The 62,502-nt window shown below is 39.0% G+C and overlaps 1 protein-coding gene across 2 annotated transcripts; it reads right to left on the bottom strand.

The window, feature by feature from the left end:
* Positions 1–3,505: 3,505 nt before the first annotated feature.
* Positions 3,506–59,261, bottom strand: PLOD2 (procollagen-lysine,2-oxoglutarate 5-dioxygenase 2). Of its 2 annotated transcripts, XM_064516840.1 has the most exons (20): positions 58,955–59,260; positions 40,944–41,035; positions 39,093–39,229; positions 33,289–33,452; positions 31,980–32,092; positions 30,238–30,301; positions 29,427–29,524; positions 26,870–26,971; positions 22,409–22,534; positions 20,609–20,730; positions 14,350–14,454; positions 12,658–12,783; positions 11,263–11,404; positions 9,968–10,030; positions 8,223–8,336; positions 7,744–7,809; positions 7,246–7,350; positions 6,172–6,318; positions 5,828–5,953; positions 3,506–4,712 (listed from the first exon to the last, which is right to left on the bottom strand). In XM_064516840.1, exons 1-20 carry the CDS (start codon positions 59,046–59,048, stop codon positions 4,557–4,559), a joined length of 2,262 nt encoding a protein of 753 aa, XP_064372910.1. In that variant the 5' UTR covers positions 59,049–59,260; the 3' UTR covers positions 3,506–4,556. The 2 variants fall into 2 exon arrangements, with proteins under 2 accessions (XP_064372910.1, XP_064372911.1); XM_064516841.1 differs by lacking the exon at positions 9,968–10,030 and having other exon boundaries at positions 58,955–59,261.
* Positions 59,262–62,502: the final 3,241 nt, after the last annotated feature.

Below are 62,502 nucleotides of genomic sequence, written 5' to 3'. Positions count from 1 at the left end.
TTGACTATATTTTGTGTGGTTAGATTATCTCGTAGAAGATTCTTGTACAAAACGACCCCATGAGACATTGCTTTAAATGCAGCCAAAACAACTTTTATAAAGAAAAAAAATTGAATTTCAATCCAGAAATTTAACTTTCCAAAAGCAAAAAGTTACCAAGAAAAAGATTACAATCTTCTTTCTACATTAGCAGCCTTATCAGTGGGTCAGGAAGTCAACTGCTCCTCAGAACATGCTGTACAGGTCTGTGTCGATAGCTGGTCAAAGAAGCAATTTTGTGGCGTGAAGTTTGAGGTTTCCTGAAAACTGATCTATCCCCTTCTCATTTCCACCCCACAAAGTACCCTAAAGGATAACCATCATCCTGTGAGTTGGACATAGTTAAACAGACCTTATGACATGTATCAAACTGGAATACAATTACAGAAAAGAAAAAACAGAATACAACTGTCATAAATAAAATGTTTCATTGAAGATGACAAAGGCATCTTTTTCCAATTGTGTTTAATGTTTGAGTTGCATATAAGAACTGGATTTTGAAAACAGGTAATGTTACACTGTTCTTTACTACTGTCAAAGAGAAATATCTGCTTCATTAGATTCAGAATAACTTGTTACTCGAGATAAAGGACTCTGGGAAACTATGTTGAAGAATGATTTGAAACGACTCTTCCACCTTTTTGGTACAAGGAAAACTCTGTACCATCGACTCTCATCTCACTTTTACTGTTGGCTTGATACTAACTTGCTGTCAGAGACTGTCTTGGCAGCACGCTAGAAAGAAGGAAGTGAACAACTGGGGCTTCTCGAGGGTCCTCAATGAGTTAGTCATGACTGGAACTCCACAGTTCAACTACTCTGCTAGTATAAATTAGGTGCTGCTTGATTACCTTTTGACCTGTCAACATCAACTCTAAGCATGTGTTTTATAAAGGCTTTGCCCTGTAATACAGGCTCTGCTACACAAGAAAAACTCAAAAAAAAGTCATTTCTCAGACACCTCAGTCAAAGGGGGCTCCTGAGATAGGTAATTGTGCTCCCAACCACTAAGAAAAACAGTAAAGATGTCTACTTTTCTGTGCAAGGAAGTGATGAGTCAAGCAATGAAGATTCAAAGCAATACTTACTGCTTTCGCAACTGAATCCAGTGAAGACTGTATCAGAAACAAGTCAAAAGAATTGAAATGCATGATATCTTTAAAAACCTCATTGCAGTAGCTGAAAAGAAAAATCTGGACACATTCATTCAAAGAGAAAAATAAAAGCTAAACTAGTATGTGCATGTTAGAAGAAGGAGTGCTAAGCAGTGTTTTCTAGACTTTTCCCTCTCTTTAAATATCTTTATCTCCTTATTTCTTACATATTAAAAAAAAAAAAAAGGCTATTATGCTTTGAATTAACATTTATTCCAAAAATAAAATAAAATGGGGAGAAAAACCATTACAAAAAAAGATCACAGTCAAATAGATGCCATTATTAATGCCTCACTGAAAATTCATCTTCCTTTTGGGCTTATAATCTTACTCCTATCAGCTCACCGTAACGATGGAATGGTAACCCTTTGGAAGAAAAGGAAGACAAATACATATTAGAATTCCTTGTTGCACAGTAATGTTAAAGATGACTAAATGTGTAAAAATATTACTGAATGCCCTGAAAATTATTTAGGAGTATTAGAGAGCCAGAGTAGTCTATGAACATGAAAAATAAAAGAGGAAAAAAAAAACAACCCCTCCAGAACTATATTTACTCCGTTTGGTTAAGAAATGTAAGGAATTTTCTCCTGCCCATATCCTGCTCTCCCTCCTCTTATCCAAACCACTGAATCTCAGATTCAAGTATTTACCAGTGAAAAAATAAAGCTAGGCAAAAGCAAAACAGGTCAGATACTTTACAAATGTCTCATTTGTTGAAGAGCACCTTTATGTCCTTGTACTCCTACGGTCTCCCATACACTGGTGGAATTAAGGCTGCTACCTTACCTTGCTCCAGATGTATTTATCTTCTACGTCCCAAATCCAACCTGGTTAGAAGACTCAAAAAAATTTAATTCTTTTAGAACTACTGAAAATTAAAAATAATTTCCCATTAGTGGCAATTCAGTACAGCCTGTATGAGCTACTGCACTAATACACAAGCAGTACAGTAAAGCTTTCAGAACTAATTCAGGTGAACTGTTAAGAACAAACTTTTTTCTGGTATCTGTCAATGTCTAAGAAGTGAATGAGGGCTCTGTTGTTCACTGTATACATTGCCACCTACCTGAAAGGGAGTTGTTAACCTTGGCAAATGTTTCATCAAAAGAAATAAAACAAGAGAGGATTTTCATAATGCGAACCTAAGCATGGTAAATGCATTTTCCTCTCCAAGAAACGCGCAGCACATTAAAACACACCATTTAGCAGACAGAGTAAATTAAGAATAAGTAGAGCCATCATATCAGTAAATGTTGAGCGGAAAAAAAAAGAAAGGAAGACCAAATGTGATGCAGAAGCAACACATATGCGAATAACCTACAAATTATGCAAGAAATTCTGAAGTGAAAAAAAATCCCTTGAACACAAAACAGAGGATTTTCTTTTTTGTGTCACTGTTTTTCAAGAAAGCTTCCTCATAACACTAACCTGTCTTTACCTGATGCAGCGGGAAAAAGCTGATTCTGTTCTGAGCTAGCCTAACAGACCACAAGCAGACTCTCAGGAAAGGTGATCAACAGAGGCTGCTTTCAGTCTGAGAGCCTGAAGATTTTCTCAGCTGCAACATTTGCCAAAGCACATCCAGAGAAGAGAACAGGCGATCCAGAGAGGAAGCTCACTAAGACAGGGCTGTTTCAAGAGTGGAAATAAAGTTGGGGGATAAATTTATCAATCTGAAAATATGAACCTGAAATGGAGAAGAGTTGACAAAGAAAAAAAATGAAAAGAAAAAACAAAGAATTTCTTGTGAAAAGCCATTCCTTTCCAAACCAGCCCACTTCACTACACTATTAAAAGTACATATTTTGATGTATTTGCTTCGGCATAACTTTAAGCCCAGCTACTCCTTAAGTCTCAAAACAACAGAACAGGGAAATAAGCAAACCTGCTTATTTTGGATAAAAATAATCTTTGCATTCTTTCACAATCTTTTTAGCTCTGAATAAAGCTTCTGTTTAGGAAAAGCAATTTAAAGCTTCTTCAAATATCAGTAGGTGGAAAGTGATCTGCTGTTTAGACCACCAAAAGACTTCTGCTGTATAAAAAAGGAAGGTTGGCAGAAACGATGAGAAGTGTGCCTCTTGCAGTGGGTATTTGTAATGCAATGTGAGTTTTTGTGCATAGGCACAAATTCACAAAAGAAAATTTCAACAGTAAACCAAAATGAGGTGAAAACTGGTAATGCAAAGAGAAACTATTACCAAAATATATCTACAATTCCTTTTTAAATTATTTGTCAGTAAATATAGTCTCTATAAGGACAACAGCAATATGCAAAAAAGCTACCTAAGGCAGTCAAGTAAAACCTGTTGTATTAATTTAAAATTACCCTTTATTTTTCACAAGTTTTTCCAACACATTGTGCATTTTGGCACAGTTGACTTTGAGTTAGTTTGCTTCAAGTTTCTTTAAATTACAAACAGTAGATACAGTAGGAATATTTTTAACGGATTTCTTCAAAATAAATCGCAAGTCGAAACCCTTAGCTTTAAAAGAGACTTCCACAATTTCATTTTCCTTATACAAAATTCAAGTAATTTTAAATAAGAGTAGAAAATTGTCTTTATAAAACATCCTGATATTAAAATTTACCAGTGTTCTGAAAATAAACATCAGATTTCCAGTATCAGTTGGGTGCAATTACATATTTAGAAAAATAGCTCATTTAAGATGAAGGACACTTGCTGAAGAAAAGTGGATTTTTAACAGGATGAGTTCTTAAAACAAATGATAAAACCATTTTTTTCTTAGCTAAACTATATAATCATTAGTCCATCTCTGCAATGAATTTATTTTTCCTCTAGAGTTGCACATTTCAGTATTTAAAATGAATTAAGAAGAAAGACTACTGAGATGTTCCATTAAGTACATACCAGCATATGGAATTATTGCTTAACCCCAACAACTGTATATGAGATTCACTTGATAGTGTTTTTATGCTGTGGTTTTTTAAATGGCTGTTACCAAAGATTCACACCACACAACTTTAGCTGTGTCACTTTACTGAATAAAAACCACAATAATTTTTTCAAATAATTTTGTATCTAGGATTTTCTTGCAACAAAGAAATGGATTTATTACAAAATGCTTTTTCCTCCTTACCCATTCTTTAAGACAGTAGAATGGAAAAATAAGCAGGACATGTTTACTTTGTGACTGAAGGCTCAGAGCAGATATTGAAAAGTCTCCAACAACTTAAAAGCATTCTCTCCCCCCACCCCCTTCTTTTAGCCCAAAGTAATTTTGATGTCTAGGAGCAGTTACTTAGTTTCTTTCATCACCGTCTTCTGGAAGAAAACTATAAATAAGTGTTTATGTAAAGAATCAAACACTGGCACTGAAGAGGGCAAAAAAATAAAATTAAGGATCAATAAATGATACTGCAATGTATCTTGTGCCATTTAAGATAGGAAGTCCTTCGTGTAAATGAGTCAGTCTTCCAGGGTGCATGAAACTCCATCCTTTCCTGGGGGACTCAATGGAACAGTTGTACCTAAGAAATTTGCATCCACCTCCCTGTAACAAAAGGTTAAGAGAAAAATCTTTTACTTTTCATTATACTTGAATAGGTTCCTTTTCGGTTATCCACAACTTAAAATATTTCGCTGTTATTAATAGGCTGTTAACAACAAATAAGCTTTACAATCCACACTAACAAGGTTCCATCTTCAAAGCAATACATAAGAGCCACGCATTTACAATGACAGAGATTTCACCTCATTTTACTTTAGTATTCTCTGTAGAACAATTCATTCAAGCATCAATTCTGACATATATTATTGAACAGCTCTTCGACAACATTAGTACAGTTGGTACCAGAAGGTAGCAAATCATGTTTATAGATCCTGTTCCAAGACAGCATCTCTGTCTAGGACAGCCTTTACATAAATCTTAAATGTCTTCCTGGCTGTTATTTCCAAACAGAAGCAGTATTTTCTAAAGGAAGAGGTTTGAGGAATATACTTATGGATGTTAAGTATGAGTGTGAATAACATAGGAGATTCCCTTATAAGTGAAACAGGTCAAGCTTCTTTACTAGTCAAGGCTGGATATTACTGCCACTGTCCTTTCTATCTCTATGCTCTGAGGGTTGTTTTATTTGAACCAATTAATAGCAAAGCAGGAAATAACATATCTCAGAGAGAAAAAAAAAAAGAAAAATATGGTTGAATATTTTGTTTCTGTGGCTGAACTAAAACAGGAGTCAGTTGGAAAAACAATTTTGTAAAGAAAAGAAGCCGCTGCAGTCAACTCAGGACTATACAAAATAATTAAAAAAAACCTATTTTTCACAATACAAAAATGAAGCATTTCTAAAATGTGAAAAGTGAAAAAGTTCGTATGTCCAAAGTTTTCCTTTCATACCCAGCCCCCATCACCTTTGGCTTCCACCTAAATGATTTGCCTAATCCAGCTTGATTGCATCAGTAATTTGGACCCTGCAAATCTCCAATTGAGCAAATTCAGTATCTGTGAGAAAACACCCAGCAATAATGTATTTCAATCTCTACTGCACATCTTTTCCTCTTCCACTTAGTCTTTAAGTATATCCATTTGGGGTCTAGTGTGGAAACAAATGTTAGACACTTGAAAGACGACATTTTATTGCAATAAATAAGTTGCAGACTTACTTGAAAGTCCTCTCCTACTTTGTTGAGAGCAATATTGATTGTGAACGTAGAGGAGTCATGATGAGGTCTGAGTGAACGTTGTCTGTCAGGGCTATATTTTACAACAAAATTCAGTAAAGCAAACCCCTGCAACAAAACATACAGTCAGACTTCAACACATGAGCTTCCAAGTCACACATGGGGGTTTTGTACATCAGAGCTGAGTTAACAAAACAACATTTATTTGCAATTATTGGTACGTTGCACATAAACTCACCAACCAAACAGGATAGGATATATTTGATAAAATACTTAGAATTAGTCATTTCATGCAGTAATCGCCTGCAATAGTTTTAGACACATACCTTCGTGTAATAGCCAGCAAAGACTTTTAGTGTTACTGGTGCAATGAACTCTCTTATGAAATGTAGCCATTCATTATCCAGGCCGATTTGCTTCATATGAATATCATCAGTTGGGACATTTTCATAACCTCCAGAAATACGGCTGTCCTAATGAAAACACCATAAATAGCCTTGAAATACGAGCGTGGAATGCTTCTGGCACTCCTACACATGCTTGCTGGAAATCTGCAGAATCACAAAACTACAACAGAGCTCTGCCTCAGCGGGCACATCTGAGCTAGCTGCACATTAATTTCACAGCTAGTTGCTGTGGGGAAAAAAAATGCTGAAGTAACAAGACACAGAAAGATTTTAGAAAAATCAGTATTTTTACATGCTGCCCATATACAAGGGCTTCATGAAGCCCAAGTTAGATAATAGTTTTAATCACTGTGATATAAAAGGAACTAAGCGACTCAGGTTGTATCAGATCAACAGAATACAGGCCTTCAGCTTGCCGTGGCAATGAATACTTTTATCATTACAATATTTTAGTGTATGTTAGAAAAGGCTCTTTGGAGGCTCCTCCCTACAGTGAAGTCATGATGGCTGTAATTTATCTCGTTTCCAGGACACGGAGTTTGTGTCCTGTGACGAACCTTCCTGTTAGAGCTCTGACTTTAGCAACAATTAATGAACATTTTGAGCTTTGTGCAAACACAAACACAGTAGTTCATTACATTTGTGAGTGACTGTTTAGAGGGACAAGGCTGACAAATTAATGCTTAAGAGATAAAGGAGTAAAACTTTTCTAAACAATTATGAATAGTCATCCGTTGTGGATCTGCAGTGTTACAGCACCTGCACTGCTGTTAGCGTCCAAATTCGCTAGTTCACAGTTAACTGAGGAATGTCTCCAAATCTGCTGAACAAACCACGTGGTAGACAAAAACGAAGCATTTTATACTGCAGACTTAATGTTAAACATGTCTTAGGTCATTAGTAATTGTTGGAATGTTGGAATTGTAGCACACTGACTTACTAGTGTAAATTTACTCTCTTAATATGATCTTGTTTATATAGGCTGACACTTACTTGGTGTTTTCCACCAGACCATTGTCCAAAATGTTCCATTTCTTCTACCAATTCATCACAGGCAGTCTCGGAAAATATGGGAAACCAAAACACATCTGGACATGGCTATTAAAAAAACATTAACAAATACGTTCATTTCTTTCAGTAGAGGTTAAGTTATTACTGCTATCTTATTTTCAACTGCTAAAAAAGCTTATGCCAAGGACCTCTTCACTTTTCCGAGTCACTAAAGAATATCAGTAATTCTGTTCTGAGTCATAATCCAGAAACATCTAAATAATTAAATTTTCTCTTGATCCACATCTTGTGGATGGAAATACATTTTGGACTTCTCACCCAATATTCAGAAGTACAAAAGTTCAGCTCTGCTCCAAACCTCACAAGGTGTACAGCCACTGACCAAAACAGCATTACTGTATGCCAATTTTTTATTAGTCAGTCCCACAAATTATACAAGACAATTACTCTTTGTCCTTCTCTAGCAATACTTATACCTACCTGTTCTACTATATTATCAGTGAAAATCTTGGAGTAGTTGGCATTTATATAGGTTTCCTTCCAGTCCTGAAAAGAATAATTTTGATATATTAAAAACTGACTTGTTCCACTTTAAAGTGATAGAAAAATAAATTCACATTCTGTTCTTTTGGTCTACTGAAAGCATGAGAAAATTAAACATTTCTCATATCCTGAAATGAACTAGATCCCATCATCTCAAAAACATGAGACCTGTTACATTAGGGCCATATCTCTGGCTCCTTACTCAGGTCACCGGTTGGTTTGTTGATATCATACGTTGTCATTGGCTTAAATGGGTGGTACACAACAACTTTTAGTACACGATTAATATTTAGTGCATAATAAAACCATAGATGTTCTCCAGGAAAAGGCTATAAAATCCTAAGTCCTTTACAACACAATCTTTAAAATAGTTTTTTAAAATAAAATAATTCTTTCACGAATAATTAGATGCATACCACAGGATTTTCAAATATCTGCCAGAGGTCATTGTTGTAATGGGAGGTATTGTAATTGGCTGTAGAAATAAGTCTTCCAAATTCATGTCTGTTGGTAATGTACATGAAAACACCCTATACCAAACAGAAAAAATGTCATTAGCAAAATTGTCTATCTCAGTAAAAACATTTAAAAAAGTCTGTGCATTTGTTTATGCCCACACTTGTTTTAAAGATCACACACTTGCACATATATATTACACCTATGAGTTGCTCATTTTTACCTCCAAGTACCTTAAATCTTCAAATGGTTGATTTTCATCAGTCTAGTGCTGGTACTTTTTTTTTTTTTTTTTAATATATAAACACTTAGTTGAATTCATTTTCTAAGCAAATTAACCAAAATATATGTTGTTCATCATGCAAAGCCACCTAAACTTATAGAAAGGAAAAACATACTTTTTTTCCCCCCCCATAAAACCTAAAGCACAGCACACTAAGTGTTTAACATACTAGAAGTTTCTGTTCTCATACTGAAAACACTCATATAAGAAAATCATCATCTAAGGCTTAGTTTCTGATCAAATACTAAAAGAATGAGCTAACAGAGAAAGGGCTAATGGAAAGCAGAACAAGAAATATGTTTCAGAGTATTAACTACATGATCCTTCTGGTGAATCAGCCTGAAATAAAAAGGTATTGGCAAATACAACAGACAGTAAGACTCAGATCAGGGTACAAAATAGCTGAGCACTTGAAGTGTGCTCCCCTAAGCAAATATTGCAAAATATATGCAAAATATTAATTGTACTGTGATATGGCTCTGTCATCAAGCTGTTAACGGAAGATATTAAGAGAACTCTTGACTAGAAGTAGTAGCAGAAAATACTTAATTTTTAAAGAAGAAATTTAGGTTTTTTATTATTATTATTATTATTTTTACTGCTCTTCAGACCAAACTCTCATTTTAGAATTGTTTGTGACTTTTAGATTTGCAGCAGATGAAGGCATTCCCATTTGGGTGTTTTGTTACTTCTATCACTTCTATCTATGCTTCTGTCTGAAAAAGAGTTAAATTGTCAAAATGATAATGATTATGTTAAACATGTGCCCATTTTTGGGCCCTTACCAAATCACTAAGTAGCTGCAGCAGGGAGAATAAGGAGGGTCGAAGAGAAGAAAAACAGCTTTAAATGACACTGATTTCACACCTGCCCTATGTGGTCACTGGGCCTGGTTTACCTGCTAGCAATTTGAGTTTTATTCTGATTTTATACCACTCTAAATCTTGAGGAGATGGGGGCAAAAAAATCCATCTGTACAAAAAAATCCTTTGAAAAGTTTATCCTCTTGGGAAATATGCCAGAACATTTGGGATAAATCAATGTACTTGGAGTGAGAAGCAACTTTGCCACACACATGATCATAGCTTACAGCCAAGGCTCCCCTCTTCCTTCCTTGGACCGCTCAACCAATTTTAGCTATGGATGCACAGATCACCAGATGCTTATGCTGATACATTTCGAAAGGACCTGGACTTAGAAAGTACTGAGAAATCTCCCTAAGGGAATGACAAGCATCTCTAAGAAGTTAGGGGCTGGTTGAGAAGAATGTGCCCCTACTGAAAACCTGAGCCTTAGAAGACTGAGGAGAAAGCTAGAGCAGCACTTTTCTGAGAGTAAGTGGACAGAGGAGAAGGATCTTCCTGTGGTAGAATAATACTGCATGTAATAATAACTAATGAATAAAAAAAAATAAAGCAACACCTTTGGGGGTCTGAGCATATGGAATGTTTCCGAAGAAGGGGAGTCTTTTTCCCTTTGTAAAGTCTAAAATGAAGGAGAATCATCACATCAGTTGACTGATACAAAGTCTCTTTCTCTTTGTCCAAGTACTATGAGATTTCCACAGTTACGTTAGGGAAGTAGCAGCCTTTGACCAAAAGCTGATATGCCTTTACAGACAACATGCATCTCCAAGCAAAGCTCATAATGTACATGTCAAAGCTGTTTCCACCAGCCCCTTATCATCTGCTGCAATACAAAAACAAGCAAGTACCAGACCATCTTGCAGCACAGACTGAGAAAGAGAAAAAGAGAAGGCGATTTTCTGATGAGCCACAGAGTCAGATTAGTTTAACGAGCACATGGGAAGCGCAGGTTTGCAATAACTGATGCTGCAAAGGTTTGAATACAAGAGAATTTGACTGGGATGTTCTGAAGAATCAGTACAAACAAAGAAAATCATGCCTTGTTATGAGGGAATAAAAAAATTAATACTTGCCAACTTTTCTTGTTCAATTCAGCAAAATTATTTTTCAATGCTATAGTGTCTGGAAATAGGTCTGGTTTAGCTCTTATTTGTTTCTGTGCTGGAACTAGTGTAAATATCAGTAGAAATGTGGATTTACATATTCACATTTTTACAGTACAAATACGTTTTCTCTTATTACTTACAGCTTAATGCAAGTAAAAACTTCTGATACAATTTTAATTGATCTAGAAAATTAATGAGTCCATGCCCCCTAATAAGACTAATACCATTTAGTAAATCACTTGGGATTTTTATATTAGCATTGTCTGCCATCTGGCTTAAAAATATATCTTCTCAGCTATAAAATTGCTAAATATTCCAACTTCGTTTGCAAGAAGTTCCACATTGTATAAAAATGTGGATAGCAGAGAAGCTCTAAATGCATTGATAAATTTAAAGTCATATACAGCAGGGGAAAAGTTGAGCTCTCTTTCATCCTGTTGAGGTTGTGTCAACAAGCAAGATATCTTAGCCTCAACAGGATTTTTCAGTGTGTTTAAATAAAAACCATCATGCAGTCAGTGCACCAATGCACTGGCCTTGGAGAAAGCTCCACTTTCTTCTTCTCAATATTTTAAAGAAATATACCTAAATCATTCTAATATATCACAAAAATTGGCCAGTACTTTTAATTAGAAGTAAAAATACAAAATCCAAGATCAATCAAGTGAAGCAGTCAGGTGTAGCAGGACACAAAGAAGTCTGTGTGTATTATATTTAAAAGGAAGCTGTTATAGATACACCTTACCATTTCCCTGGCATTCCTGCAGAGAGCCATATCGGGATCCAACTTATCACGTATAAAGTAATTTTTCTCTTTCATCTCTGATCTGAGAGTTTGTCCCTTAATTAAATATACATTAGCCATATAAGGAATATTCCATACTCCTCTGTAAAAAACAAATGGAAATAATTCAGTCACTGAAGCTGTAATTTGTTGTATATTCTACTATATCAGCATCTCTGTATTTGCTGACAAGATAAAGTGATCTTCAAGGCTATGAAGCTGAAAAGTTCCCAAGACATGTGAAAAACTACAGCTGGACGTAAAGGGACCACATCCCAAATGTGGGCGTAGGCAGTAATTCAGTTTTTATGAAGTATTGTCATGAAAAAAGAAAAAGGTCAAATTCTCTAAAGCAAGTTTGAGCTACAAATGTACTTCATGTTTGCATAGTTAAGGCTATCAATCAAATTCCTTTATACTATAGTGTTATTCTACACTGCCAGAACGAGAAAATAATTCTGAAACAGATTTTTAGAAGAGTTTAAACACTGTACTGAGGCTTCACACAGCTGGTCTGACCTCCTCACACAAATACCATTGACCACAGCAGGCCATATATTTACGTGAGTCGGGCCAGTATCAACAAACAAGCATTGCTGCTGTACAAGGCATGCTTTGCAGATTTTCCTCCTTCCCTGTGCCAAGAGCACGTCTATCAGTGCAATGCAGAAAAGCCAGCCCTATTCAAACAGTCAGTCTGCTTCAGACCTTTTTGTTTTTTCAGGGCAAGGAAAAGTAGTCATCACTGCATGTGAAAGTCAAGTTTAGATCAGCTTAAATCATATTAATTCAGGGGAGGGAGTAACTTAAAAGGCTGCGATACAAAATATTTCTCAAGAGCCCTGTAAGATATACCTGACATAACATACAAGAAGAAACATGTTAACAAACAAATTACACTCATTCAAATATGCGCTCATTAAATACTCTATTTGTCCAGAAGAGTCGAAGAACTACTTACGGCCATTTGATGCATGCAACAATGACTCCTTTTGACTGAGGTTCCTGGGACATAGACAGAAACTATAACCCTTTTGTTTTGCTATTTCTTTATTTTGCCATTTTTTATATTATGCATTCAGAGTAATCTGATACAATCAGACAAGTACTAGTAATGACTATATCCATTACTAATACTAGCTCACTGTGTTAAATACTTTGTTTTCTATTTCAGGCTGTGAATTGGAAACAAAGGAAATATGAAAGCATATCGATGAAATGGAAAAAAATAAACAATATAACTAACATAAGCTCTTCCAACATAATAGAAGACTGTATGTAAAGGAAGGTAAGAATATGTTGCTAATAACAGTAAATAAGTGCCTTGACCTTAAACATTAACCCACAATTACTTACACTCTGTTCCCTTGAACGATATCAACATAGTCCTCTGATCGAGCATAGTAGCCATCTGGGCTCAAAGCACCCCAGAAATTGGACCAAAGCTTCCCATGCCGAGTTACAAGCGGAGCAATTATCTTTCTGTGAAATGACATTCAATAATAAGAAAACACAAGCTGCAATACTTAATCTCTATGTCAAACTATATTGCCTTTTCTCATTTTAGTATTTTAACAGCACCGTAATCCAATGACTGTCAAATACTGGAGTAGCAATGCTGACCTTGAGCTGGAAGGAAACAGCAAAGCCTCCAGCTGCCCAAAGACAACACCAGTGTAACAGAATCAAAGATCCCTATAAATCAGAGGCAAGTGGATTTTCAGTCAATCAGAAAAAAAATACTGCCCACAGCATAATGACATAAAAAGCATCACAGTCAGAGAACAACAACAGGTGCAACTTCATGAATTCAAATTTTTCCAGCTTTCCCAAAATTTAACACAAAGTCAGAAAGGGAAATCTAAGCTGGCTAGAAAAAAAGAAGATGGAACTTCTGTTCCAGGGACTGTCTACTGAGAGATATATCCTTGCAAAGCTTCTGCTTCTTCCATGTCATACATCTGGCTTTTATCTTCTCTTTGTACAACAGCAAATTTTACAAGGAACGTTACACAAAGCACTGGCAGCTGTATCTTCACCTAAGTTCTATCCCTTCTCACCAGTAGCTTAACACAGACACTGATAATTCATTTTCCCATGTGGTGCACTGGATATTCCCAGATTTGTTACTAAGGCCGAGACACCACCTACGTCACACCTACAGAGGAGACATCCTCCAGTTGTGCTGCTATACGGTGCGCACAGCACGTCACTCACACCAGGTCCAGCCCGCCTAAAGCTGCCACTGGTCAAAAGTCACAGCTCAGTCTGACTTAAGAGACCACATTAATACAAGGAGAAATGGGTCTTTAGAGCCAAAATGACGGAGCTGCCTCAGCTCCAAGAAAAAAGAAAGTTTCCAATCTTTAATTTATGTTTATGTTTTAAAAGCAAAGTAGTAACACTGCAACACCAACACTAAACTATACATTTTTTTTCCTTTTGTGTCTGACCAACTTTGAAGCATCAGTCCTTAAAATCTTGATGCATTTCATAAAAAAGTATTTACACCAGTTGTTCTGTCTTCAAAACAGCTTTTGAATATTTGAAATTCACATCAGAAACTGCTGCTTGACAAAAACAAACTGCTTTGAGCATTGTTCGCTTCCAAACCTGTTATTAACCATGGCAATCAAATACTGCAGGCAAACAAGAGGGTCTAATTCTGCAAGAACAGACAGGATCTTGTTTCTTGAAATAGTTTTCTCATGAGACGTGATCATTTTTGGTTTAATATACCTGAATAAAGGTACATTAGCCTAAAAAGCATGTAAGATTAGTTTCAAAGTTTTCCATTGGAACAGCTTAATGAGTTCAGTTTACTACTACATAGCAAAGGTGAACACAACAGCTCCTCAGCTGGGAAGTCAACGGCAATAGTTACACTAAAATAACCACTGCAGAAGGTTGAAAAAGATCTACGGAGAGAATTAATCTGAGTTTTCTTACAGTAACACCATGTTGAGAAAGGGAACAATAGAAAAATGGGGACCCAGAAAAACCTTTCAAGCTGGAAGGAATTCTGTAAAGCCAAGAGAGATACTACACCTGTTCTGCTCTATCAGTATTTTTAAAGTCTTTGGGTTTGTCAGTACGACATCTGCATCTATGCTGAAGTAATATTCACATGCTTTATCCTGACGACAGAGGTCCCTAAAAAGAGAAAAAGGAATGATTATGTCACACATGTCCACAAAAGTTCAAAGGACAAACTACAGAAACAAAGAAACAAAACAAAAAAAAACCCCTAACCAAGTACCCTAGTCATATTTTACATTCAAAGCTCTCTGGAATGTAGGATAGTAAAAGAAAGGTATCTTAAGATTACAGTGGTGTGATACACTAAAAGCAGATTTAAAAATACAAACCAGATTCCTTATTTTTTTTTCTTTTAAGAAGCTAAGTGACCTTCAGTGAGTTCAGTGAGAACAACTGTGCCCTGCCCTAGCCGAATACAGATGGGGAAATCGAGTCATTACTTTACATACTTGCTTTCAGGTATCTTTACATACCTGCTATGCTATCCTGCACACAATCCACCTCTACCTCTATCATTAACATAACTACAGTTATTAGCAGTGACCTGAGTTTTACATTGCAGTTTACATTAGTGTTAGATTGCTGTAGAAAATATTCTGAGAGATGTGGTCCCCACTGGGGGGGGGGAGGGGGAGGGAGGGACCCGTGACGACCCTCGCCAGGGTCTCCCCCAAAGCAACAAAACCCTTCTGCTATTAACAAAAATATGATGGGAATCCATGTTTTTAATGATGAACCATGTGAAAAAATAAATGGAACAGATTTATATTTAGTTGTAGGCAAACACAACTAGAAAATTGATTAAGTTCTTCTATTTAAAAGTGTATGGTCCTTCAACTACCCCCCCCCTTTTTTCTTTTAAGAAAATACACAGCCAGAAAATGCTATTAAAACCAGTCCAAATGTGTCTAGTGTTGAAAATCCTTCTGTTCTCCTTTCACATATTCATCTAAAACACAAGGCATTAAATGAAAAATTTTAGAGTAAGAGGCACTCAATCATTCCATAATCTATTGAGAACTCTTTAAAATCATTACTGCCTTAAACAGTCTGCAAATTAAGCTGTAGTACAGATCACCCACAATGTTAAAGCTCTAACTTCAACCTCTACAAACAAGAATAAATTCATTAAAAAAGGTGGGAGGGGGGAGAAAAATCAAGGCTGCTAATCTGACCCTACTTTGACTCATTTCTTCCCTGTTTTTTTTATGCAGCATATCCAGTCAGAAGACTGGATCACTGAATAGGAAAACTTCATATTTAATCATAATTATCATTGCATTTCTAGGTACAAGTCATCATGTCAAATGGAAAGTATAAATCTTGCCTTTGCACTTTAAGAAGGTCACAAACATAAGTTTCAGTTTCAGATATACAGAAAAAGGGTTGAAAAATTTCTCTCAAAATTAATAAAGAAAGACTATTCATAGGAAATCCATGTTTCTTTTCTTTAGGCTTTCAATGCCGCCAAGTAGCTTTCCCAGGGAAATATAAATAATCCTGGATATTCCTGTACTTTAAAGTATTACATTCTTACACTGTATGCTAACCTCTACAGATATGGAAATCCTAAATTTCATGTAAAACTATTTAATACAGATATTCAGGCCAGGCAAGGAACAAGTAATGGCAATTGCTTTACAGTAATATACATGGGTATAGTGACATATTTTTTAATTTAAGTTTCACAGCTTAAAAACTTTAATCTACTTGCTTTACACTCCAGCTGCTCCACCCTCTTGAAAAGAAAGGTTTATTTTTGTACGTGACTTGAGAAAGCCAGTTCAGTGTGCAAAAGAAATAGCCAGTCGGAGAAGACCAAGATACTCTGTTTGACATAGGAAGCGAAGCTCAACAGATCAGTTCACAGTATTTTGCAATTACAACGATGCTTAACTTTCCTTAAACCTTTAGCCCATGTAGAACGCTGACCATCTAAGAAGGAAAAGTATCACTGCTGCTTTGCACATTAAACTTTCTCCTCAACATCTTTGAAGGGGCTAGCCCTTTGCTGGGGGAAACACGGGGATAATCTACTCAATTTGCTTCAGCATTGAGTCATTTAAATTTTGTTCTGGCGTGATTTTGTATTTAATCAATTTGTCATTTTTATATGCCTCTCAGTTTGAAAACACAACTCCAAAGGTGGACATTACACTTTATGGGAGAGCACTTGGGCCATTTGACAAATCTCTCAAAACTGCAAGCCTGCACCATTAATTGGAAGACTCTGTGTGACACTGCTTGTCATTGAGAATTACATTCTGCAGTCTCAGCACCCCAGAGATAGTCACTGCTATTTTCAGAACTGGATACACAAAGCCCTGTCACCCGTCACTAAAGGTAAACAAATACAGCCACAAAATAGATAAAGCACTAACGTCTACTTAGCCTGAGATGCAAAACTGTTATTACCACAACATCCCAAAGCTACTGAAATGAGATATGGGTGGGAAAGGCTTTTACACTCTGCAACACTCTGCAAGCTCAAAATGCTCCTAACTCCACAGGAGGCTGAAACCCCAAACTTCCTAAACGTTCAGAAAAGAAGCAGCTCCAGAAAATCCATGTCTCCAACACAAATCACGTGACATCTGGGGGATACAGATTTAAATCCCTGCCCTGCCTTTAACCACAGATACTTGCCCTACTTGCAGGACTAAAAAAAGAAGTCTTTTTGTGTCCAATCAATAGCTTATCAATACGAAATGGGAGCTCTAAGAAGAGATATTGACTTAATACCCTCTGATTTCCAAGAAGCACGCAGGAGACCCAAAATTCAGTTCTAGCTCAAAATGCAACAATGAGGTCTACTAAGTGGCAAACTGATTCTGGTCTCTCTGCTATTTCTCCTGAAACTTTTGAAGGCTTTCAATTTAAGTTTTCATTAAAATGTGCACACTCCCACTAAAAGTTGAGGTAAATCACTTTTAAAAAAAAAAGTTCAAAAAGTCCTAACTAATTATGTTACTAGTATTTTTTTTTTGGGGGGGGGGGGGGGAGGGGGACCCCAAGAACCCCAAAGTCTACAAGTGTTTTGGGGGTAAAAAGATTATTGAAAAAAATAAGCTTCCTGAATTTTTAATTCTATAAAGAAGGGAATAAAATCAGTCCTTGTATTTCCCACTTTCTGCTACAGCTTAATATAGTTCATACAGTTATCTTGCATTTTATGTCATAACATATTCTATAACAGGTGTTTGAAGTCTTATCTTCAAGAAAGACAAAAACACAAGGATGAATTCAGATGAGGTTTTTTTTTCCTTAAAGCATTGGAATTGGAAAAAAGAGAACCGACTGTTAAGAACTTTAATTTACTTCTTGCAGACAAAGGCTTTAAAAGACAGGAAATACTAAGAGCATCTCCAAGGGAAGTACATGCAGAAACAGACTACTCAGATAATGTACAACTAAAATTTCCTTTTTTTTTGCCCTACTTCATTTTCCCTCTCTTTATTCTAGTTCTTCCCCTTTCAGCCCATAACAAGGAAAAGTCTGCACTCCTATTTGTGAATATTGTTGATTTGTATGAAGTCTTGGCTGATTACACAATTTAGTCTTTTTCAACAGCTATCACACTATCTCAAAAGCTCAGAAGGGGGGCTTTTCATATCAATAGGAAGCAAGAAAGTAAATGCCTCAATTATTCTTTATCACCTGAATGCGACAAGTGGAAGTTTGCTACATGGTTATGGGTCAAATTAAAAAGAAGTTACTTTCCCCTCACATTTATATTGACATAAAAGTCTTATTTACTGAGAACCTCATCTTGATATATCACCACTTTTTACTAAACCAAAAAAGGGAAAATGAAGTAAGGAGAAAGACCAATTGCACTATATATACAAAAGCATGCACTGAGAACTGAAACTGGACCTTCAATGTAAGTAACTCTTTTCAAGTTATTCCCATTGCAATATTAGTGAGAAAGAAGTGAGGTTATTCTGGAAGCCAGCTGAAGGGTTGAAAGCAAACAATTTTCATAGGAACTGTTTTTTCCATGAACATGAAACATGCCATGTCTCTAAGTTAAATTTTCTGAAGAAAATAAAGATCCAGTTGTTCCAGAGAAGCTGAATATAACCAGAAGGGCAGCAGAACAGACCAAGAGCATGCAAGAGAGCAGGCAGATGAACGGAAACTCATTTATCCTTGAGCTTATGTGGAACTGAAAGAAGCCATCAAAACTGTCCACATTAAGGAGCCAACTAATAATACTCATGATTTATGTATGATTCAGTGTTTTGGAAATGTCTCATTCCATATACATAATGCTTCACATTTTCTCAATACACTACACTTCTCTTTAGGACAGAACCTCTAATTAAGAGGCTCTTCAAAGCAGAAGCAACATGAGTCAAATTATATCCTTACAATCATGAGCACGGTTATTCATTAGTGCACATCACAAGTATGATTTCTCTGCCCGTCTTACACAAGTATGATTTATCTCCCCCTCTTACACAGCAGAATTTGAAAGAATTCTATGCAAATATACATCTAAATTATTATTAGCCACATATCTACAAAGAAAACAAATCACATCAAAAGCCTTCACCATGTTATAAAACAAGTAGGTTCCATTAGAAGAGGAAGACAACTTTAAAGATCTTTGGGTGAGATTCAATAGAAATTCGTTACACTGAAATGAAGAAATAGAAAAATAGAAGAATAAATGAATGAAGAAATAGAAATATACAGACAGAATAATAACAGAAAAATAGAAATAGGTTACACTGGAAGTTCTGCCTTGTGGGGTCTATATAGCAAAGTACAAAAAGCAAAAAAGACAATTCCAGGAATTCCACCTCAGCTACATATAGCTTACACTACTTCAAAAAGTTTACAAACATGATATGTAATTGCTTTAGGGAATATGACAAAGACAGAATGCTTCGCAAACACGTGAATGGATGCCTACACTCCTACACTAGACATCTGTAATGTTTCCTAGAAAAGCTTTGGGAGAGGCTTGGACCTCATCGAAATACAAGTATTCCAGCGGCTTCAACACAACAAAACCCCATTCAAACAAATTTCCAAGAATATTGCAGACTTGGGACTAATCCTTTATTCTTTCAGTTGATGCCCTTAGCAGTCTACGTTACTTTCTTAACCTCAGATTAAGGAAGAAAAGAGCCTTCTTACGTTGACTTCACTGTTCCATCACTGGTGGAAGACTGGGGAGAAAAGACCAAAAAAGAATATCCGGGAATGAAGCCTGCCCAAGGGCCACGGTAAAATCTTAGTGGGATCCTGGTTTGTACTCCATAATCTGGTTGATGGACCTACTAGGAGAGCTGTGAGCTGCTCTGTGATACTGGTCAGCACGCTGCCACTGAAGAGACCCCTCGATAAGCAAGAATGTGTACCCAGAGGTTCAGTCAGGCCTGGCGAGTGCCAGGTGCATATAGAGAGAGGAGCTGCCTTTGCAACTTCTTTTTCTGGAAGGCAGAAACTTCTGCTAGAGCACTTCCAAAGGAGATTCCTGTCTCTTTGAACTATATAGAACAACATAATTGTGTTACCTGTATGCCCAGCTCCATTTCTAACCATATGTTACTTTTATTTTATATTTAAAACAAAAAAAACACAAGGGGAGGGGAGGGGGAATTAGGACAAAAAAGTGCAGGTGTTAAATGCAAATTGAATGCAAGATGTTCTTTCATCCTAACAAATCATTCCATGAACACTCAGCCTGAAAAAGTTTGGGATACAAAAACACCACCAAATACAAATACAGTGTAATCAGATTTTCTATTTACAACAGCCTCCACCCATTTTTATAACTTTTGCTACGTGCAAGCGCTGCACAAACTTTGTTAAAGTTTGGTGTGTTGTATCATGTTTTGTTTGTATAGCGTTCTTTTTTAAAAATACTTAAACTTTAGGGAGTTTATGGTCATGACAGATGTTTTAACATATATTATACTTAGTACAAATAAGAATAATCTGACATCTCTTTTGTTTCCTCATCATCTACTATTGTCGGTGCCTTCATTAGAAGGCAAAATAAGAGACCACTAGAGTTCCAAACCAGAGAGAAATGTTTTTACAAATGACCAACAGCTTTTTATATTGGACAGAAACTATAAAATACTCAACAGTTCATATTTTATGTTTAGTGCTTGCTCCACCACCAAAGCCCCCACTTTCATATTTTAGAATGCCAAATTGTTAGTATTTAAGATGAAAAATAAATACACATTAAGGATGAAAAGAAGTTAGCATATGCATTGTTATATAGGATTTATAAATTAGAAATTACATTCCCATGTTCCTGGCTTCTGCTTGACTCAGATTTTCTTCAGGTCCAACAATTTTTATATTTCTGATAATGTTCTTGGCTTTTTCCCAGAATTTCTTGATGTGCTTTTCATGGTAAACCTCCTGCAATCATGTTAACATTATTTAGAGCAAATAAAAAGTACAAACAGCTGTGAAATCACAAACATAGCGTCCAAGTACAAACTATTCTATTTTAAACAAACAGATGGCAAGCACAGTATTTGCAGATCTTTCAGTACATCTATCACCAAAATCAAGCTCTTCTGCTCAAAATCTCAGCAAAAGAATTCAACACTTCAGCAGTATCAATCCAGGCACTGTCTCCAGAGCAATGATGAAAGATTCACCAAATGTTCAGACAGTGCTTTTTCAGGGTATGTCTTTCACCACCTTCGGACCCCGTCCTAGAGCCCCATCTGCACAGATGTGCACTGACAGCGGGTCAGAAGGGCTTTGCGCTGGCGCGTCCCCACGCGCAGGGGGCACCATCCTCCCTGTGTCCCCATGCGGGGCAGGCTGGGGGTGCTGAGCGCTGCCGAGGGGGCTGGGGGTGAAACCGTGCTCGATGTTACTCCCAGGAAGGAGATTTGGAAGGGCTCGAGCCTCTTCTAGCAAAAGAAAGCAAAGAAACTCCCTGGTACCGTGATGGAAAGGGGCGACTGTGCCAGAAGAGGCAGAGATGGGTAGGGTACAGGGTACATGTGTGCCGATTACCTTGTCCTAAGCTGCTAAAAAACAAATCTTTTGTGAATATTCATGCAAGTATCAAATAAAAACACTCAATATTCACTCTAAAATCTAGTTATAGTGACCATTTCCTTTGATCTCTAAATACCCTGGCACCCATTTAAGAGGCCTCACCAGCATGCAATACCTCCAGAGCAGTGCCTTCATTTGTAGCTTGTGCACATGATGGCTGACTTTAGAGTAATTAATTTTTTTTTCCTCCCCATAATAAAAAGGGCATTCATTTCAAACGCTATATGACTTCTGGCTGAAACAATGAAGCCTAGCAGGAAAAGCCTACAATTCATACGTGCACATCATATATATGCCTTTATCATCCCCTCACAAAAACAGACTGAAAACTTTGAAAATAAATTCTATTTCTGTTACTCAGACATGTAGTGCTATGGTATAAACAGCACTGTATGCCTAATAAGAAAGGACAGAATTATAGCATTTTCCTGCCATTTCTCTTACGGCTTAGTCTTTCAAAGACTTGCACAAATCTGTAACCTCACTTATGTTAATAGTGCTACTGAAGTCAACAGTGAATCTCAGCAACAGCAGGGCGTAGGTAATTAGAAAAAACATTTCAAAAATATTCAGAAGTATCAGCGCAGCTGCGCTGCCATTCAAAACATACATGGACGCACCACTCCATCCCATGGCACCCAGCAGGAGCACCAAGAGAAAGGAAAATGCATTGGGGTCTCAACAAGATGAAAAGCAAATCCAATGTCGACTACTGTTTTATGTCAACTTTTCCCAGAAGCATACACTTTAAAATACAACCTTTCTCACTCTCAGAAAGAATCTAAGCAGTTTGTATAAATAGACTCTAGCAAGCATTGCTTTGATTTCATTCACCTTTGTTCTGTGTTAATATAATTACTCTGTTTTCCACTTCTGCATACTGCATTATGAAAGATAAACTCTTCCTATGCAGTTTAAATATGCACATATATACAATCCATATACTTCCCCCCACACACGCATTCATTCATATTATAATTTCTAAAAATGAAGCTTTGCACAATAGTTACATAATACTTACATTATTATGAATGAAGATACTGAATGCCTCCTTTGGGTAGTCCAGAGTCAACAGTCTGTCTAAAAATTTAGGTAGGAAAGGAGTGGGTTGTTCAATGAAAACACCAATTTTTACCCTTGGATATTCCTAAAAAAAATGATATTTTGACACAACCAATAAGACTTGCCTCCTTTCTAAGATTACCACATCATGAGACTAGTTGCTTTTTAATATAGCTATATAAGGCCACACAGCCTTCAAACAAACAAACCAGACTAACCCAAAAGTGCTGTCCCCCATATTTGTATCCTCTATTTGACTTCACAAAGATAATACATTTAATATTGTTAGAACCCTCTTTAAGTTTCAATAACAAACTACCAGTTTAAGTAATACAGTAAGGTTTTTAAGTTCTTATGTATATAAAAAAATAAAACAATAGCAAAAAAATATTTAGGGAAATGCACCTGAATCTATGCGGCAACTTCATTATTTTTGAAAGTAATATTTGTATATATTAAATTTTAATAGTCAAAAAAGGGTAAGACCTATTTAAAAAAAGCAGTTAAATAATACCACAAAATATTTTTCTCAACTGTACTTTAAGCCAAAGATGGCCATACCTTTCTTTTTACTTTTACATGCACCAGCTCCCCCCCACCGCTGCTGACTGAGTTCTGCATTACTTCCCTACTGAGTGATTTTATCAAGACCTTTGATGAACTGAGTATCTCCCCTTGTACCCAAGGATACCGAAATTTTATCCACCTTATTTTAGTCCTTTAAATGAATTTTCAAGATCATCCAGTCCTACTTATTAACACTGTTTAGGATGGTAACTTTTTGCCGGAAACAAATGGTAACAGTAACAGCCAAGTTGCATACTATTTACAAGTTTACAAAAAGTAGTATACTGACTTAACTAAAAGTGGTTGAGAAGGTGGTGAGAAGAGGTCATATATAGCTTATATTTTAAAATGTATTTGTTCTCTTAATTCCAATCTTTTAAATCCCTGGGTAACATATCCCTGGGTATTAATCCCTGGGTAATGTAGGCACCACTTAAACAAACCTAGACAGCACTTTTGTATGTATTCCTAAAATACATTGTTACATTACTTGAAATGAAGAAATTTAGCCTTCAAATGCCTCTGCTCCCACACACAAAGAAATGTACTGATTAAACAAAATTAGTTTTTCCCACCTTTAAAACAGACAGTTAATATAAACATCTCTAACTCACTACAAGATCCTTAGAGAAATCATAGGTGAGTACAAAAGATTTCAAGTTAGTTTTCCTTAAGCAATTCAAAGCCACTTGAAAAGCGTCTGGAGAAAAGATCAGTACGTGTTGAAATTTCACAAAGTCAGTGTCTACATAGGAAATCCAGAAACATACTGGCAAATATACCAGATAGGAAACACCAAGCACAGCACTTACCCAGACTACCTCCTATTCACAACTCAGTCTTCAAACCTAATGTGCATTCATGCAGGCATGCTAATAATTTCAAAACAGTTGAAGACGACATGTACACCGACTTGTCTTTAAAAAAGTAACTCCGATGTTCTCAGGAAACTACTCCACTGAGACCTGTGTCATGGTAACTGATACTCTTGACTGCAAGCGATGAAGGAGATTTATCAGGAAAGCAGTGTGTACCATAAAGCTTAATAAGCTGAAGATACCCAGGTGCTACCAATGATAGAACTGCTGTTAATATAACTTCAAATTCTACGCCACTTGTCCCCATATTTTCCAGGACAAAGAAAAGCAAGTTCAGATTGGAATTGCAAAGGTTATGGGGAAAACTGGGAAGTACTAATACTCCTTTCATACACTGAAATGAATTGTTTGGCTATGATTTTCAACACTGTAGACTAAAATCTCAGGGGTGTGACCAAAGCAAAATAGTGTCTAAGATATCAGAGTACAAATTCCTGAGAGCTGCTCTCCCAGTATTTCTTCTCAAAAGGGAAAGGTCATGAATCTAGACCCTGGTTCACTATATGATAAAAAGCTGTCATTGCATAATCCAAACTTAAAGTCAGAACATACAATTTTAATACTCTCTATTTTGACTATATCAGATCAGTGATTTTGCTTCTTCCCAATTAAGCCTGAGCAAAAACCTTTCCAAAACACCCACTCTGCACTGGGACGTTACCTTTCATCTGACATTTTCTCATTTTCATGAAGGCCGTACGTTTGCCTTTTCAAGTTTACTTTTTCACAAGCATTACGCAAGCATATGACAATTTTCTGAAAAATACAAGATACTACTCTGCGAGGTTATTTTGAGACAAAGTCCGAGAGCCCTTTCCACAAGATTTGCCAGGGAAGCCAGAGGCTGAAATGAGATCGCTCTTTCCATTCTGCAACAGGAAGTGTCCAGAACAGAACAAATTTAAGGATTTAAGAAGCAGCTGTAGGGCTGTTCATTTCGCCATCCAATCCAATTTTAGGTTTTAATTAAGCAAAGAAAAAAAGAAGAAAATAAAAATGGCAAAAGTCTACATGCATTGTGTCAAGCTCTGTTTTTCAATTTATTTACCAGCGCCCTGCTTCTGTCTGAGTGGTTAGCTAATCTGAGGCTGACCCAGGCTGTTTAACATTAGCAGCAGAACTCAAGTTACCATGAGGGTTTCCACAGCAAGCCCCCAGCCTGCCTTTGGCTTTTCTGCTCATCCATCACAGAGCAGCTCACACAAAACCATGGTGATTCTTCCAGCACCTCTGCCTCACACACACCCACCCCCAACAGAAGGAAGGATACGCCTGTGCCCATGATGGACAGCACTAGTATTTCATCTACTGGTTCTACACTAGAGCTTCCTGGCTTTGTACCACTTAAGTAAAGGTCTGTAGGCTTGCCCAGCCCGAAACATTAAAACAGCAACACCTAAGCTCATCATGTCAATTCATGCTAGAATTCATCTAAAGCAACCGAAACCCTAAAACATAGTTGGCATCAACAAATTTGATCCTCTACCTGCAGTGAAAAATAACTACAAACACCTCACAAGATAGGAGCACATCAACACAGAAAGTTAAGTAAAACAATACAGCAAGGATCATGGTAAAGATTAACAGCTGGTATTGCCCTTTTTACGAAAGACTTCTTGTTACGTAGCAACTAGCCAGGCCTGAACAGAAAGTGTGTTCAGAAAGTGAAATATCACTTGTAGTCAGAAAAGCCAAAAGTAAACATTTCCACAGAGGCCAAGAAAAAGTCTCACTATTCCTTCTGGCAGAATAAGTGAGGTATGAAGTCCAAAGAATGAATTATAGTAAAGGACGACAACTTCCAAAAAGATGTGCTCAAACTATAGGAAGCTATCCAGTAAATCACTGCTAGTTACTTCTCATTACTAGTTTTAACTACTTCCCAACCATGTTTTAATTGTCCACACGGTTAGGAAAAGCTAAAATAACTTCTTTCCTCAGGTTACGTTTAAGCTGGATTTGGGAGTGCAAACACCCGTAATTTCAATAGAACATCATTAGAATGTACTTTCAAAGCAAAATGATGATTAAAAAAACATAAAAAGAAGCTGAAAGTGATTACAATTCCAGCAATAGCTTTTTGAATTTATATCCCAGTCCACAAGCTGCTTATTGTCCAGAAAGTCTTTCACTTTGCCCTTTAGTCACAGGGATCATAAGCCACCAGTTCTTTCAAGCTATCCCCACTTTTCATGACCCCCTCAGCCTTCCTCTCATATCTTCACTACAGAACAGAAACGAAACATACAGCTGCTGTAAATAGTTTTAGAAAAATCTTGGTGTCCTTATAAGTACAAGTCTTATATTTTTACACTGTAGGTGTTTGCATATACTCTGCCTAAAATGTGCTTAGTACAAACTGAAAAATATGTAAGGACATTGGAGATGTCATACTTGGAGGCAAAGAGCAAAAATAAGAATAAATTCCTAAAAAACAGATACACACGCACCTGCCTGTGTATGTTTGTCCTCTGAAAATTCTAAATATTGTGAACTAATATCAGATCTCAATTACATCAGATCTATTATACAGATACATGTTTGCATTTACAACAATACAGGTATCTGTATCACCCTTCACAAGGTAAAGCAGCAGAAATTTTAAGTGCTGTGACTATTCCTCCTATGTTTCCATGCTTCCCAGAAAGTCAACTTATTCACTGGAGTCTTGCATAATTCAGAAGTGATCCATTGAGCCTCAGTGAACAGAAGTAAGAAAGGAGGGCTTTTTAGGGTATTTTTTAATAATAACAGGGAAATCTATATTAAAATGCAGTCAGTATGAAAACATTTCTAAAACTATTGGTACTTCCAGTAAATTGAAATTCTCTTCATAGTTTCACATACCAAAAATAAATAAATAAAGGTTTACATGAAACATAACATTGCATTCTGCAGACATTTTGCCTCAGAAATAACTATATACATATCAAGCCCATCCAAAAGGGTTCTGTTACAGTAAGAGGTATTCTTACCATTACTGTTGATAGGTCTAGCAAGTCTAAATCACAAATACTGCATCCAGTTTCCCGTGTCCAAGCATTGGGGATATAATTTCCCAAATAATTCAAGTGAATCTGGTAAACAAATGAACAATTAAGATTAATGACATGTGAATGCAAATGCTGATTTGTACCTTTTAAGGCAGTCACCCTTAACCTTTGAATCCCTTATACCTAAAGATAATTGACTGTACTATCTTTATATCTAAAATAAAAGAAACATAACAGCAGGAATTAAAAGCTTTTTCTTCTTCTTTTTATTTACACAACATAGATGATATTCAGTTTGGCTTCAGTTAAGCCAAACAATCGTTGCAAGCATTAAAAACTACCAACTAAATGCCTGTTTGCATTCCAAGGCACAGTCTATATATCATCCAGGCTCTCAAGCTGTTCTGCCTAATTTCAAGCCAAAAAAAAGATCATAGCTTTAATTCTCTTCCTAAATCTAAGAACCATCAGCACTTTATACAAAAGATAAAGAGTGGCCATATGAAAGCCCCATAGAAAACATGGAAGATATATAACCAGATGACAAAGCAGACTGGACTTAGCTTTTGTTTTGGCAAGCTAGGCCAAGATTCAAAAGCCAAGCAATGGGATATGTTTTAAAACAGCATCTAGCTTCTTAATAGACTTGGAATTAGCACTGAACAAGATCTGCATTTTTTGTCAATGGGCTGCCTGGGCTGCCATGTCCTCCTGGATTGTGCAGAACTTCACTCTTCTCTACTGCCTTTTGCAACGGTTGAGGGATCTCTTACACTGGGGAAAGTCTGCCTGAGAGAAAGCTGCTGCTCTTTCCTTCTCTATTGCCTTCATCAAAAACTGGAAGGCTAGAGTGGGCTCTTACACAGGAATAAAATATGCCAGTCCAGTATTCAATTTGCATTTTAACATATATTTTTTGGTTTTGTTCATATTGAAAACCATCCTAGACAGCTTATAAGTAGAATTGCTTGAACATAATTCCATAAATGTACAATAAAGTTTAGAGAAATGTTTCATAAAAAAAAAATCTCACTAGGGTAAAAACCAAAAGAAAAAGGGGGAAAAAACTATTAAGTGTCAAATAAATTGTATCCTTTTCAAAAAATGGCTCTGACTAATGTAATTTATTAATCTGCAAGTTCAAGAGATTATATACAAAACAGGAAGTGTTTATAAACACAAAACTTAAATTTGGGGTTGATTCTGGAAATCACTTTAATGCTAGTTAATTTACTAACTAGTGAAAACTTTTTTCAATCTCTTCATATTAATGTCTTCTTAACTATAGCCCATGTTTAAAACAGAAGAATCTAAACACAAACACACAAAATGATGTATAGTAAGAGTCTCCTCTGTTTTTAAAGAGAAATCTTTCTGTTCTATGGTCAAGGTTAAGAGTCACGGCAGACTGTAACATTAACTACATGCAGAAATCAAGTTTTGCTTAATGTAGCATAGGCTGTGGATTAGCACAACAAGTCCAACCTAAACCACTTACCCAACTGCAAAATATAGTACCTTTCTTTTCATTGGCAAGAAGTCAGCAAAGCCAATGATGATAGCTCATTTGACATTCGAGTTGAGGCAAATAAATTGAAACAACATGGAAGAAATTGGTCATATATTTCACTACTGAGTAGTTATAAGACAAACAGATTACAACAGTAGTATATTCACTAATTCAGAAGATGAAATACAGTGCAAAAAGCTAAGAATCAGTCACTGGGATATCGATACAAGCTGCAAACTTAGCACCATTAAGCTGGGAGGCACTTTTCTGGAGAGCACAAGCCACCCCGAGGAACACGCGCTCAGAATTGCTCACAGAGCAGCAGGGCCCATTAGCGAACGGGGCAATCAAAAACGGTACGCCGTGACACCACTTCGCTGTATGACAAAAAGCGCAACTGCCACATAGCCAAAATACAGCTATTCCTCCTCCCATACAGACTGTGCCAGGTCCTTCAGACCACTGAATCCTTATAAATGGAGCAAAGCCGCCAAACCAACAATTTCACAGGGCAGACAGAGCTCTGCTGCGGTCCCACAGCTAGTGAACCATGGGAACTCAGCAGGCAATGATCAAAGACACCGAAGATTCAATGATACAAGCCAGCAACATAGATAGTTTATGAGGTCTACGGTGGGATCGGATACATTTTGTTTTGTACCCCAGCCTGTGACTCTATGTTAAATCTCTCTCCCCCTAAAAATCTACTCTTCTGATCAGCATTTAATAACCAGAAAGACATTCTTCACTAGGGTTTCAAGAATGGTTTTGGGATAGTGAACAAATGAACATAAGCTTATTTTTTTCTAATGCCCAGTGCTGCAATGAATTTGGGAGCAGAATGAGCTGCTTCCGCATTGATGTCAACTTACAATGGCAACCGAATAACATGATGGACAGACCTCTGAGAACGGTTTATCCCTGCAATTCTTATTAACATCAATTAGAAATAAGCAGCAGTGGTATGCTAAGATGTTGTTTTTGCTATTACTAAAATTGTAGTTTCTGCACAAAAAAGCTGTCACTCACTTTAGTTGGACCATTTCCATGAACAGTGATTGGTAACGTCTCATATATGGAATTCCTAGCTCTTACTTTTCCTTCTTCAAATTTCAAAAGAACTTCATCTGCAAATCAAGAAGAATTGTACAGTAGGCAAAGGTGCAGTTTATAGGCAAAAGCTAAAATTTCAGACTTCTCTAAACTCTTGTTGATACAATATGTCCTATTGCTGCTATTACTAATGTTGCTTATCCTTTTATTTATTTTAATAAATCTTGAATTCTAAGCTAACTCTTTAGGCCAAAAGAGGCTACAATAAACTTCAGAGTTTACCATCAGCATCCTTTAATATTTGAAGAAAATCTGCTTATAAAAATAATCTTGTACAAAGCACATTTATTGAGAAATCAAACTTACCTGATCTAAATATGGCACTGCTCTATAATTGAAGGTTAAAGGTGAGAAAGGGAGTTTGCAAAAATACAAAAAGTGGAAGCTTTTTCAATTTAAATTCATGACAAATAAAGAAAATTCCGCTTTTTTTCCTCATTCTCATTTTGTTATCCATCCTTATTCCTATAATCATGTTTGTGAAAGGTATATGGAAAGATGGTTCTTGACTTTGTATTTATTGCTAACTTCATTTACTTAAAACTATTTCTTCTATTTTAAATCAAATGTTTCATCAATGAAAAAAAACCTGATTAATGTTAAACCAAAAAGACCTGTGATTAATCTGCTAATCAGGTTTGCCCATACAAATCTTTAAAACAAGTAAGCACATTTGTTAAGGCAATTATAGGTAATAAAACACAAAACATGCAAATCATACACTTACCTACAGCTCCATTTAGGGTCTGGAAAATTGCACATTTGTGATCCAAAGTAATGTTAATGCGTTCCTGAAACAAAAGTAGCAAAGGTGGTCAGGTGTTGTAAAAGCCAATGCTTTTACTGTAATGCAACAAGTTATACTGCAGTGAAATAAATAATGAGTAAATAATCAGGCAAGACTATGTTATTTTGCATAGTTTTAGATATAACTCTTATTTTTACACTGTTCAAGCATTTCTATATTTCTGTCTGGTGCAGCTGTATAGTCATTGGCTTTATAACTAGAAAAGCCTCCTGTAAACTTGAAGTATATAGGTCATGATTTTCCAAAGAAACTGCAATCTGGCAGTGTAAGCCAAAGCCTCTGATTTATCTTAAAATAAATAAAAACAGAAAGAAAGAATTAAAAAATCTTGGCCAAGCAACAAAGCATACTGGCAGTTTTTAAATCAAAATGCACTGTGTTTTAACATTTCAAAAATATAAAAGCTAAATCTACATATTGTGTCAAAATATAAACTACCTGCAGCTTTAAAACACGCTTCTTGTACTAAACTATGCCTAGCCCTACTTACATTCTTATTTAATATACCTTACTCTACCAAAGTGTTAAGATGTTGATCAAAGTATATAGCCTCTAAAATACACCAAAAAATCCTTGTATAGATAACATACTTTATTTTGATCTTCCACGATTTCCTTACGTGTTCTACAATTCTGGATATTATCATATTCTCTTTTAATACTCTGATTCTCAGTATAGCATTCCAAGTTAGCACTATGAAGACATTTTGCAGCACTGTCAGTGCTGCACTGTGCAGAGGCACACATTTTTTGTCGAGAAGACTGTCTGTTTAGACAGCTCATTATATTACTTCTGACTTCGGTGCCAAGTCAGCTCTAGTGCCTCTACATTCTGCCCTCTCAGCTGTACATCTAGTAGCTGACTTCGCTTGCATAATGCCAATGCAAACACCTCTGTACCTGGATCTAAACATGCCCTATGTTTCAGGCACACTTTCATAAATAACCGTGCATGTATTTCAAAGACTTCACACCTCCTTTAAGCACGCAAATGGTCACAATCGACTTCAAAAATCTACAGGATCAGCTTCTAAATCCAGTTGTTGTTGCATCAGTACACTGTTAATTCCGCTCAGCCCTCTTCTCAGCATCAGGGCCATGCCTCTGTCACTCACTGGGCTTTAACGCGTACCTCCCTGCTACTCTGCACAGAATTTTGTTAAGCGAGGGCATACAGAAGTCTCCACCGAAAGTTTACAATGCAGCCTTACTGAACCTATCTGCACAAAAATCCAAAGAGGCAGAGGCAGCTGTGGGCAGGACCTGAAATGGCAGCAAGCCAAAATATAAAATGCTGGATCGGCAAAAAGTTCTGGGACACCCTGGAAAAATGCCACATTCTCTGGCTGTCAAACTGCAGCGTACGTGGGACTCTCATCAAGATGAGTGTGTCTGATCACAGAATCACAGAGCTGTTATTTCTAACAGCGAAGCACAACCTGCCTGGATCTGCAGACAGCCTGAAATAATATTTCAAGTCATGACCCTTCTGAAACCTGTTCATCACTCTGACAGTAGGAACCTCCACAGGACAAACACAACTGTCAGCATGGCAGGCAGTAAGAAAGAGGCTGCATTCCTTTTGGTTTTACCTTCTGATGTTTTATGAGGAGCAACATGTTACTTAAGCAGAAAGAAATGAGAAAGCCAGCCACTACTTACCCTTGCCAATGGGTCAACATAGATTTTGGTGTAAAACAGCTGGTCATCATCATTATCCTGCAGGTTCCATTGCTGTACAATACGATTTATATACGGAGCATAACCAATAAATCCTGCAATATCACACACACAAGTTATTTCCATAAAAAGCAGTACCGTGCCAATGGTGTTCCACCAGTCAGGGACTCCATTCCAACCGTTCAGTGCCAGCGAAGGAAAAGTAAAATTCATGCAACCTGGCTCCAAAATCCCATTTTCTTGTGGTGATATGTATTACTTATGTTTTAAAGAGCTCAAAATTAAGAGTTACTTCTATACTAATGCTATTTTAAGGGAAAAACAGGAACACACAATCTGTTTGGGATGGTCCTGTGAACTCCAAACCACAAAACTGGGCTATTATTGCTCCTGAGAAAGAAGTCCATCTATGGAAAAAAGCTTCATTTTCATCAATCGTTTCCTGCTGGCAGAGAAGCGAGCAACCTAATATTGCCAGAACCATAAAGGGAATTCAGCTCAAACCTGATATATATCACATTTGTGCCCAAACAGAAAAGACAAGGCAGATAGGTGAGGAAAAGAAAGAGGGAAAGAAATGGGGACACTCCCAGATCTGTGCACTGCCAAGTACCATGTACAGAGAACTCCTGGGAAAAGCTATGTACTGCACTCTGAAGCAGTTAAACAATGTCGAAGGATGCACGTATTAATCAGCTGCAAAATTATTAACAAAGCCAACATTTAAAGGACCAAGGACTCCAGAATTAACACTTCATTGAGATTAATGGCAGCAATTCACACTTCTCTTAGAACGAATTCCTCAAGCTATGCTGATGAGTTAGACAGAGTTAGGAGCACATCTATACCAAGTGCAGAGATTCTCAAAAACAATGTGGCCAAGTTAGGAAATTCTGCACCCCTGCTTATAAATTGTGCCTATAAGTAGCATTTAATTCTCTGACTAGGCTTGTACGTCTAGATGGCTTCTACAATAGATTCAGTTGGTGGCGATTGGGTGACCCCTGCACAACACTTCATTACAAGGCTGAGTTATGTCCTCAGTTGTATGTGATTTATGTGCTTTTCACAATGTTATTGCCAATAAAGACTCTTGAAGGAAATGTATTCTGAAGCATGGAAGAGCAGATATTAAAGAAGAAAAAAAGAAAAATAGAAAAACCCACCAATCCAATCCTCAATTTTGCACTTACGGAGTTCAAGAACAATTACACATACAAATACATAAAACAGATAACAGAAGTTAGCCATGTTCAAGTTCCAGAATTTAATGTCCAAGAGTCACACTTGCCTCCTGAGTTCAAGAATCGTTTTCCACTCCGGACAAAGGGATACTTGTCAGCTAGCCTTTTATCTGGCCAAATCAGTCCATCTGCTGCAAACACTACTTTATGATTAGCTTCCTGAAATTTCTTTAGTAATTCTTCAGGGCCACCCGCAAAGATAACATCATAGCTGAAAATAAAGAAAAGATGTCCAGTAGATTAGTTTAACACTTCTGTGTTCAAAACAAGAAATGACTGGATGATTCAGATTTTCAATATGAAATGCAGATATGCAACATGATTTCTCCTCTATTTACATTAATCTGTCTGAACCTTCTGCATTTTACACATTTTTTCCTTCAGACTTTTTTGTCCACCTGAAATTGATTTTTAGGTTTCATGTATTTTGAGTAAAAATACATTTTCCCCTTTAAAAAGTGCTTACATATTGAAAAACAAACAAAAAACTCTAGCAGGTGAAACAGAGTTGGGCTGAAAAAAAGATTTTGATGTCTCTAATTGGGAAATTCCAGATGACCTTGTTCCAAACCACAAGGGTACAGACTTTCTTCTGAAAACTCATATCAAGTATGTGGTTAGATATTTCTCAATAAAGTATACTTAGCCATAAATTTAAACTGTGCTGCATTCCCACAATACAGGGAGTTCTGCTTCAACCTCTTTAATCTGCTAGAAAATTCAGAAGGCGCTTCATAAAATCTTCCTCTGCCTTTACACGTTCATCAAATTTGACTTCAAACCCCTCATTGAGGACAAAGACCGAAAGGCATAGGGCTCATCTCTAAAAATGGCACTAATCCATAGCTTTAATGCAAAGCTGACAATCTCCCAGAACAGAAAGAAACACAGATGGGTTTGGCAAAGGCTACACAAGAATGTAGCATCACAAACCTGGTGGTTTCCTGTTATCGAGCTGTATCTAAATCAGTGCCTCTAAAAAAAATTCAAAATAAGTATAAGTGATTAAACTGTTCTTCTGTAAGGCTCCATTTAACTTTCCTTCTTTTGAGGAAGATTTTATTCTTACGAACTGTAGTGACTGCAGTACCTTCAGCTGCAGTATCTCTGCAGTGAACACAACTTCTTCTAGCGCAATGTGTTACTCAGCAATAATGTCAAAAGACCAACCCTTACCGACTTCCACTACTTCCTCATTTCAGTTCCGAAATTATTTAAAATGCCCTTTCTTCAAAGGGCACTTCATGCAGTTGGCTCACGAGAGCTGAAGAACAGCTGGCTTACGAATGCAAAAGGGAAGATTTCCACCACAGAGCACAGTATGAACTTTGGAGAGGAAGTTTGTTACGCAGTCTATATAAAGTAAGTGGGTTTCTGAAAACTCTCACTGTTTTGTTTCTCTGTAACTTTGGCAGCAGAACTTATGAAAAAAAATACTGTACATTTTGGAGTTCCTTTGGAAAAGAAGCAAAACCTTCTCCAGTTTTGCAAAAACTGCCTGTTTCTGCCCAGATACACAAAAATATAATTCCCTCACTTTTCCATTCAAATCAGGGTAGCCTGACTGAAAGGGAGAAGGAGGAGCCTTAAGGACAAGCAAGAACCAGGAGACAAGTTGAAGACTGCTAACAAAAATGGACATTTGTCTGAGGCTTTAACCTAATAGCTTATGGCAGGCTGTGCTTCCCCTCTTTGATCAAGTTTGTGCTGCTGCTGCAGATTTACAGCTGCAGGAAGGAACCAAAAACCCCTGCAACGCAGCTTCCCAAAGACTGTCATTCTGGAAAAGGAAGCCAAAGTTGAGCAACGTGCTATACTAGCCACAGCCTCTGCTTGTGAAAGATATATGCCACTTATTACACGACAGTTTATGACACAAAGCACTGTACAGAGTTCACTTCAGAGCAGCTAAACTGCACTGACAGTTATTTTAAACTCCACACACTAGTTGGTACCATGCAGGAGTACGAATCCATCATGGACCTACATCCTCTACTAATTTTCATGGAACTATTCTATAAAGATGTGACCTGCAGGCTTGGTGCTGACTCAGACAAGCCTGTCACACCATCTCCCAGAGGCAGGAACCCCACTAGCCTCCTGCTCCTTGCTACCAGTCACCTCCTTAGCTGCTTTACAAGGCTCCTGATTTCCCTGTCAAGCAACAGTAACACTTCTGGGGCCAAGCTAAACCCTGGAAGCTCATCATTTGCCTTGCTTACCTGCTACTTCAGATTACGTGCAATATATAGCAGGGAATTTCTGCAGTAAGGGAAGATCCCAAGGTCTATACTTCCAAGAACATCTCAAAATGGGTTCCAGGACAACTGTTGGTATGGGTTATGCACATGACTTGCTGCATCCTAATTTTGAATAGGGCTTCAGAATTTGATGATGGAGTGAAAGTAAGGATATATCCAGCAAGAGGCAGGCTGTCTTTGCAAGGTGGAAAAGCTCAAATGCTCTTTTATTTATTTTTCATAAATCCTTCTGATTATGCAGAAGGCAAAAAAAAAGAAAGTTTCCACAATTCCAGTTCCATTTCCTGCAGCTCTGAGATTGCAGATGTTCTGGGCTGGAACATGCCCATCCCGGCCCCTTCACTGTGGCAGGGAAGGGGCCCTGTCCTCTCTTCCTCCACCAGGGCTGGCAGATCACGACAGTGGTTTAGATCATCTAGAATTGAATGGGCAAAATCTGCATCCACAGCTCAGAGTGACAACACTTACATACAGCTAAAATAGTAGTAAGAGCTCAAACTACAAACAAGAAAGGGTTTACCAGTAGCCAGGTCCCAGATTTCATATTATTTATCTGCACTGTTAGGCCACACGACCATTTTGAACCAGCGTTGTTCATGCTGTATCCACACCAGGATCATCTTAAAATGCTTGAGGTGTATGTACAAAAGGTAAATATGCTGCATTTCCTGGCAAATGTTTTTAAAATTTTTTTGAGAGATGTCAAGTCTACCAGGATACAAATGGGCTGTTGTGGGAGTTTTGAATGAACAGTTACAGCACCAACCATTTTAGTCCTGTCTATAGCGACCATCAGCCAGTTCAATCTGAAATGGTCCGAAGTAAACCAGTAATTAGCCCTCCCAAATGCAAACCTAATTTAAATAGTATTCCATCAGCAGGCAAGTAGCATTTGCTATCTGCAAACAGATACTCCTTTCGTGAACAGTTTTGTAAGTGAATTATCTCCAACTATTCCCATAATTGTGAGCCCTATAAAAACACTGCTCAAAAACCAGCAAGAAGCAAAGTTTAAGTAAACAGTTCATTAGAAATGATTTGACTAGTTACAGCAAGTAAATAAGACATTTTCTTTTATCCAGATTAATATTTCAAATGATTCACACTGAATATAATGAAAAACACTTGAAAAAGAAGTTTGTTATATTTATCTTTCCAAACTTACTGCTACATTGATGAGCATCACATTTACAGGCCAGGATTCTTGGAAATGAAAATGCTCATTAGAAATAAAGCATATTGCTAGAATCAGACTAACAAAATAAAGCGATTTTTTTCCCCTTGAGGAATCAGTTCTATTAGCTTTAAATCAAAATATGCTGGGGATTATCATCCTCAAGAACTTGGGAGACTTTAAATCATGCGATTTTTACAAAAAGCAGCGCTTCGGCCTGATGCAATGTGGCATCTTTCTTACAACACACACAGTCCTCTGCACTCTCTCATCCATTCCCATCAGACAGTCTGTCCCTGGAGAGAGTAACCTGTTTTGGAGAAGAATTTGAGCTACCCCAAACTGATAACCAATTTGCATATTTGTCCATATAGGGAGAAAACTGAAGTAAGGAAAATAAATTTGCAAACACAAACACCTCAATGCAAGCAACAAACATTTGGGAGATATTTGCTTCAGCTGAGCTCTTAATAAAAAAGAGCATAATCCTTAAAATGCCCCTTAAAAAGTTTCCATTATGGCTTGACCAACAGAACAACTGTATGAACATTGAATATAGTTCAAAAACTGACCATGTAGCTCCAAACCATGTTACTTTTATGTTAATTAAGTATAGCAGGGAAAATATTGAGTAGATAAGTCATTTTCCTTATAAAGCCGTTCTTAAACCAGTTAAGATGATTTAGACATTGGCCTTCTAGCTCTACCTCCTACCTGAGGTAGGATACAACAGATAAAAATCAAAAAAGTGAAAGAAAATTGAGTAGCATCTTTAAAATTGCTACCAGTTTAACAGGCTACTCCAACCTTCCAAAAATATTAACATATGCAAAACAAAGGAACTTTTCAGTAAATACCACTGTCAGACCACTCTCTCGCTTTTGATGAAGTCTGCTGAACAAATTCTGCCAAGCCCCTTTAAATTGCAAAGGGGTTCCTAAAAATCACAGTAGCTCTGTTCTGCCTAGTCTTGTGCAGAACACAACCTATGAACAGGAAAATGAGTGGGTAGGTTAAGAGCTGAAGCAAACTTTGGGAGTACACACTCCAGAATGACTTGTCCTGAACATCAGTGGAAGCAGCACAGGCAACTCTCCAAGCTTGCACCAAGCTGGTGTCCCAAGGATGCCTCGGTCTGTAACCCTTCACGTGTCCAGTTCAAGATCGGTTTCCCCTCTCTTCCTTGTGGGTATCCTCCTAGAGCTGTGACTGCACTCTGCTTATTGATTAGGTGGAAGATCTTGCTGTGACGGTGTGCTCCTTTCCCCCAATGTGCTCCTCTCTCCCCCTCAACCTGACCTCCCCATAAACAGCACGCAGGCAGGGGCTAATTGAGCATGCACCAACTAAGGCCAGTCTAGCATGAAAATGAGCCTATGAGTCAATCATCTTCCCCCCTATAAACAGGGAGGAGCCCAGAGCCCCTTGAGCTCTCCTGCATGGCAGTGGGCTGCACTGCAGAGCCTCCTCCTGAGTAGGGATGCCTCTCAAGGTTACTCCTTGAGGTCAAGAGATTCCTTACCTGCAACAGATCCTTGACAAGTGATTAAGAGCATGCTGAAGCTTTGCAAAACTTTGCTGAGCTGTATCTCTGATTGATTGTGCACATAATCCTTTACACACCCAGGCTCCTGTCTGAAAGAGTTTGGAAAGCAAGGGGTCCTTTCTGAACCTTGTGACTCAACAGGAGGGTCTCCTTTGCACACTCACTTAGACATGAACTGCTGACCAAGTCTGGGACTAGGATTGGATCCAGCTGCACCCAGACTCCTCTCTGAAGGAGTTTGGAAAGCAAGGGGGTCCTTTCTGAACCTCCTGACTCACCAGAAGGGCCTCCCTGACACTTTCAGCTGACCCTGTCCTTCCGCAGTAAGTAACTGAGTGAACCTTGCCATCGAACCTCGTTAAATCATTGTCTTATTTACGACGGCACTTTGTTAAGTCACTATCTTACCGCAATAGAACATAGTGCTGCCTCTCTGCTACAAGTGAGGTGCATTACTCCACTCATCTGTGACACTTGCTGACAACCATGAGCTGGTTTCTTAGCTACTCTAATCATCCTATCATTGCAGGAACAAACACTCCCACCTTGCAGCTGCATCCTGCTCTTACGGCAATGGATCAGGGAAAGGGTAAACACTTGCCTAAAAGCCTGTCAGCTCCTAATAACTGTTTTTTCTCCTCAAGGGAGCTGCATTATGCGCAATTCTTATATTTTTAAATCCATTTAAAAAACCTAACAACTGCTCCAAATGCAATCTAATATTTTTGTGAATGGAGAAAAATGGAAGCAAACTCTCCCAAATAAACAGAGAGCAGGAAAAGCAGCATGCAACTTTCAGCATGTCACAGCAGCTACTTTTGAGAGCCTACCCAGAGTAAAACGTAAAGGCAACAAGCCAGACTCGCTCACCATTCAATAAACATTATAATCAAGTCCTCTTGATCAGCATAGCTTTCTATTCCTTCTTTCAGCAGCCGAACTTTCTGCCCTCCGCCAATAGAGTTAGCTAACTCTCCACCTTTCCACTCTTCACCTTTTCCAAGTACCTGCAACAAGGAAAAAGCACTTTTTGCTGGTACCCAAAAAACAAGAGGCTTTTTAAAGTAGACCCTTATTGAAAACAGATGTTAAAGCAGAAGCAACACATTAAAGCACAGCAAGCCAGCATTTCCAACATCTTAAGTTTTCCATGTCTGAAGCGGTATTCAGCACAATGACATCATTTCAAAAACATGAGAGACACATTTCTTAACCAAATAAGAATCGAGCAATTGCCTTTCCACCACCACTTACTCAAACACGTCTCCTTTAGAAAAAAATGTGAGTAATTGTTTCCAAATTTGTATTACAGAAACATTCTGAATGAGACCTTTAACAGTCAATGTAACATTTTTAGGAACAGGAGGCATAACAGAGCTTGGGGTAACAGGATATTAATAAAAACTGCAAGGTCTAGTCCTTTCTGAAATCTCTCCAGAGCACTTTTATACTAGTAGAAAATAGGTTTCCCAATTTACAGCTGACTGCTAAAAAACAAGTAAACAAAATTCTTCCCTAGCCAAGTGCTACAGTGAATTACATCTCTAAAAAGGAAAAAAAAAAATAAAATCCTTAAACTTTTTGTGGTGTTTGAGCATTTAAAGAGTATATATATATATTTTTGTAACTTCTAAAACCTGGAAGAACTACAATTGCATGGTGTTTTGGACAAATCTGCAAAGCTAGTAGATGTATCTAGAGGCTTCCAGGGTGTTTTAATACAGCATTAATACACTAGGAAAGGTTCACTCCTCAGTCCTCCAAGTTCAGTGGCAGAAATCAAACTACAGAAACCCAAATTGTTTCTAAAATGAAATCACTAGGGGACAACTGTAATTTGTGTCTTTCTTATTTATAGTTTTAACATCCTGCTAAATAGGCAAAAAAAATTTGTAATACAACCTATGAATCCCTGAATTTTTTCTTGCAGAATCAATTTGTGGGAAAAGTTTAGAAGAAAGTTAGGACCTCCCCTTTTTCCCAAGGTCACGCAGAGGCCAACCTCAGGACGTGAAATATGTAGACATGTAGCAAGGCAGAAAAGACTCGCAAGAGTGACAGAAATGTTTTGTCCTCTCAGAGAATTACAGGTTCTTGGAAAACACAATGAAACTTATCAGTCCCGTGATCCTCCCTCTGCCGCAGAAGGGATCCAGCCTTGTTTAAGGAATAAGGGGGACATACAAAGCCTTTTCGGCTGCCTGAGGCCAGTCAGTACAACTAACAGAGGTATTCATGCAACTACTCAAATAAATAAGTAGCACTGAAAAGCAAGATTATGTGATAATTTATGACAGAACCTACAAATGACTGAGGACGCAAAGAGATGTAGGACTGCTTGGAATAAAAAGGGGAAAATAGCAAAATTGATAATAATAAAACAATAAATCCAGAAAGTTTTGAGATTAAGGAAAAAACAAACTCTTCCTGATCATAACTTTAACCTGTTGAATAATTCAAAGGCAGTGGAGGAAGTCCCCTCCCCTGGCACATTCAGAATGGGGCTGGCAGGTATACAACAGGGCCACCAGCAGGGACATGTGCAAGATGTCCCAGCCACCTCTGGGCTCTGTACTTTTTTTTTTTTTTTTTTTTTTTTTTTTTTTTTTTTTTTTAACCTTACCCCAATAGGCAAGCAAGCTAATGCAACTACAGTTACTACTGCAGTATTTCTGTCTTCAAAGCTGTATAGTATGACTATGGTATGAAAATATACAATACCTTTACTGTATAGTTGAAGTGCTTTGCAGTTTGCATGAAACGGTGAAAGCCATCTGTTTCTTTAGTTGCTACAGTAAAAACTAATAGTTTATCTGAGGAGGAAAAAAGGGAACATATATTAGTATATTTGTAGGCCACAGTTTATAACAAAAACATGCTGAACAGCACTGGACCAAGAAGCCTTATGACTTGCATGTGTCCTGTTCAAAGAGAGGAGGCAAATGGACTGTCCTATTACAAACCTGAGGCATCATCAAACAAGGAACTACAAAGGATGAGGATCCTGTATTTAAAACTATCCTCAGGAAGAGGAAGCACAGAAATATATCCATCATATAAATAATCAGTTCAAGAGATAAAAACAAAGCTAGTGTGACTGCTAGACAGGAAGGAATCCTTAAAACTAAGATAACATACTACTTTTTGGTCTGAGCTAATCCTGTGACCTCTTATCACATGGCTGAATGATACCAGAGAACTTCAACCAACCTCAACATCTCTTCAAAGCAACAGCGGGTGGAGTGACAATAAGTTTAATATTCTTGATAAAAAACAGGATGGAAAACCCACTGGAAACAGGTCCCCAAACAGGCTGTGTTTAGTACTTTTAAGCCCTTTGGCAGAGACAAAAAAGCGAGGCCCTTTGTTTTATTCAGAACCTGGTGTCTATAAACTGTACCAGTGCTCATTTTGCCCATTTACTGCATACAAGCAAATGACTTTGCAACCAATTTCCTTTTCATATCCCATATCCCTATCCAATACGCTGCATAACTGAGAGACATAATTCAAAGCTATCAAAAACACAGGACCCATATCCAACACCAAGTATTTTAGTCAGACCAGCCTAGATCCCAGAGAACATTTCAGTTCCCCAATTTGGTCGGAGTTCAAGCAACAGCTGTTCTCTAAACACAGCTCATGAGATCAATCCTTACAGAAAGCGAAATGAATCACCCCTGATGGGTATTCCAGACACAGTGCCTGTTGTTGCTTCACTTCCCCAGGAAAAGTCTGCTGGGTTTATCTTCACCAGCACTGTAACATCTGGTAGAGGTGGCTGCTGTAAAAAACATTCCCACTAATCCTTACGTCTTTCACTAACACAGACACAGCAGCCCTCGGACACGTGAGGCTTCGTCAATGTATTTAAGCCAATCGCTGCTTCCCATTTGGTTTTGTTTGACACCAGCAAAATTAACATACTAGTAGATGTTCCACTTCCCTCTTTCTTTGTGGAAAAAGGTGCATCTTACTAGCTACATACGTGACGCTCTGCAGCCATGTACTGGGGTACTTCAGAGGGACCTCTGAGTAGTTAACTGGAACTAGCAAAAACAGCTGCAGGAGCACAGAGACAACTTGCAGGCTAACAAAAAACACATTTTCTAAACTCCAATGAAATTTAAACCTATTTACTACAGCTGTAGCAGGCAAACTGTGGAGATTGGTCTCAGGAGCCACTAATATTTTTTCCACTGAAATCACAGAATGACAGAATGGTTGAGGTTGGAAGGGACTTTTAAAGATCATCTAGTCCAACCTCCCCCGATCAAGCAGGGTCACCTACAGCACATTGCCAAGGACTGTGTCTAGACAGCTTCTGAACATCTCCAAGGAAGGAGACTCCACAACCTCTCTGGGCAACCTGTTCCAGTTCTCAGTCACCCTCACGGTAAAGAAGTTTTTCCTCATGTTCAGACAGAACTTCCTGTGGTTCAGTCTGTGCTCGTTGGCTCTCGTCCTATTGCTGGGCACCATCGAGAAGAGCCTCGCCCCATCCTCTCTACACCCTCCCTTCAGATATTTAAATGCATTGATAAGATCCCCCTTCAGCCTGCTCTTCTCCAGGCTGAACAGTCCCAGCTCTCTCAGCCTTTCCTCATAGGGCAGATGCTCCAGTCCCCTAATCATCTTAGTAGCCCTTCACTGGACTTGCTCCAGTAGCTCCATTGCTCTCTTGCACTGAGGAGCCCAGAACTGGCCACAGCACTCCAGATGTGGCTTCACCAGGGCTGAGTAGAGAGGGAGGATCACCTCCCTCGACCTGCTGGCAAGGCTCTGCTCTTCCTGATGCAGCCCAGGATACCATTGGCCTTCTTGGCCACAAGGGCACACGCCTGGCTTATGCTCAACTTGTTGTCCACCAAGACCCCCAGCTCCATCTCTGGGGACCTGCTTTCCAGCAGGTCAGTCTCCAGAAATAGGGGTTAGATTCAGCATTAGTCAGCAGGTCTTCTTCAAGAACAGTCAAACAGGGTCAGACAAGGGCCTACTAGCTCATCTTTAGCAGCCATAAGCATATGCAAAAGGAAGAGCAAGCACATGCAATATTTTCTGTGCTTACTATCCCAGCCTCTGCTTATTTTCAGTTTCAGGGGTTTTCCTGAACCAGATGTGGTTTCTGTATATTCTGAAACTTTTGATCCATTTCTCAACCTTGTTCTTACCTAGTCATCCCTTAAACTGATGTAAACATTAAGCAGTGACAGCATCCATGTATCTACCACCCACCCACAAAAAACAACCTTGCTTTGTTTGTTTTGAACAGGGCTCCTATGCTTTTTAGGATATATTTCCTGAGTTCTCATACTGTAAAAGACAGGGAGCAATCCACCTCTACCTGCCCTCTCTCCCACTCAGTATTGCAGACCTCTCATATCCTGCCTAAATTTTGTTTTGTTTTTGTTTCTTTTTGCCCTTCTCCATGCTGAACGGCCCTAGTGAAGATTGGCAGATTTTAACTACTGGCTCTGCTCAACTACACTGATTCTCTTCCAGGCAATACACAGCAAAGAAGTGGAAATACTTCAAACATTTCAATCAACTCAGCTTGGACACCCAACAGTTTTGGACAGACAGACCATTTTAAAAGGTGGAATTCTTCCACCTTTTCTGCACTTAAGTGCTAGCAGCCTTTTTTAGAGCAAGGACCCAAAGAAAACCCCGTGAGAACTTCTTAAATGGACAGGAAGACCCTTGCAGAGGATTCCAGTGCAATATATTCATAAATGCGCTGACTCACAGATAGACATAAACACAGCAATAACACGTTGTTACATCCAAAATCACTTCAGTGATGCAGTAAGTTCAAAATCATTTATTTTAAAAGGTCATGCAATCTAAAGTAATTCTACAGGAGTCACCACAGAATGGATAAAGAACACGGTATCTCAGATCATGACTAAAACAGAACTGTAGACAGAGGGTAGGATTTTTCTCTATGAAACACAAGCAAGTTATGATTAATGTTTTCTTCAAGCCCTGCATTTTCAAATTAGAGAGAATTGGAAAATATGATCATACCAGACTGCATCATCAAGCCAAGTGAGTCCATTATTGAAAGTTTCCTAGGTGAACTCTCAAACGCTGACGGTAACTGCAGAATTTGGTTTGGGGTAGACATATTTTACACCTACCCCTTCCTGAGAAATGTTAATGTCAAGCATTTCAAAATCGGTACTTAAAAACATGATGTAATGACAAAATCTGGGCCAGATCAGATTAATCTTAGTTTCGTTTTTTTTATTTGACTTACTGACTATGAAAAACATTAAATAAATGTACATGTACAGCTTGGCAAGCACTAAATATCTATTATTCTTTATGAGATATTATTCTTTTTTAATGTAACCCACTATAACCCCATCTACAAATCATTCATGTATTTCAAGATTTACTATGCGGTCTGGTGTATTATTTGAGTTTTCGGGAATAGGAGAAAAGAAAAAGACGTGCTAAAGCATAAGGGATTTCAACCTGGACTATAAAAAAAAATGGAGAAAGCTAGGCAGACACATACAGTTTATACTGACATGAAATTAAGAGGACCTGTATTGGGCTTACAGCCAAAGAAGCCATTTATATAGGCTGCCTGAGTCAGTTTTGCAAACAGTCAAAACAAACAGGAGGCTTTTTTTTTTTTTTTAAGAGGTTCTATTCACATTGGAAATGTTTTCTTTTTAGTATACTTGCCAATGCTCTTTTTTTATTTATAGATGAAGAGTTTTAAGAGGCCTTATTTCAATGTCTCTGCTGCACTACTACAGGATTTTAAGTGCATGTGGTCCTTAAATAATTTTAAAGTGCAGCAGAATTGTTAATACAGTATTTAGAGTTCATTTAGTGTTAGATTTTCTTTATAGAATATTTAGTGTTTGGGGGTTGTTTGTCTTTGATAATCTGTGTCTGACTGAAGAGAGCAGAGAAAACATGTTTTTACCCCATCGAGTGCTTGGGGACTCACTGCAAAGTCTATTAAATTAATTACCTTGGCACATATAGATAGGGTATTATTAATCAAATGAGGAAAACAGCACCCTTTTCTTCTGGCTAATAAGATATTACAGAAACATTAACGTAATTCATGTAGGCTCCCATTGCTTTATTTAGACGCAAGTGATAACCTGCACCACACTATCTGGCAACCTTCCACCGAGCACAGCGCGGAAGATATTTGCTTCTTCCTGTGTAAGAGCGCGAAGAGCAGGCTCCTGACCATCAAGCATCTCTGCTAATTCCTCCTTAACCCTTAAACCTCAGTCACTTTTGATCCCATTTGTGAGGAACCAACGCCGGCTGGGCCCGCTGAGAGGTCGCGCCTGCTTGCCCCGAGGCCGCGGCGCCGGTTCCAGCACGCCAGCTGTGCGGCGACCACCGATCCGCAGCAGCGGAAAGCTAGCTGTAATTACTCAGAGCCCACGTTACCCACTGTGGCCCTGTACCCCCTAGCGAGCCAGCCACAAAATTCCCAGTTTTTCCTCTAGCTTCTAGCCGAGCAATGCGGTTCCCACTTCCTGACCCAGTGTCGGTGCCAACCACACCCCCCCGGGGCACCCACCCCAAGGCACACTGCAGCCATCCGCTTTAACTCCGCTGACTCCCCTCGGGTGAGCAGAGAAATACGCGCTGCCAATGGGATTTTCTAACAAGCAGCAACACCATCCTCAAAATGCAAACATATGTGAAAGAAAGCATACCGCAGGCGGCCCCCAGCGCTGTGGGGTAGCGGGACTCCCCGCTGCTCCCTGCCGCACCTCTCCCCCAGCCCAGAGCCTGCCAGCTGCAGCTTGGCACTCGCTGGAGGGGATCACCACGCTTGGCATATATTTCCGCAAGCCAAGGCAGTCCATGCAGAAAGGAAATACAAGCCCTATACTCAGGTTCAACAGGAAGGCATGAAAAAATCTCTGAAGAGCTTCATGCCAGATACAAGGGTGCTGAAGTTATTACAGTGCAATTATTCCAGACGGCTTTCTGATAGTTACATTCAAAAAAACAGCTGTTCTGTTTTGAAAACAAGCCTGCGAGAGGGAGCATTTGGCCAAGAAAAGTATATCCAGTGACAAACAGAATTTGTTTTTAAAATGCAAATTAGTAAACCCTTTAGTAGTTAGGGTATGAAAGACAAGACTGCTCATAGAGCACATGCAGTGTATTAGAAATCCTAATGAAGATTTATCAAAACATCTCATTCCTTTACTCAATCTTTTGTGCTGCTACATTGAGGGATCTGACTGCATCATAAATATTTATTTCCAGAAGAACTATAATCCAGAGCCTTTGTCTTCAGTGATTTTGCTGGCACAGTCTCAGCTAGGAACTACCATGACAGGACTGTTTTAAGTAGCAATGACCTCTTTCCTTGTACCTTGGCAAAGAAGATATGCAAATACCACTAGTCATCCCTTGCCATTCGCACACCCACATGTTTCTTATTTATCTTGAATGAACACAGATGGAGATTACTACATAATTTCTACCAGGGGTTGTGGGCACTTGTACAGTAGCTTTAGAGCAGCCAAAATGGAGGATATTGTTCACATGCACTGTGGAACTGACATCCAGTCCTTGGATTCAACTCCTGAGGACTTCTCTGGAGTAGGAGTGAGCTGTAAGGTCAGAGGACACCCATGTCTGGTACCGCATTATGCCATGGAAATCTAACCCTGTCCGTAAACCTAGCTGCTTACAATGGTAAACAAATGATTTCTAGTTCTTGGAATAGGGCTTGTTCTGTGCTCTAGTGTCCACATTAAATACAGTCGACTTTCATGTTTGCAGATTACACCCTCCCCAGAACTTCTCACTGGAAGAACAACTGTGCAAGTTGTTTATAAATCTGTGCAATCCTCTCCACTTAGAGGAACAAAGTACATAGAGCTCACGAAATAATCTGCCAAAGGTTTCCAACAAACAAATGGACAAGTTGCAGAAGGCAAAGGAAAAGAGTTTGGGAATTGGAAGAGTAAGAGGAAAAACTCCATTAAACATATAAACATGCATGCACACTGACATAGAAAGGCTCAAATATTAAAATTCTCCAGGGAGAGCAAAGTAGTTACCTCCAACAACATGGCCTTAATCTAAGGCATAGGCCAAGAAGATACTGGAAGAGAAAAGGCACATAGATGCATTTGAGTAAAATTATTAAGCTATTTAATTATCGAAGCCGGCCTTCAGATCACAAGATGGGGGAGACAAAGGATACAGTTTTCCACAAAAACAGACTGGATTTAGCTTGCCTTTATGTCACATGAGCGTTCTCTGCCACTGGAAAGATGCACTAAAACACAATACAACTGAGCAGGTGTTTTCAGTCTGGAAACCTCCTCTTAAACGTTCCCTGTTACTGCTGTCTTGATGTGCGACACAGTAAGCTCAACTGAGCAGTAGCAGTCAGAATGACACTAAACAGCCCTAATTAACTGCAGACTTCTGATCCAGTTTCCATTATCAAAGACTGAAAAAAAAGATTGTTTATTTTTTGGATTAAAGCTTTCAATATGCTTGTTTATTCCCAAAGACAGGCAATTGACCCCATGGACAACCATCTGAAATGTGTATGAGTCCTAACTCAGCCCTGCAGCCTTCCCATCCACTGCCAGTCCCCAGAGACTGGAACCAGAAGGCAACCAGTAGCCAAAGCTGAAGAATTTTCCTCGACAAAGTCTGTTTCAGGTCCTTGTGCACCTCACCTAAAGTACATAGTAATCTACAAAATCCATGTTCTGAGACTTATACAGTAAACTGAATTAGAGAAAAAAAAATGAATAATTAGCAATTTGCTCAGCCTTCTCATTCACTCTGTGCCCAAAAAAGGGGAACATTTCTGTGCCTAGAAAAGGAATGGGAAGTCCTGAGCTATGTTTTCAACACAGATGCTTACAAATGGGAATCATGTCCTGGTGGATGCTTTCCAGCACATCACCAGCCCTGTTTCCAGCACATGCAATTTTACTATCGTTGCCCTGATAAGCATATTTACTACAACAAGTTTGAGTCAGCAAAGGAGGACAGCAGTGGCCAGAGCTGTTCAGCTGTACTGAAGGCAGCTGGCAGTGTGCGAAGGCATGAGCCACAGCTGGGATTCAAGATCCAGAATTTCTCAGGACTTCATAAGACTGGTAAAGATTGGGGAAATAAAACTTTACATAGGATCTAATAATAGACTGTAACTATACAACTAACTTCATGTAATTTTCTGACAGATGAATTACATTTCTGGAAGATATCCTGGAAAGTGTAAAATACTCTACGATATCTTCCGAGCAAGGCAAAATTAACTGAAATACAAACAAATAGCTGATTTAAAGCCTTTTGGAAAATATTTTATTTTTAGATTTCAATTCCTCTGTTTCCTCCATAAAACTACATTATATATATATATATCAGCCTGAGTTCCCAGTTAATTCCAAAGTTATAAAAGCATTTTTACATTGAAGGCAGTACAGGGTTGAAGCCCACAAAAGTACAGAAGCATTCAAAAACCTGAAAAAGATCCTTGGCCTACACAATATTGTATGATGTCAGTGTTTCAACAGGTATGACAATCAATCTCTCCTCAGGCAGTTTCCATGACTTTATTAAAAGTGATTCTTCCATAGGCTTCTAAGTCATATCGAAGTTATACAGATAGCGACAGGGTCACCTGTGTTGTCAAAAGCAGCCTGCTTTCCCCATTTATACTGACTCAGACATTATGTGCAAAATTCCAAGAACTGCTAACCCAGTTGAAAAGTTGAAATGTCAAAGATCACTTTCAAAATCCAGATTCCTAGCATAACATGAGCTTGCACTTTACTTATCACTGAAGTATTAGACTTCTCAAAAGGAAATGAAAGTTTTTTCCAATATATATGAGTTATAGCCCAAAGTTAAGATTCTAAATCAAATAAAACTTTTGAAAATCCATACTGCAAAAAGAAGTCAAACAGTTGGAAATAGGAGAAATCCATCATATGCAATACAACCATAATTATAAGTTATATCTACATACATATACTTAGTGTAATTCAGCAACAGACATAGAAGATCCTAAGTATACGCTGTGATAAATACGAACTTTAAACATACAGATCTGCACAGCGTCAGCTTGTGTGATGTGTGTATGGTCAAAGAATGTAGCACATCAACAAGAATTTTTGATCCAGTAAAGTTTTTTGGCACAAAGAGGCAAAAGAATAGAACCACATCACAGCCAGGTGGTTCCTTCCCCTCAAAGGATTCTTGAAAAACACGAGGACGTGCAGAAATAGCAAACACGGTCTTATGTCTCAGGAAAGAAGTGTGCATTACACTCCAATAGGGAGAAAGATGACTTATGCATAGAGAATATTACTTCATATTGAGAAACTTTCTTTTTTTTTTTTTTTTTTTTTTTTTAATAAAGATGACTTCTGTTCCACAGGGAACATTTTGCAGCATGTCTCTACTGATCCCTCTACTATTTCCAAGAGATAAAGAACGGTTTCAACATCCAGTAACGACAGCCATCAATATCCTTTAAGATTGGAACCTCTGCAGCTTAATACCATGGTTGGACTGCTGTTAAAAAATTTCCATGGAGGAGAGATGAAATACGCTCAAAAGAAGCTCATTAAAGATAAGGAAAGTGATAAGATTTAAAATAAAAGATGAAATTAGAATTAACAGATAGCAGGTTAAGAAAAAAGTCATGGGTTGTTCAAACACATAGTCCATATTGACTATTTCCTGCACCAATACACATTTATTTGTGAGAGAGATGGATTTGTTAGAGCCAATGCTTCTAATTAAGATTAAAAGCTATATTCGGAAAGAGTATTACAAACTTCTCATTAATTGGTGTGCTTCAATACAAAATGCTTTACTGCAAAATACAAACAGCAACATAAATATTTAATTTCCAAAAAAGTATCAGATTCTTCTTTGCTAACTGTTAACAAACTTGCACCTTCTGCACTTTAAAGGAGACATATTAAATTAAACTAAAGCAAAGTAATAACAGATGTCTGCCTTTCTGATGGTATAAGCATAGTTATCCCTGAGCTAAAGAAGGTGCACAGGCACCACCTCTCCTACCAGCTGATCCTCAAAATGGTTCAGTTGGCAGAAAAGAAAAGTTACTGCTGCAAGCTACCCTGGCAGTTTATGACCACAACTGACCTGTATGATTATCAGGGCTCACCCAAATGCAGGGGTGTCCATGGATACCCCTACATGCTTTTCTTCAGGTAGATTTGGAGACCTTGCTGAGAGGACAGAGCAACAGATGCTGGTGACAAGACTCCCAACACCATGCCTAGCCAGAGAACAGGACTAGTAAAGGTAGAAAGCTTTCAGAAGCTGTATACCAAGAGACATATAGAATGTACAATTTCCCAGGTTCAGATCCTTCAGAATAGCTAGTACCATTGCAACTTCCCCAATCACAATAAATGTTGCCTGTCATAGGGTACTCCCTCTACTCCTTTTTTTTTTTTTTTTTTAAGGACCTGGATTAGCAGAAATGCATGCTTACACTAAACAAGTGTTGCTCTGAGTTTTCTCATCATACAGAACTTGTACGAGATCAGCACTTGCTAATCATTCCCCCTGAACAGGATACTAGAAGCTGCATTTTTTTAATTTTTCTGTTAACTGAATCCAAACTGAGGGTTCTCTAAGACCTAAAAAAAAAGTAATTACACCATTAACATCCAAGTTCTGTAATTCTGAAAAGTCATCCACAATATCAATCCATTTATGAAGAGGTGAACAGTGTTTCAGCAACTGTGCATTTGGAAAATCTGAAGTCTGTTATGAAAATAGTAAAGATTTCTCATGCACAGAAATTCTCTCTCCTGTTAATTAGCACCCCACAGGGATGCTAACAGGCACTTCCCTCTTTCACACATACCGACACAAACTAAAAGCATACTGTGTTCCCACCTACTTTCTGTTTTTTAATAACATCATTTCTGATGTCACATAGTTACTGCATCTAAAATGTTTACAGAGAAATGATAAACTGTTGAATGTATCCAGTTTAAAAAAAGAATTTGGTGTCCTACAGCTGTACTGAAGTAGAGCATCTGTATCAGCAGTAAGCAAGACAACCAAGTGTACCACCCACTGAACCAGATAACATACAAACAGAAACTAGACCAGCACCAGGTATCATTATCTGTTCTCAAGTATTCATGCCTGTCTTCATAGCCTTTTTTTGTCCTTTCTCTTGATGCAAGATCTGATGAACAGCTGCACCAAAGAAATGGTAAAACGGACTTTATCTGAGTGATTACTTTCTCTGTGTGCGTGCACGTGTACACACACACTATCAGACAAAGATCAGCAGTTACTCATAATATCAATACACAACTGTTCTTTACAAAATATTTTAAAGTTGAATCTGTCTGGGCTTTTTTTTTTTTTTTTTTATTTTAGTGGTATTGAATGTACAGTCAACAGCAGCTCATTAAGACCTGTATGTGCACTCATCAATCAACAGCATTAGTCACAAGTGCAAGGTTGGCTGATGATTAAGCCGGCATTCACTGGAATGAAAGATTTCCTCATTTTGATAGCTGAGCAAAACCAGATACAAGCAGCAGCAATCTCCGACAGTTTTTTTCCAATCAGCTGCAATGCACTTGGACGAGACTCTCTCTACTGAACCAGTAATTCTATAGCAAAGTAAAGATAAGACACATTCCTTAGCTCCTAGATAAGAAAAAAATAAAACAAAATCTTTGTAAATGACATCATTGCAGCACATGAGCCAACTTCTCCAACGGAGCTGTCTAACTTCCTGACAAGCAGGGACCAGATCAGGTTACAGCAGTTTATTAATGCCCAGATAGCAACTAAACCGCAAAAATCTGTTCGGGAGTGGGAATGGATGGAGTCATTCTGCAGGCTGGGTCTCGCTCGGATGCCCCAACTGGATGGCCCTGCTATAAACCGTCATCATGGCTCTGCTTCAGAGAGCAGGACACAATTAACATCAGCTGTCTAAGTGAGAAAGTTTACTCAGCTTCTGTCTTTTAGTAGTCTTGCCCTCTGTGCCTCTCATAAATACGTATTTACAGAAGAGCATGCTGCTTCTTAGAAGAATTTACTACTATTGCTACTACTTGGCAAACCCAGCTGTTTAAACAAAAGTGGTCACACACAATACCAAATGTCCCTAAAGCCTGTTTTCATATTGCTAATCTATCAATGAAACTCAGATGTTAAGATTTGACATAATGTCTTTACTCAAGAAAGGAGAAATCGGAGCGGGAATTGGAGCTGTCCTGAGGACACGTAATTTCCCTTCATACCTTCACAACAGTTCACGTTGTCAGAAGATGCTACTATCCAGATTTATCAGTTCTTTCAAAGAAAAGGTGTCTTACGGCTTCACCATCTAGCTCTATTTCCAGATACTGGACACCTAACATTCTCTGATCTCTGAAATCTGGTTTTGACTGTTTAACTAGCTGAGCAGAAACACAGACCAGGCAACCCCAGGAGGACAGAAATGCACTTTTCAAATAACTCTTCTTCTCTATGAATGAATGGCTTAAAGCTCCACACTTGCTAGAGAAAGGTATTTGCCTCTAGCAAGTCAGTCCTTCAAATCATGAAACAGCACTGATAAAAAACTTATCCTAGTCTACTTCTGACACAAAATACCATAATGTGTGTAATGTGTGATGCATACTCCAAGATGATTTTAACATCAAACAAAATCCTGGGCCAGCAACTCAGGTACTTCAGTTAAAAAGTTTATGGCGCTGATTGTGATGTCACATTAAGGTATGAAGAATTATTTTACAGTGATATAAAACAGAATTATTAGACTGCTTATGAGTATAGCCTAAGAAACTCTTAATTGTATTAAAGTTTGGTGCTAGCTACAAAGCAAAAAGTTAACTGATCTGATTTTTGAGTTTTTGCAAAAAAGTCAAAAAATTGCAAAAGCAATTCTATCAGATACCAATTGTTTTCTGCACAGTGAACTTCAGTGAGAATCTCTAATGGGCTGATTAAATAACATTAATAGTTAGACCCATAGGTACAGAATTAACTCTCAAAAGAATGGCACTTAAACAGAAGACTTTTCTTGTTTGTTTAGCATTTTTCTGTGCTTATTCTTACAGTTGCTGTTCGCATACCTCTCCCCACTCAAATTCTTGCATTATAGGTATTATAGGTATATGCCAGCTTCAAAAAGAATATTTGCAGTTGCATTTGGAGAATCAGCACTGACATCAAAAAAGGACTTTTTTTTTTTCATATCCCACATCTATTCTCTAAGAAAATCCACAGTGGATCAGTAGATTTGTATCTTTTACATGGAGAAGCCTTAAGATACTTTCAAATGATAACCCCTAAGAGGTAATGGATCAACCTGTAAAATAAAACTGTTTTCCTCAAATTTGTCCTATAAATTCTAATGCAATGTTTCAAAAGCCCAGGCAGAGTTCCATTACTCAGCCTTAATCTATTACGGAAGTTGGCCTGTAATTACTTGGTACTCCAACACAAAAATAGCCATGTCTTAAAAAAAAATTATACAGCAATCCACAGTAACTTTAATTTTGATTTGAATAGAAATGGAACAAAACAATCTAAATATTTCAATAATTAGTAAGTACCTAAGTTTCTGCACTCACACTGTTGAGTTGGAACCAATATAATTACAACATATTTTAAAAAAGACAAACACACATTGAACATGAAAAATCCAGACTATTCTAAAGATGACCAAGAAAAACAAAAACCTTACTCTGTTTCTTTACTGGACTTGTGGTTTGTTTGTTTTTTTCCTCCTCCTACAAATTGTAAAAGGAATTATAGCTCCTGGCAAAAAGAAAAGTGAGTGATGAACCACCCATTTTACATATTTAGTTTTTTCCTGACCAGTATAATCTGTATTTTGGCCACTGAATTCTATTAAAGCACCAAAAGCTACTTGTGGTGTAAAACTATGCTTACAAGCACGTGTTCCTCGATGATTGATGATTGATGTGTTCTTTATTCAATAGAACTATGTAACCTACGACATTCCTATACATTGAGACACATTCCTACTACTGATCTGTTTGGTCAAGTTCTCCTTTGTGCTGGAGGGAACTATACTCACTGTTTAAATTAAGAAGGCACAAAAATTATTCTTCACTTTCAACTTACTCTCCTCCTTGCAACTGGTCCCTCAAGAACTATAAAAAACTGACATTTTAAATACAGAGGTGTCCTTATTGTGACCATGTCTACCCTTCATGGGAAGCAAGTTCACTTGAGCAGTATGTAAAGTAATTGATATTTTAAAAGAGACTAGCAGTTCTACACAAATGGAGTTGCTTTGTTCATGCACTGTAATAATGCTATTCAATGGGAAAACTTAATGGCTTCCTAGTAAGAGCCTGAGTCACTTTTTGCTTAAATAAGCAAAAGTGAAGGAAAAATACAAGAACTTCTAGACATAAATCATGACTCTGCAGAACTATGGAATTAATGCAAGGGATAACAGAAATGTTAACTGTTTCTGTTAAACTGTAACTGAAAACTGTTAGTTTAGATCCTGCACAGGAAAGTCCTTCACACAAAACCTCCCCGGCTCAGACAGTATGGAGATCATTCCACTGTACCTTTTTACAGTAACTTACAGAATCAAACCTTGATGATAAACCTCACACCTGCACTACTTTTTCCTGTTTTAAGTAGAAACACATTTTACAGTCAAAATTTCAGTGCACTGAAATACTGCAGACAGAAGCATCCATCACATTCACCACTGTGGTCTAGCTCCGCAGCCTAATTTTTTCCTCTACCTTTCCACTAAAGCAAAGTCTGGCCAAAAAATCCTCTAAAACGACTTCTATTTTCCAACCCTGACTGGCATCATGCAGCCTCTATACTAGGAACTACAAAGAACTCAAATTACCAACTCAGGGAAAGTCTTCAAGGACAACAGTATCTTCAAGGGGAAAATACATGATGGAAGGTGCTGCTTTGCACCCCAATAGCCATGTCCACTTATTTTCAGCTAGTTTCCAATACACACAACACTACCCATTGTTTCATTTGCTATTCATCATTTAAAAGCTGGAACCTAGAGGTATCCAGGCAAGCAATCTATATATGTATGTGTATATACTTATATATATATACATATATTTAAAATTTGAAGTGGTGCACATGATGCCACATGAATTAACACATATTGCCCGAGCGTTCAGGATGAAGGTGCCCCTCTGGGACACAGCTAACCCAAATTCAATTGCCTGCTATGCATGGTCCTGGCTAAGTCGCTCGTTCTGTCTCTGCCTCCCCACCTCACCCGAAGTAAAAAGGCACAAACCTCCAAGGGGGCTAGAGGAGCTGTAGAGCCTTTGCCTGCCTCTGTCTCGTGCTCATCTGCTCCAGGTTTTTGCTGTAGTTTCAGACAGTGTGGTGATAAGCTGGACCAAAACTGGTAACAGTAGAGAAGCAAAGGATGAAGGAAAATTGGGAGGAGAGATGGAAGAAGTACTGGAGGGCTCTGCTTAGGGCCCTCCTCCATCACATGGGCTGAGACTTTCCACACTTTTTTGTAAGAGATAGTTGAGATGACTAAAGGACCAGATTCCCTTGTACATGCACCACAAAGTGAAAGGGCTATAAATTGCTTACAGTCAGGCACAGCGATCATTTTGACCAAGAAAGTCAACAGAAATTGCAATAGTATGTCCTGTATCTTCAAGTGAATCCTTGTGGGGCTAAACCAGTAAGTCATTAATGTCTGAAGCAAATTCAAATCAGCACTTGAACAAGATTTACCCTACGTGAATACTGGGATGGATGAAACAATTCTTCCTGGCTCAAACCACAGAGAAAGCTTCTATATCCTGCCCTCATGCTCTGGCTGTAAGAGCCCTTGTAAATCACCCCGTAAGTTCCCAGAGCCTCCGGAAAAGGGGAACACTTTCCTAATAAACCCTCTCCATTGAAAAAACCCTTCCCACCAGCAGCCCGTGCACCACACACACTGTGGGAATGCACACGGGTGGCGAGGAGCTTTGGGGCCCAGCTCAGCGACTGCAAATTCCCAGCGGCTCCAGCCCACAGCGTCGGCACCACACTGCACCCGGCCACCGCCAAGCCCCAAACCTGCCACTCGCTTTGCAAAAAAGCTTCGAAGAACTCAAAGAAACTTCCCGCACAACTAGATGATTAATAAAACATTTTAGGTGGGAATATCCTTTGTGTCTGTTGCCAAGAGCAGTGCTCGTTTCTAGAAGGACAACAAGTTTCTTTTCCACCCTCTCTCATCGCGTTCTGCACTGTGTTATGTGATGAGAGATACGTACTTAGTAAGTACAGTGCAGCAGAAATATTTTAATGCTGCTGTTTTAACACTGGAACTGTTGTTTCTTCACCACACAGGAGTCTGAGTACCAAAGAGCTCTTCTTAAAAGTTTTCGGAATTTAATAGTATTCTTTTCTGTTATTGTTTTAAATGTTAAGCGGAGACAAAGGCGCATAGGACGTATTTCTGCAAACAAAGCTTGCCCCAGCTGCACTGACTGCTTGTTACTTGAGAAACAGCTAGTGCACAGTTTTCTCAAACATCTTTCTTGTCATATCTTTTCCAAGCTTTTTTGAGCAAAGCAATGAAGTCTTATTAAAAAAATAAAGAAAGATGGAGCTCGGCAGTCAGTTTTAGACGCTCTTGTTACAGTTTTTGTCTGAAGTAAGCAACGCTGATCAACCACTTAGAGATGCTACTTGTCTGTCTCATTTTAAGAGGCCGCCTTTTACACAAGGTTGTACAGTAGGCTAAAAAGTTGTATCAATAGCCTAAAAATTAAACTCCAGATTTCCAAAATGGAGGCACACTAAGGTTTGTCCCTCTTCAAGCAATAAAACAGAGTCAAGGATGACACAAAGGGTTAAAACTGGAATTAAAAACAAGTAACACAGCAAGTGATGTCTGGGGTCAAGAAACTGCTCAGGGAGTGGTTTAAGTCAGCAGTCTGCTGTGATTCAGTACAGACTACCACTTTTTAAACTAAAAAGAATCAGGATTTTCTGTGTGACTGTATTAAACGTATTAATACTTTCTAATAACGTAATTTGGATAGCGTAAGATTTATTGCTTTATAAATTACTTTACAGGCATAGCAGTCCCTACTGTTGACTTGCTAGATCACACCGTACTGTATCTACCGCTCTGCATTAAGCGGTTTGCTTTTCACACCTTCGACCACTAGCAGGATTTCAAAGAAATGCAGCTGATGTAAAATAAAAAAGTAAATCTTTGCTATGTTCACTATTAGCTTATATCAGCTTGAGAGCCCGCATTTGAAATACTTAAGTTAAAAAACACATTATGTGAACAGACCTTTTATAGAAAACGTAACTGTGCTTGCAATAACTGCAATCACAATTGCCAAAACAGCACTGCCTTACAATCTCCCTGCCCTGCGTACAAAACCAGCAGCTCAACCCTTCGCTCCGAACATGCTGCAGTAGGCTGGACCTCGGCCGGGCAGCAATGGCTGGGGCTGCAGCGCTCCCTCACACGCCCCTGGTGGGCTGCACGGAACAGTGCATGGGGCAACTTCGGAAGAAAACCTTATAATGGTGAGAAGCAGCAATCTGCTAAGAAAACTGGAGAATGAGCAGCTCACTGAGTCTGGTGACACCAATTTTTTTTTTTTTTACATTAGTTATCAAGCATGGCTTCAGACTCCCCATCAAAATTAGAACTTGTTGACAAAACTTGTTTCTCAGGAAAGAAAGTCTCCTTCTGCCCACTAAGAGAAAATTTAGATAGATATTAAAAATAACTTGATTACACTCTTGAGTATACAAGCCAAGTATTAAAACCATTTTATTACCACTTCACGTGGTAATAATCTAGTGAGATAGAATAACCTTCTATTTCTAGAGCAGAGATCAGAAACATATTCTTAAAGCAACATTACAGCAAGAAATATGTTTTGGCATATAATTTGACTTGCATGTGTTTGGACACCTCTCTCTGAGAGAATTTCCTGTATACATTCCTTTATTTTACATGCTGCAGATAAAATTTCCATCTTCTGGTTGCCTGAAGCTAAAGTGCCTACAAAAGGCAGCAAGCAAGTACAGAAGTCCCCAGCTCACTCTCACAAGAGGTAGGAAACTCTGTTAGAAGTTGCTACGGCAGAAGGAAGAGGTGAATGACGGCAGGCTTTTTCCCAGCCTTGGAAAAACATGTCTATCGGCACCTTGTCATACGGGAAAGGAATTAAAAAGAAAAAGAGAGGGAGAAAAAGGGAGAAAAGCAGGGACACCCAGTTTCCATTGGGGAATCTATACTTTTTTTTTTTTTTTTTTTTTTTTTTAAGGGGATTGTGCATGTATTTCTGCGTGACTCACTCCGGTGAGTTAAAGTAGTTCCAGCCAGCTGCTTCCTCCCGACAACAACCTGAGCAGCTCCGCTGGGCCCAAGTCCCACCACAAACAGTTACCCGAGCCTGCGCCGCAGCCCCCTGCCCCAGGCAGCCCCCCCGCGACCGCCTTCCCGCACCGCAGGCCCCGCTCCGGGGCTGAAGGCGACATTTTAAAGTGCGGGTGGGGGAGGGGGAATGAAAGAAAACGAGGGAAAGAGGCAGCGCCGCTCCCCGCGGAGCGCACCGCGGCTCTGCTCTCCGCGGCGCGGGGCAGCGGCACACAGCGGGCGCCGGCCCCGCCGCGAGCATCCCCGCCGCGCTCCCGCCCGCCCCCGCGCACCGCCGCGCCGCGCCGCGCCTCACCTGCGAGCCCGGGGCCGGGGCTCCGCTCCGCCGCCGCCGCCGCCAGCGCCAGCAGCAGCAGCAGGCGCGGGGGCCGGGCGCTGCTCCCCGCCATCTTCCGCACCCGCCGGCCGCCCGCCGCTCCCCGCGCCGCCAGCCTCCCGGCGGAGTGGGAGGGCAGAAAAGAGGAGAGAAAAAAAGAAAAGGAGGGGGTGGGGGAAGAAGTCCACCCGCCGCGGGCGCGGTGCAGCGCTGCGGGCCGGCTCCTCCTCTGCGCAAGGCGGGAGGCGAGGGGCGCCCCCGCCCCGCGCCGCCTTTTATACGGGCGGCGGGAGGACGCGGGCAGCGCGGCAGCGCCGGCGGCCGCACAAGAGCCGCTTGTCGCCGCCGCCGCCAGGGAAGGGATGGGGATGGGGATGGGGATGGGGATGGGGATGCGGAGAGGGAGAGGGAGAGGGAGAGGATGGGGCGGGCGGCCAGGCCGCGCCCCGCGCCGTCCCGCCCCATGTGCGCGGCGCTGCGCACCCGGCGCGCCGCTGCCCGCGCCGCGGCAGGGTCCCCCCGCTCCAGCTACCCGCGGGCCGGAGCCAGCGACCCTCGTCCGGGAAGCGCCCGTGGCCCTGGTAGTGCTGGCCAGGCCAGGGATGTGGCTCCCTTCCTCCTGTAACGCTTTGGCAGTGGTTTAATTTGCCTCCTTGGGCAACCCCGATAGACATCCTCCCAAAAACTTAATTATGCTCTGCAGGTTGTGAGCGACTGAAGCCGTCGCTGTGGGAGCCACCAAAACATATCCCATAAGGGGATGGCGTTATTGGTGGCAGCGGCGACGCTGCGCGTCCCGTCTTGCTGTGAACTACAGAACTGTCAATCATTCCATTCTTTTAGCATTTGGATTTTCATAATGAAAACACAGTTCATCTGCCTAACCTTAACACACAAAGCTGTTACACATTTCTCATTGAAGAAGCACTCGGTAAAAGTCAAATCACCAAATAACTGAAGACAAGCATGACAGATATGAAGGAGATGTACTTCCCCACCTTCCCCTTTTTTCCCTCTTGTGATACAAGGTGTAATTGAAAAAATACTATAAACAATAGCTTAAATGCTAGCAATTCATCTAAAATTATTAAAAAACAGATGGCAGCCTATGGAAATCTGTGGCTTTTTACACCTTGAAAAATTTATTTGACTACCAAGGGCACAATCCAAAACGAAGATTAGTGCTGAAAGCAGGATTCATGTGCTTGAGATCCCCTGGTATTAATGGCATCTAGGCACCTCATCTTTTATCTTTCATGGCCCTATGGGTCTAACAGATGTGCTTTTTTGGAGACATGGAGAAAAAAAGGAGAGAAGGAGGGAAAACCTGACCTTGAATAATGTAACTGTAAGAACTGGATGCTTTTGTTTGGAGCTGTAGAAACTGAAGTGCACGTTACGTGCCCAGATCCTTTCTGCAGTTAATTGGAAGAGTTCATTCCTTGTGGGCCAGCCAGCATGCACAGCAGGGACAGAAGTAGAGTAAAACAAAGAAAAAGACCATATGTCCTAGGTCCTAAGGGGCTCCGAGAATGGAGAAAGCCCATGAACTGGAAATTGTGAAACAGTGAAAGTGAGCTAATGCAGTGGTGAAGTTGCACTTTCCAGCATTAGGAGAAACAGAAAAGACCCTCTAGTTTTTGGGCAATTACTCATGACCTACTTTCTCCTGCCACTTCTGTCAGGCCTGCGGGGATTCACCAGAGAACAAATACCTTTTGAATGCAGACAGTCTGATCGTTTATGCACACATCCATAAACAGCCTCTGCTCACCTTTCCAAGAATCTGTCTGATACGGAGCTTAAGACTGCATTATCTGAAAGTCAACAATGTCATGACTGGGATGATATCACAAGGATTTGTGTGTTAACTTTTAAAAAAGTACAAAATTCAAATAAGAAATTGGGCCTATGAAAAGCAAAGATGTTACAGCTATAGTTATAAGGTAGAAGAGCAGATAAGCAAGTATTTTGAAAGAGGGACTAGACAGATCCATCCTCCCTGCAGCTCCCAAACAACAATACTTGTACCTAGAGATATAAAGAATGTGTGATTAAGAAGCTGAAAAATAAGAATGCATCAAGATGGCATTAACTCACAAGACACATGCAGAACACTTCATACCATCACCATGAAAGAAATGACAGTTTACTTCAATAAAGTCTGAAGGGAAAAAGGCGCAACCAGCAGGCAGCAGGACAGGAAGCAAACGAAGCTGCAGCCTTCCAGAATCTGACAGAAAAATCAACATTTGAGCCTCACGTGCAAACACAGGGCTTTAGGAAGATGACTGGCAGGTCATCTCTGTCAGAAGCAGCAGCTAGTTTCACCCGAGACTAATACATAGGCCACGAAACAACACTGTTAGATGGAAACCGACCGACGCAAAGGGGAGGGAGCATCCCAGAGAAATCCGAAGAAGCATTTTGGTATCAAAGAGTACAAGTAAACAGTGGCACTGAAGAATGAAAAGAATTAGCAAAAGAAGGATGTAAAGAAGAAACAATGAAAGAAGAGGAGATAGCTGGCAAAGATATATTTCTAATATATGAGCAAAATGGGCTGAGAGAGAGGACTGTGATAAAAATAATACAAGCTGTGATACAGCTTGTACCTGTAACTGCAAGTTCATTACTCAGAATTTGACTAGAAACTTTTTCATTTTCTTACCATTTTCCTTAGTGTCTTCTAAGCTAATTTCATTTTAGACTGTTCCTAGAAAATTCAAGCTTTTCTCCCAGAGAGAAAACAGGAATGAAAGCTATCCAAAGCACTTCATCCAAAGTGATGGATGCAGCCAAGAGATCTCATATCCCTAGAGGATTCACTAGGACACTGTCTGGTAGAATGGAAAATGCTTGCAAAATTTGAGAACTGAGCTCTACCAGTCTTCTGGAATGCCAAAGAGCTTTGTCTGTCCCTGCCCACACTGACACTTCGTTTAGAAATATTACTTCTATCCAGAAATACCAACTTCAAGGCCTGAATGGCCTGGTGGTTAGCAAGGTCTTCAGCTTTCCTGATGCTATTGCAAGCTGCTTCAGTACTGTGTTACTATAAAATTGTGCTGTAGTTAACTATAGTTAAATCTCTGAAGAAATCAGTAGAAACTTATCCTCACACCAGAATAACATACCCAGGTTTTAATGTAATATGCAAGTTAACACCGGAAACAATTTCTACAAAAGTCCCATGAAAAAAAGAGTCTCACTAATTCGTACCATGGTCACTGTTTTCACCTTTGACATTTGACCCTATCAAACTTTTTTCATAACGAATAAATCCTTCCTTTTCCTCTGCAACAAGGGAATTTCTTCATCACAAATGAAATAGTTTGGCTAAGTCGGCATGGAGAGAGTGCCAGTTTGTTACTATTAGCTGTGGTGCTCTCTACATGGGAGCCCAAGGGACTTTCATGTCACTCAACTCCAGCAATAGCGAGCAAGGGCAGAAGGGGAGCACCTGCAAGGAATCCTCTCTTCAGGAAGCCCCTGTGAAAACCCATTTTCTGTAACCTCACAGTCAG

The sequence above is a fragment of the Dromaius novaehollandiae genome, chromosome 9 (genome assembly GCF_036370855.1).
Source record: "Dromaius novaehollandiae isolate bDroNov1 chromosome 9, bDroNov1.hap1, whole genome shotgun sequence".
Classification (NCBI taxonomy): Eukaryota; Metazoa; Chordata; class Aves; order Casuariiformes; family Dromaiidae; genus Dromaius; species Dromaius novaehollandiae.
This window is presented reverse-complemented; position numbering and strand designations above follow the sequence as displayed.

What these genes read in the sequence shown, in the direction of transcription:
- PLOD2 (XM_064516840.1), bottom strand. Translation starts at nt 59,048, where the DNA reads ATGGCGGGGAGCAGCGCCCGGCCCCCGCGCCTGCTGCTGCTGCTGGCG. An exon ending in GTATCTTCATTCATAATAAT is followed by an intron (nt 20,731 to 22,408) that starts GTAAGTATTATG and finishes ACATGATTGCAG; the next exon opens with GAGGTTTACCATGAAAAGCA. An exon ending in ATATGCTCAGACCCCCAAAG is followed by an intron (nt 8,337 to 9,967) that starts GTGTTGCTTTAT and finishes TGTTTGGTATAG; the next exon opens with GGTGTTTTCATGTACATTAC.